At 39.5% G+C, this 72,089-nt stretch overlaps 2 protein-coding genes across 2 annotated transcripts in view; both read left to right on the top strand.

Moving 5' to 3' along the window:
• The first annotated feature begins 45,387 nt into the window (after window positions 1-45,387).
• On the top strand, window positions 45,388-53,545 carry LOC130420414 (macrophage mannose receptor 1-like). The gene is made up of 3 exons (XM_056747698.1): window positions 45,388-45,424; window positions 45,508-45,861; window positions 53,175-53,545. Exons 1-3 carry the CDS (start codon window positions 45,388-45,390, stop codon window positions 53,543-53,545), a joined length of 762 nt encoding a protein of 253 aa, XP_056603676.1.
• A 10,475-nt stretch (window positions 53,546-64,020) lies between these two features.
• The window catches only part of LOC130420413 (C-type mannose receptor 2-like), a 10,322-nt gene continuing 2,253 nt past the window's right edge, over window positions 64,021-72,089 (top strand). Inside the window, exons 1-2 of the mRNA XM_056747697.1 lie at window positions 64,021-64,057; window positions 66,557-66,904. Of these exons, the coding sequence (XP_056603675.1) occupies window positions 64,021-64,057; window positions 66,557-66,904 (385 nt within the window). The remainder of the gene's footprint in view (window positions 64,058-66,556; window positions 66,905-72,089) is intronic.

The following is a 72,089-nucleotide window of genomic DNA, read 5'->3' as shown; positions in this document are numbered from 1 at the left end:
TTCTCTGTGAAAACTACAGAATTTCACTGTTAATTTCACAGCATTTTTACAGGATTTTTCCGTAAAAAACAATGGATTTTTTGCTGTTAATTTTACAGTGTTTCTCCGTATTTTTTACTGACACTTTCTGATAACAGAAATTTTACAGGATTTTACCGTTAATTTCACAGGCATTTTTTACAGTGTGGACATAAAAGATTTTAGATATACTTTTGTAACCCTTTCCAGCTTTATGTAAGTCAACAATTCTTGATCGTAGGTCTTCTGAGAGCTCTTTTGTGCGAGGCATGGTTCACATCAGACAACGCTTCTTCAGAACAGCAAACTCAAAACTGGTGTGTGTTTTTTATTGGACAGGCCAGCTTTAATCAACACATCCAATCTCATCACATTGATTGGACCCCAGGTTGGCTGACTCCTGGCTCCAATTAGCTCTTGGAGAAGTCATTAGCCTAGGGTTTCACATACTTTTTCCACCCTGCACTATGAATGTTTACATGTTGTGTTCAATAAAAACATGAAAACGTATAATGTTTGTGCGGTATTAGTTTAAGCAGACTGTGTTTCTCTATTGTTGTGACTTAGATGAAGATCAGAACATATTTTATGACCAATTTATGAAGAAATCCAAGTAAGCCCGAAGGGTTCACATACTTTTTCTTTCAACTGTATATGTTCTATTGAAGGTCTGAGGAGGATTTAATATTTGGTAGCAATACTTGGTAATCATTCAATTTATTTACGATAAGACATTTAAAAATATATTTACTGTCATATGAAATAATGAAAACTCACACTTCTATCAATATATTAATAATGGACTGATGGAATAAAGAGGAATAAAGCAAAGTGAGTCCAGGGACACGATCTGAGAGCCTCATCATATAAGAATCATCACTTTTTGCTTCTCTGACGTCATTGTTCCGACCCAGAAACAGAAAACACAAATGAGATGAGATAACATCAGATGTTGACATCAATATTTACTTTGATGTTTCAGGGCCGCCGGCTGTCACACATTGGGCGTAAGACTCACTCATTTGACTCTGTTGTCACGCTCTCACGCCACACATCTGTTTTCACACGCAGGGCCGCTCTTCAATGTGACCTCCTTCCTCAAATATGACCTTAAGTCCGTGCGGGGGAAGTCGCATCACAGGCTTCAATATCCCTCTGGAAGCATGAGACCCCCAGCACAGAGATGTTAGTATATAATATATATACATACATATATATACATATTATAATCTAAAACAATTATTATGAACATTATTTTCCCTCATGTATTGTTTCACCACACATAGTTAGATACAATTTAATATGTCAACAATCCCCTTATAGTTATGTTTATGACAGCAAATGTGCTCGTTTTATTAAAGACTACACAGTGGTTTTAAAGGTGGTGTGAGTTATCAGCAGAAAGTATAATACACCGGTGAACAGAGAGCAGAATTGTGACCCCGGGACACTCTTGAGAGGGAGGGGGACACTGTGTATAGCATCAGACTCATCGGGCTCATTTTCTGTAACACCTCTTCCAAACACTGGGACTGTAGTTAAGATCCTTGCCTTTCATGATCTGCTTTTGTTTCATGCACCAATGGTCCAAAAGTCAGTGCGTTGTGCTTTGCTGACACAAAACGATGATGTTACGTATCCTCACACTTTTTTAAGTGTGTATGAGGAAATCCTTGACCTTTAGTGGGTATACGGCGTATAACCTGTGTATCACGTACACTTCACCACTAACTATGATAGCAAGAAACCATTGAATCAATATTATAATCAGATGTGTCAATGTTAATAGACTGCATTGCATGGACATATATTTTTTCCTAAATGGTTAAATTCACAGATGTTATATTTCATGTTTTATTGTTGTGGTTATTTTGAAATGCTTATTAGGGTTTCGAGCACGAAGTGCTGAAAACCTATTGTTTCTGTAAGGATTTTTATTAGGGTTTCGAGCACGAAGTGCTGAAAACCTATTGTTTTTGTAAGGATTTTTATTCTTATTATTATTAGGGTTTCGAGCACGAAGTGCTGAAAACCTATTGTTTTTGTAAGGATTTTTATTAGGGTTTCGAGCACGAAGTGCTGAAAACCTATTGTTTTTGTAAGGATTTTTATTATTAGGGTTTCGAGCACGAAGTGCTGAAAACCTATTGTTTTTGTAAGGATTTTTATTATTATTATTATTTTTCCGCCATAAAACCGGTCGCCCAGCCCAAACCGTAAGTCGTAGAAACTCGACACTTGGTCATTTGGTTGTATCTGTGCAGGCTACTCAGATACAGTGACCCAGCCAAATCGGCCCATAGGTGGCGCTACAGCGATGAAAAGCGTGTTTGCGCACGTTAACGCTCGTTACTCCTAAACCGTTTGTCGCACACCCAAGTGTTTTATATCATTGTAATCATTGGCTCAAAAGCTAAAAAACGTATATCCCCGATTTCATTTCCGGTATGCAAATTTTCCCGCTAATTTGCATTTTAGGAAAAAAATAAAAAATGAACTAGTCCCTGGATTTTTGCCCGATCGGAACCAAACCAACGCTGATAAATTCTGTGGAGTGTGAATGTAAATATTCATTGAAAAAAAGTTGAAATTTCGATTCAGGGTCGCTAGGGGGCATCAAAACGTCAAACCCGGAAGTAGCCTATTTCCTTAAAATGGCTATACCTAGAGAACGGTTTGAGATATCTTAACGGGGCTTAGAACATATGTGTAGAACCTCAGTCCGGGGTCAAAATAAAAAAAACTCGGTGTTTGACCACTAGGTGGCGCTATAATAGTAACAAACTCGAAAAGGGCTATAACTATCCAACCGTTTGCCCGATCGACATATTATTTGGTATGGTGTGTCTTTGTGTCATGAACCTTGACTGTATAAAAGGACTTTGGCGTATCTCAAAAAACATGTCTGCCATCGGTCAATTAAATGTGAGCACTCATTAGACAGGGTTAACTGACGCCGATAAAAACGACACTTGCTGGGCTTATTTGCCTCATGGTCCTGAAGGTCTGTAAGAAACATGAACTCATTCGGCCACCGGGGGGCGAAATAATGCTTTTGGAGTGCTTAATCAATTCTGTATCACGTGACATTTGACATATACAGAAACTATTGGTATCATATGATAGCTCTTCTCATTCTGAACAACTTTGCCTCTGGACACGCGTCTGTCAATCAAACGGTTTGTGAGTTATCGCTGATGATGTCAAAACCTACTTTCCCGAACTAGTCCTTGGTTTTTCAACCAATCGGAACCAAACCAATGCAGATGACTTCTGTGGAGTGTGAATGTAAATAATCATTGAAAAAAAGTTGAAATTTCTTTTCACCGTTGCTTAGGGACGCCAAAACTTAAAATGGGCAGATCCTATCACATTAAAATGGCCATAAATCCAGAAGGGCTTAACATATCATCATGGGGCTCAGTTGATATGTGTAGACCATCACTCCGAGGTCACGTACAAAAGAAGGTAGCGTTTGGACACTAGGTGGCGCTAAAACAGTAAAAATGGCAAAATTGACGTGTATCTCATATCTTAAACAATTGTGTATCACATGACATTTGACACTTACACAAACTAATGATATCATTTAATAGTCCTCCTCTTCATTCTGAACAACTTTGCCTCTTGATCCATTGATGTCACACAAACGGTTCACGAGTTATCGGTGATGGTGTTTAAAACTGACTTTTGCTAACTAGTTCTTTGATTTTTTTAAGCAATTTCTAAATTCTCTATTTTAGGTACATTATTATTGATCATAAAGATTATGAAATGACCATGCCAGTAAACATTCATAACATTTAGTTTGATAATTATTCAAGGGAATGTATTCAATTATACAACACATCTCTTAGATGGTGTGTGACTATGTTCCACATTATAAATCTGGTGGCGAAATGGCCAGGCTCTGTTCACGACTCAAGTATCGGAGAGTTATGCACATTATTTGGACGTGGCAAGTCAAATAGACTTTACAAACTAACTGGATTACTAATTTTGGGCCTAACAGAACTGCATGTTTCTATTATACAGGTGACTATGATGGAATCCTGCTAGGGGATAAAGGCTATGCCTGCAGGCAGTATTTTATGATACCATTACCTGACACCAACCAACTTTGAATTAGTTTTTTTGTTGTTTGATTGAGAGAAAACAGCTAGTCATGAGTGTGTAAGCATGCAACGCTTCTTTGAGCTGATACTGATCATTTCTATAATTTTTCTGTGTTGGTGGGAGTTTGATCCGTCGTGGGTTCGTTGGGGTCTGACCCCTTACACTGTTCGTGGATGCACTGCTCCATTGAATGGCATAAATACTCGAAACCCGCTTAAAGGCTGCTTGCAGCTTTAATTATTATTATTTTTCCGCCATAAAACCGGTCGCCCAGCCCAAACCGTAAGTCGTAGAAACTCGACACTTGGTCATTTGGTTGTATCTGTGCAGGCTACTCAGATACAGTGACCCAGCCAAATCGGCCCATAGGTGGCGCTACAGCGATGAAAAGCGTGTTTGCGCACGTTAACGCTCGTTACTCCTAAACCGTTTGTCGCACACCCAAGTGTTTTATATCATTGTAATCATTGGCTCAAAACCTAAAAAACGTATATCCCCGATTTCATTTCCGGTATGCAAATTTTCCCGCTAATTTGCATTTTAGGAAAAAAAAAAAAAATGAACTAGTCCCTGGATTTTTGCCCGATCGGAACCAAACCAACGCTGATGAATTCTGTAGAGTGTGAATGTAAATATTCATTGAAAAAAAGTTGAAATTTCGATTCAGGGTCGCTAGGGGGCATCAAAACGTCAAACCCGGAAGTAGCCTATTTCATTAAAATGGCTATACCTAGAGAACGGTTTGAGATATCTTCACGGGGCTTAGACCATATGTGTAGACCCTCAGTCCGGGGTCACAATAAAAAAAACTCGGTGTTTGGCCACTAGGTGGCGCTATAATAGCAAAGAACTCGAAAAGGGCTATAACTAAGCAACCGTTTGCCCGATCGACATATTATTTGGTATGGTGTGTCTTTGTGTCATGAACCTTGACTGTATAAAAGGACTTTGGCGTATCTCAAAAAACATGTCTGCCATCGGTCAATTAAATGTGAGCACTCATTAGACAGGGTTAACTGAGGCCGATCGAAACGACACTTGCTGGACTTGTTCGACTCATGGTCCTGAAGGTCTATAAGAAACGTGAACTTATTCGGCCACCGGGGGGCGAAATAACGCTTTTGGAGTGCATAAACAACTGTGTATCACGTGACATTTGACATATACAGAAACTATTGTATCATATGATAGCTCTTCTCATTCTGAACAACTTTGCTTCTTGACACGCTTCTGTCAATCAAACGGTTTTTGAGTTATCGCTGATGATGTCAAAACCTACTTTCGCGAACTAGTCCTTGGTTTTTCAACCAATCGGAACCAAACCAATGCAGATGACATCTGTGGAGTGTGAATGTAAATAATCATTGAAAAAAAGTTGAAATTTCCTTTCACCATTGCTAAGGGATGCCAAAACTTAAAATGGGCGGATCCTATCACATTAAAATGGCCATAAATCCAGAATGGCTTAACATATCATCATGCGGCTCGGAACATATGTGTAGACCATCACTCCAAGGTCACGTACAAAAGAAGGTAGCGTTTGGACACTAGGTGGCGCTAAAACAGTAAAATTGACGTGTATCTCATATCTTAAACAATTGTGTATCACATGACATTTGACACTTACACAAACTAATGATATCATTTAATAGTCCTCCTCTTCATTCTGAACAACTTTGCCTCTTGATCCATTGATGTCACACAAACGGTTCACGAGTTATCGGTGATGGTGTTTAAAACTGACTTTTGCTAACTAGTTCTTTGATTTTTTTAAGCAATTTCTAAATTCTCTATTGCAGGTACATTATTATTGATCATAAAGATTATGAAATGACCATGCCAGTAAACATTCATAACATTTAGTTTGATAATTATTCAAGGGAATGTATTCAATTATACAACACATCTCTTAGATGGTGTGTGACTATGTTCCACATTATAAATCTGGTGGCGAAATGGCCAGGCTCTGTTCACGACTCAAGTATCTTCAGAGAGTTATGCACATTATTTGGACGTGACAAGTCAAATAGACTTTACAAACTAACTGGATTACTAATTTTGGGCCTAACAGAACTGCATGTTTCTATTATACAGGTGACTATGATGGAATCCTGCTAGGGGACAAAGGCTACACCTGCAGGCAGTATTTTATGACACCATTACCTGACACCAACCAACTTTGAATAAGTTTATTTTGTTGTTTTTATTAAGGGAAAACAGCTAGTCATGAGTGTGTAATCATGCAACGCTACTTTGAGGTGATACTGATCATTTCTATAATTTTTCTGTGTGTGGGACTTTGATCCATCGTGGGTTCGTTGGGGTTTGACCCCTTAGCCTGTTCGTGGATGCATAACTGCATTGAATGGCGCAAATTCTCGAAACCCGCTTAAAGGCTGCTTGCAGCTTTAATTATTAGGGTTTCGAGCACGAAGTGCTGAAAACCTATTGTTTTTGTAAGGATTTTTATTATTATTATTATTTTTCCGCCCTAAAACCGGTCGCCCAGCCCAAACCGTAAGTCGTAGAAACTTGACACTTGGTCAGTTGGTTGTATCTGTGCAGGCTACTCAGATACAGTGACCCAGCCAAATCGGCCCATAGGTGGCGCTACAGCGATGAAAAGCGTGTTTGCGCTTGTTAGCGCTCGTTACTCCTAAACCGTTTGTCGCACACCCAAGTGTTTTATATCATTGTAATCATTGGCTCAAAACTTAAAAAACGTATATCTCCGATTTCATTTCCGGTATGCAAATTTTTTCGCTAATTTGCATTTTATGAAAAAAAGAAAAAATGAACTAGTCCCTGGATTTTTGCCCGATCTGAACCAAACCAACGCCGATGTATTCAGTTGAGTCTGAATGTAAATATTCATTGAAAAAAAGTTGAAATTTCGATTCAGGGTCGCTAGGGGGTATCAAAACATCAAACCCGGAAGTAGCCTATTTCATTAAAATGGCTATACCTAGAGAACGGTTTGAGATATCTTCACGGGGCTTAGACCATATGTGTAGACCCTCAGTCCGGGGTCACCATAAAAAAAACTCGGTGTTTGGCCACTAGATGGCGCTATAATAGCAAAGAACTCGAAAAGGGCTATAACTACGCAACCGTTTGCCCGATCGACATATTATTTGGTATGGTGTGTCTTTGTGTCATGAACCTTGACTGTATAAAAGGACTTTGGCGTTTCTCTAAAAACATGTCTGCCATTGGCCAATGAATTTTGAGCACTCATTAGACCGGGTAAACGGAGGCCGATCAAAACGACACTTGCTGGGCTTATTCGTCTCACGGTCCTTAAGGTCTGTAAGAAATGTGAACTCATTTGGCCACCGGGGGCGAAATAACGCTTTTGGAGTACATAATCAATTCAGTATCACGTGACATTTGATATATACATAAACTATTGGTATCATAAGATTGCTCTTCTCATTCTGAACAACTTTGGCTCTGGACACGCTTCTGTCGATCAAACGGTTCGTGAGTTATTGCTGATGATGTCAAAAACCTACTTTTGCAAACTAGTTCCTGGTTTTTCAACCGCTAAAACAGTAAAAATGGCAATATTTCATTTCTTAAACAATTGTGTATCACGTGACAGTTGACATTTACACAAACTGATGATATCATACGATAGTCCTCCTCTTCATTCTAAACAACTTTGCCTCTTGATCCATTGATGTCAATCAAACGGTTCACGAGTTATCGGTGATGATGTTAAAAACTGACTATTGCTAACTAGTTCTTTGATTTTCAAGCAATATCAAAATTCTCTATTGCAGGTATAATTAATCATAAAGATTATGAAATGACCATGCCAGTAAACATTCATAACATTTAGTTTGATAATTATTCAAGGTAATGTATTCAATTATAAAACAAATCTCTTAGATAATGTGTGACTATGTACCATATTATAAATGTGGTGGCGAAATGGCCAGGCTCTGTGCACGACTCAAGTATCTTCAGAGAGTTATGCACATTATTTGAACGTGACAAGTCAAATAGACTTTACAAACTAACTGGATTACTAATTTTGGGCCTAACAGAACTGCATTTTTCTATTATACAGGTGACTATGATGGAATCCTGCTAGGGGACAAAGGCTATGCCTGCAGGCAGTATTTTATGACACCATTACCTGACACCAACCAACTTTGAATTCGTTTATTTTGTTGTTTTATTGAGAGAAAACAGCTAGTCATGAGTGTGTAAGCATGCAACGCTTCCTTGAGCTGATACTGATCATTTCTATCATTTTTTAGTGTGTGTGGGACTTTGATCCGTCGTGGGTTCGTTGGGGTTTGACCCCTTAGCCTGTTGGTGGATCCGTGGCTGCATTGAATGGCGCAAATTCTCGAAACCCGCTTAAAGGCTGCTTGCAGCTTTAATTATTATTATTTTTCCGCCATAAAACCGGTCGCCCAGCCCAAACCGTAAGTCGTAGAAACTCGACACTTGGTCATTTGGTTGTATCTGTGCAGGCTACTCAGATACAGTGACCCAGCCAAATCGGCCCATAGGTGGCGCTACAGCGATGAAAAGCGTGTTTGCGCACGTTAACGCTCGTTACTCCTAAACCGTTTGTCGCACACCCAAGTGTTTTATATCATTGTAATCATTGGCTCAAAACCTAAAAAACGTATATCCCCGATTTCATTTCCGGTATGCAAATTTTCCCGCTAATTTGCATTTTAGGAAAAAAAAAAAAAATGAACTAGTCCCTGGATTTTTGCCCGATCGGAACCAAACCAACGCTGATAAATTCTGTGGAGTGTGAATGTAAATATTCATTGAAAAAAAGTTGAAATTTCGATTCAGGGTCGCTAGGGGGCATCAAAACGTCAAACCCGGAAGTAGCCTATTTCATTAAAATGGCTATACCTAGAGAACGGTTTGAGATATCTTCACGGGGCTTAGACCATATGTGTAGACCCTCAGTCTGGGGTCACAATAAAAAAAACTCGGTGTTTGGCCACTAGGTGGCGCTATAATAGCAAAGAACTCGAAAAGGGCTATAACTAAGCAACCGTTTGCCCGATCGACTAATTATTTGGTATGGTGTGTCTTTGTGTCATGAACCTTGACTGTATAAAAGGACTTTGGCGTATCTCAAAAAACAAGTCTGCCATCGGTCAATTAAATGTGAGCACTCATTATACCGGGTAAACGGAGGCCGATCAAAACGACACTCGCTGGGCTTATTCGTCTCACGGTCTTTAAGGTCTGTAAGAAATGTGAACTCATTTGGCCACCGGGGGGCGAAATAGCGCTTTTGGAGTGCATAAACAATTCTGTATCACGTGACATTTGAGATATACAGAAACTATTGGTATCATAAGATTGCTCTTCTCATTCTGAACAACTTTGCCTCTGGACATGCTTCTGTCGATCAAACGGTTCGTGAGTTATCGCTGATGATGTCAAAAACCTACTTTCGCGAACTAGTTCCTGGTTTTTCAACCGATCGGAACCAAACCAATGCAGATGACTTCTGTGGAGTGTGAATGTAAATAATCATTGAAAAAAAGTTGAAATTTCTTTTCACCGTTGCTTAGGGACGCCAAAACTTAAAATGGGCGGATCCTATCACATTAAAATGGCCATAAATCCAGAAGGGCTTAACATATCATCATGGGGCTCAGTTGATATGTGTAGACCATCACTCCGAGGTCACGTACAAAAGAAGGTAGAGTTTGGACACTAGGTGGCGCTAAAACAGTAAAAATGGCAAAATTGACGTGTATCTCATATCTTAAACAATTGTGTATCACATGACATTTGACACTTACACAAACTAATGATATAATTTAATAGTCCTCCTCTTCATTCTGAACAACTTTGCCTCTTGATCCATTGATGTCACACAAACGGTTCACGAGTTATCGGTGATGGTGTTTAAAACTGACTTTTGCTAACTAGTTCTTTGATTTTTTTAAGCAATTTCAAAATTCTCTATTGCAGGTACATTATAATTGATCATAAAGATTATGAAATGACCATGCCAGTAAACATTCATAACATTTAGTTTGATAATTATTCAAGGGAATGTATTCATTTATACAACAAATCTCTTAGATGGTGTGTGACTATGTTCCACATTATAAATCTGGTGGCGAAATGGCCAGGCTCTGTTCACGACTCAAGTATCTTCAGAGAATTATGCACATTATTTGGACGTGGCAAGTCAAATAGACTTTACAAACTAACTGGATTACTAATTTTGGGCCTAACAGAACTGCATTTTTCTATTATATAGGTGACTATGATGGAATCCTGCTAGGGGATAAAGGCTATACCTGCAGGCAGTATTTTATGATACCATTACCTGACACCAACCAACTTTGAATTAGTTTATTTTGTTGTTTTATTGAGAGAAAACAGCTAGTCATGAGTGTGTAAGCATGCAACGCTTCTTTGAGCTGATACTGATAATTTCTATAATTTTTCTGTGTTGGTGGGAGTTTGATCCGTCGTGGGTTCGTTGGGGTCTGACCCCTTACACTGTTCGTGGATGCACTGCTCCATTGAATGGCATAAATACTCGAAACCCGCTTAAAGGCTGCTTGCAGCTTTAATTAGGGTTTCGAGCACGAAGTGCTGAAAACCTATTGTTTTTGTAAGGATTTTTATTCTTATTAGGGTTTCGAGCACGAAGTGCTGAAAACCTATTGTTTTTGTAAGGATTTTTATTCTTATTATTATTTTTCCGCCATAAAACCGGTCGCCCAGCCCAAACCGTAAGTCGTAGAAACTCGACACTTGGTCATTTGGTTGTATCTGTGCAGGCTACTCAGATACAGTGACCCAGCCAAATCGGCCCATAGGTGGCGCTACAGCGATGAAAAGCGTGTTTGCGCACGTTAACGCTCGTTACTCCTAAACCGTTTGTCGCACACCCAAGTGTTTTATATCATTGTAATCATTGGCTCAAAACCTAAAAAACGTATATCCCCGATTTCATTTCCGGTATGCAAATTTTCCCGCTAATTTGCATTTTAGAAAAAAAAAAAAAAATGAACTAGTCCCTGGATTTTTGCCCGATCGGAACCAAACCAACGCTGATAAATTCTGTGGAGTGTGAATGTAAATATTCATTGAAAAAAAGTTGAAATTTCGATTCAGGGTCGCTAGGGGGCATCAAAACGTCAAACCCGGAAGTAGCCTATTTCATTAAAATGGCTATACCTAGAGAACGGTTTGAGATATCTTCACGGGGCTTAGACCATATGTGTAGACCCTCAGTCCGGGGTCACAATAAAAAAAACTCGGTGTTTGGCCACTAGGTGGCGCTATAATAGCAAAGAACTCGAAAAGGGCTATAACTAAGCAACCGTTTGCCCGATCGACTAATTATTTGTTATGGTGTGTCTTTGTGTCATGAACCTTGACTGTATAAAAGGACTTTGGCGTTTCTCAAAAATCATGTCTGCCAACGGTCAACGAAGTTTGAGCACTCATTAGACCGGGTTAACTGAGGCCGATCGAAACGACACTTGCTGGACTTGTTCGACTCATGGTCCTGAAGGTCTATAAGAAACGTGAACTTATTCGGCCACCGGGGGGCGAAATAACGCTTTTGGAGTGCATAAACAACTGTGTATCACGTGACATTTGACATATACAGAAACTATTGGTATCATATGATAGCTCTTCTCATTCTGAACAACTTTGCTTCTTGACACGCTTCTGTCAATCAAACGGTTTTTGAGTTATCGCTGATGATGTCAAAACCTACTTTCGCGAACTAGTCCTTGGTTTTTCAACCAATCGGAACCAAACCAATGCAGATGACATCTGTGGAGTGTGAATGTAAATAATCATTGAAAAAAAGTTGAAATTTCCTTTCACCATTGCTTAGGGACGCCAAAACTTAAAATGGGCGGATCCTATCACATTAAAATGGCCATAAATCCAGAATGGCTTAACATATCATCATGCGGCTCGGAACATATGTGTAGACCATCACTCCAAGGTCACGTACAAAAGAAGGTAGCGTTTGGACACTAGGTGGCGCTAAAACAGTAAAATTGACGTGTATCTCATATCTTAAACAATTGTGTATCACATGACATTTGACACTTACACAAACTAATGATATCATTTAATAGTCCTCCTCTTCATTCTGAACAACTTTGCCTCTTGATTCATTGATGTCACACAAACGGTTCACGAGTTATCGGTGATGGTGTTTAAAACTGACTTTTGCTAACTAGTTCTTTGATTTTTTTTAAGCAATTTCAAAATTCTCTATTGCAGGTACATTATAATTGATCATAAAGATTATGAAATGACCATGCCAGTAAACATTCATAACATTTAGTTTGATAATTATTCAAGGGAATGTATTCAATTATACAACAAATCTCTTAGATGGTGTGTGACTATGTTCCACATTATAAATGTGGTAGCGAAATGGCCAGGCTCTGTGCACGACTCAAGTATCTTCAGAGAGTTATGCACATTATTTGGACGTGACAAGTCAAATAGACTTTACAAACTAACTGGATTACTAATTTTGGGCCTTTTTGGGCCTAACAGAACTGCACTTTTCTATTATACAGGTGACTATGATGGAATCCTGCTAGGGGACAAAGGCTACACCTGCAGGCAGTATTTTATGACACCATTACCTGACACCAACCAACTTTGAATAAGTTTATTTTGTTGTTTTTATTAAGGGAAAACAGCTAGTCATGAGTGTATAATCATGCAACGCTACTTTGAGGTGATACTGATCATTTCTATAATTTTTCTGTGTGTGGGACTTTGATCCATCGTGGGTTCGTTGGGGTTTGACCCCTTAGCCTGTTCGTGGATGCATAACTGCATTGAATGGCGCAAATTCTCGAAACCCGCTTAAAGGCTGCTTGCAGCTTTAATTAGGGTTTCGAGCACGAAGTGCTGAAAACCTATTGTTTTTGTAAGGATTTTTATTAGGGTTCGAGCCCGAAGGGCTAGAAACCTATTGTATTTGTTGGTTTTATTAGGGTTTCGAGCACGAAGTGCTGAAAACCTATTGTTTTTGTAAGGATTTTTATTATTATTATTATTTTTCCGCCATAAAACCGGTCGCCCAGCCCAAACCGTAAGTCGTAGAAACTCGACACTTGGTCATTTGGTTGTATCTGTGCAGGCTACTCAGATACAGTGACCCAGCCAAATCGGCCCATAGGTGGCGCTACAGCGATGAAAAGCGTGTTTGCGCACGTTAACGCTCGTTACTCCTAAACCGTTTGTCGCACACCCAAGTGTTTTATATCATTGTAATCATTGGCTCAAAACCTAAAAAACGTATATCCCCGATTTCATTTCCGGTATGCAAATTTTCCCGCTAATTTGCATTTTAGGAAAAAAAAAAAAAATGAACTAGTCCCTGGATTTTTGCCCGATCGGAACCAAACCAACGCTGATAAATTCTGTGGAGTGTGAATGTAAATATTCATTGAAAAAAAGTTGAAATTTCGATTCAGGGTCGCTAGGGGGCATCAAAACGTCAAACCCGGAAGTAGCCTATTTCATTAAAATGGCTATACCTAGAGAACGGTTTGAGATATCTTCACGGGGCTTAGACCATATGTGTAGACCCTCAGTCTGGGGTCACAATAAAAAAAACTCGGTGTTTGGCCACTAGGTGGCGCTATAATAGCAAAGAACTCGAAAAGGGCTATAACTAAGCAACCGTTTGCCCGATCGACTAATTATTTGGTATGGTGTGTCTTTGTGTCATGAACCTTGACTGTATAAAAGGACTTCTGCGTATCTCAAAAAACAAGTCTGCCATCGGCCAATGAAGTTTGAGCACTCATTAGACCGGGTAAACGGAGGCCGATCAAAATGACACTCGCTGGGCTTATTCGTCTCACGGTCTTTAAGGTCTGTAAGAAACATGAACTCATTCGGCCACCGGGGGGCGAAATAATGCTTTTGGAGTGCATGAACAACTGTGTATCACGTGACATTTGACATATACAGAAACTATTGGTATCATATGATAGCTCTTCTCATTCTGAACAACTTTGCCTCTGGACACGCGTCTGTCAATCAAACGGTTTGTGAGTTATCGCTGATGATGTCAAAACCTACTTTCGCGAACTAGTCCTTGGTTTTTCAACCAATCGGAACCAAACCAATGCAGATGACTTCTGTGGAGTGTGAATGTAAATAATCATTGAAAAAAAGTTGAAATTTCTTTTCACCGTTGCTTAAGGACGCCAAAACTTAAAATGGGCAGATCCTATCACATTAAAATGGCCATAAATCCAGAAGGGCTTAACATATCATCATGGGGCTCAGTTGATATGTGTAGACCATCACTCCGAGGTCACGTACAAAAGAAGGTAGCGTTTGGACACTAGGTGGCGCTAAAACAGTAAAAATGGCAAAATTGACGTGTATCTCATATCTTAAACAATTGTGTATCACATGACATTTGACACTTACACAAACTAATGATATCATTTAATAGTCCTCCTCTTCATTCTGAACAACTTTGCCTCTTGATCCATTGATGTCACACAAACGGTTCACGAGTTATCGGTGATGGTGTTTAAAACTGACTTTTGCTAACTAGTTCATTGATTTTTTTAAGCAATTTCTAAATTCTCTATTGCAGGTACATTATAATTGATCATAAAGATTACGAAATGACCATGCCAGTAAACATTCATAACATTTAGTTTGATAATTATTCAAGGGAATGTATTCAATTATACAACACATCTCTTAGATGGTGTGTGACTATGTTCCACATTATAAATCTGGTGGCGAAATGGCCAGGCTCTGTTCACGACTCAAGTATCGGAGAGTTATGCACATAATTTGGACGTGGCAAGTCAAATAGTCTTTACAAACTAACTGGATTACTAATTTTGGGCCTAACAGAACTGCATTTTTCCATTATATAGGTGACTATGATGGAATCCTGCTAGGGGATAAAGGCTATGCCTGCAGGCAGTATTTTATGATACCATTACCTGACACCAACCAACTTTGAATTAGTTTATTTTGTTGTTTTATTGAGAGAAAACAGCTAGTCATGAGTGTGTAAGCATGCAACGCTTCTTTGAGCTGATACTGATAATTTCTATAATTTTTCTGTGTTGGTGGGAGTTTGATCCGTCGTGGGTTCGTTGGGGTCTGACCCCTTACACTGTTCGTGGATGCACTGCTCCATTGAATGGCATAAATACTCGAAACCCGCTTAAAGGCTGCTTGCAGCTTTAATTATTCTTCTTCTTATTATTATTCTGCCATAAAACTGATACTGCAGCCCAAACCGTAAGGCCGACAGAGCTGAGACTTGGTCAGATGGTAGTAGTCCTTGTCGCTACTCAGATACACGGAGCCAGCCATATCGACCCATAGGTGGCGCTATAGCAATACCAAACGCGTTTGCGCTTGTTACTCCGAAACCGTTTGTCGCACACCCAAGTGTCTTATATCAGTGTAATCACTGGCTCAAAACTTAAAAAACGTATATCTCCGATTTCATTTCCGCCATTATAGATTTTTCGCTAATTAGCATTTTATGAAAAAAAAAAAAAATGAACTAGTCCCTGGATTTTTGCCCTATTGGAACCAAACCAACGCTGATGAGTTCTGTGGAGTGTGAATATGAATAATTATTAAAAAAAAGTTCAATTTTCAATTCACGGTCGCTAGGTGGCGCTAAAACATCCAAACCGGAAGTAACATATTTAGCTAAAATGACCATAACTCCTGAACTGTTTGAGATATCTTCATGGGGCTTGGAACACATGTGTAGACCCTCAGTCCGGGGTCACAATAAAAAAACAGTGGCGTTTGGCCACTAGATGGCGCTATAATTTGAATGAGCTAGAAAATGTCTATAACTACGCAACAGTTTGCCCGATTGACTTATTATTTGGTATGGTGTGTCTTTGTCTCATTCTACATGAATATCTAAATGGACATTGGCGTATATCAAAAAACATGGCCGCCATTGGTCGATGAAGTTTGAGCACTCATTACGCCGGGTTAACGGAGGCCGATCAAAACGCCACTCACTGGGCTTATTTGTCTCATGGTCCTGACGGTGTGTAAGAAACATGAACTTATTCGGCCACCGGGGGGCGTAATAGCGCTTTTGGAGTGCATGCACAACTGTGTATCACGTGATATTTGACATTTACCCAAACTATGGTTATAATATGATAGTACTCTTCATTCTGAGCAACTTTGCCTCTGGAACAACTTCAATCGATCAAACGGTTTGTGAGTTATCGCTGATGATGTCAAAAACCTACTTTCGCGAACTAGTTCCTGGTTTTTCAACCGATCGGAACCAAACCAATGCAGATGACTTCTGTGGAGTGTGAATGTAAATAATCATTGAAAAAAAGTTGAAATTTTTCTTTCACCGCTGCTTAGGGACGCCAAAACTTAAAATGGTCTGAGCCTATCACATTAAAATGGCCATAAATCCAGAACGGCTCAACATATCATCATGGGGCTCAGATGATATGTGTAGACCATCATTCCAAGGTCACATACAAAGGAAGGTGGCGTTTGGATACTAGGTGGCGCTAAAACATTAAAAAAGGCAAAATGTACATGTATTTTGGTGGCCTGGACAACTTTGTGTCATGTGACATTTGACTAATACACAAACTATTGATATCAAACGATAGATCTCCTCATTCATAACAACTTTGCCTCTTGAACCATTGATGTCTATCAAATGGTTTGTGAGTTATTGGTGATGATGTATAAAACCTACTTTTGCAAACTTGTTCAAGGATTTTCAAGCAATTACAAAATTTCCACCACAGTACATTTCTCTGGACTCTCTAGGTCAATAATCATCAAAAACATGTTGAGTTTTTTTTTTGTGACCATAACAGGGTCCTTTATTATATTAGCGTGAAACGAGTGTGGTGAAGGTCACCACTCCTTAATAATTAATCCAACTGACTTGCCATTAAGTACTATTATACATATTATGACACAAAACAAGCATGCAACATGTGATTCTTATCGGAAGAGGCATGCCTTCACAACAGTCAAAAAGGTGAAATATCATACATTTAAAATTACTATTTTAAACTTGTCTTTAATAAATACATCATTTGCTAGTCAAATTGCTAATCAGCCAGTCACATAGCATAAACTCAATCCATTTTGGCTTCTAGACGTGGTAAACACACTTGCTGAAGTTCAAACCGAGCATCAAAATGGAGAAACAATTGGATATTTGGTATGGGATATATTAGATAACACATACCACCTGAGGATTGTTGCCAACCATGTCCATGTTTTGATGGCTACTTCCAGCAGTAAAAAAAATCGACCATGTCAGAAAGCTCAAATGATCTCAAACTGGTTTCTTGAACATGACAATGAGCTCACTGTACTCCAATGGCCTTCAGAGTCACCAGACTCAACCAAATAAGCATCACTTAAATGGCAAGGTCTTCTGGAATATTGTTGCAGACCATGAATGTGAATCAATTATCTATTTAAATTGGTCGTATTTTTTTATCAATTCTTCAGAACACAAAATAAGCTATTTTGAAGAATGTGCATTGTATTAAAAAAAAGACCTATATATGTGCAATAGAATGTTTTAGAGACACAGGAGTTGCTTTGTTTTGCTAATGGCTTCATTCTTTATCAATTGACAGCTGCCAAGCCACGCCCTTAGCAACCAAACAGATTATTTTTTGCAATCGTCTAGCCAGACCTACATCTCTGCAGTAGAATATTATAAAGACACGGGGCTTGGTTCGTTTGACTTGTGGTTTGATGTGTTATTAATTGACAGGTATTAATTGACACCCATGGCAACCGAACAGGTTAGCTTAGCAACCGTTTAGCAAGATCTCTATCTCTGCAACAAATCATCATAGAGACATGAGAATTGGTTTATTGCACTCGTCCCTTAGGTATTATCGGTTTACGCCCGTTTTTGCATACGAGTGTACGCATGCATGGTCTGTATTAAAAGTTACCAACCATTTCTGTCATATTTCTTGGTGTGGAAGAGTGTCATTCATTGTGGATTTGTTACGGTGCCATTCCTGAGCCTAGTTGACAATGGCAAGGCCAATAGAGGCCTTAGACTGCTCGAACCCGCTAAATGCTGCTTGCAGCTTTAATTATTATTATTATTTTTCCGCCATAAAACCGGTCGCCCAGCCCAAACCGTAAGTCGTAGAAACTCGACACTTGGTCATTTGGTTGTATCTGTGCAGGCTACTCAGATACAGTGACCCAGCCAAATCGGCCCATAGGTGGCGCTACAGCAATGAAAAGCGTGTTTGCGCACGTTAACGCTCGTTACTCCTAAACCGTTTGTCGCACACCCAAGTGTTTTATATCATTGTAATCATTGGCTCAAAACCTAAAAAACGTATATCTCCGATTTCATTTCCGGTATGCAAATTTTCCCGCTAATTAGCATTTTATGAAAAAAATAAAAAATGAACTAGTCCCTGGATTTTTGCCCGATCGAAACCAAACCAACGCTGATAAATTCTGTAGAGTGTGAATGTAAATATTCATTGAAAAAAAGTTGAAATTTCGATTCAGGGTCGCTAGGGGGCATCAAAACGTCAAACCCGGAAGTAGCCTATTTCATTAAAATGGCTATACCTAGAGAACGGTTTGAGATATCTTCACGGGGCTTAGACCATATATGTAGACCCTTAGTCCGGGGTCACAATAAAAAAAACTCGGTGTTTGGCCACTAGGTGGCGCTATAATAGCAAAGAACTCGAAAAGGGCTATAACTAGGCAACCGTTTGCCCGATCGACTAATTATTTGTTATGGTGTGTCTTTGTGTCATGAACCTTGACTGTATAAAAGGACTTTGGCGTTTCTCAAAAATCATGTCTGCCAACGGTCAACGAAGTTTGAGCACTCATTAGACCGGGTTAACTGAGGCCGATAAAAACGACACTTGCTGGGCTTATTTGCCTCATGGTCCTGAAGGTCTGTAAGAAACATGAACTCATTCGGCCACCGGGGGGCGAAATAATGCTTTTGGAGTGCTTAATCAATTCTGTATCACGTGACATTTGACATATACAGAAACTATTGGTATCATATGATAGCTCTTCTCATTCTGAACAACTTTGCCTCTGGACACGCTTCTGTCAATCAAACGGTTTGTGAGTTATCGCTGATGATGTCAAAACCTACTTTCGCGAACTAGTCCTTGGTTTTTCAACCAATCGGAATCAAACCAATGCAGATGACTTCTGTGGAGTGTGAATGTAAATAATCATTGAAAAAAAAATGAAATTTCCTTTCACCATTGCTTAGGGATGCCAAAACTTAAAATGGGCGGATCCTATCACATTAAAATGGCCATAAATCCAGAATGGCTTAACATATCATCATGCGGCTCGGAACATATGTGTAGACCATCACTCCAAGGTCACGTACAAAAGAAGGTAGCGTTTGGACACTAGGTGGCGCTAAAACAGTAAAATTGACGTGTATCTCATATCTTAAACAATTGTGTATCACATGACATTTGACACTTACACAAACTAATGATATCATTTAATAGTCCTCCTCTTCATTCTGAACAACTTTGCCTCTTGATTCATTGATGTCACACAAACGGTTCGCGAGTTATCGGTGATGGTGTTTAAAACTGACTTTTGCTAACTAGTTCTTTGATTTTTTTAAGCAATTTCAAAATTCTCTATTGCAGGTACATTATAATTGATCATAAAGATTATGAAATGACCATGCCAGTAAACATTCATAACATTTAGTTTGATAATTATTCAAGGGAATGTATTCAATTATACAACAAATCTCTTAGATGGTGTGTGACTATGTTCCACATTATAAATGTGGTAGCGAAATGGCCAGGCTCTGTGCACGACTCAAGTATCTTCAGAGAGTTATGCACATTATTTGGACGTGACAAGTCAAATAGACTTTACAAACTAACTGGATTACTAATTTTGGGCCTTTTTGGGCCTAACAGAACTGCATTTTTCTATTATACAGGTGACTATGATGGAATCCTGCTAGGGGACAAAGGCTACACCTGCAGGCAGTATTTTATGACACCATTACCTGACACCAACCAACTTTGAATAAGTTTATTTTGTTGTTTTTATTAAGGGAAAACAGCTAGTCATGAGTGTGTAATCATGCAACGCTACTATGAGGTGATACTGATCATTTCTATAATTTTTCTGTGTGTGGGACTTTGATCCATCGTGGGTTCGTTGGGGTTTGACCCCTTAGCCTGTTCGTGGATGCATAACTGCATTGAATGGCGCAAATTCTCGAAACCCGCTTAAAGGCTGCTTGCAGCTTTATTATTAGGGTTTCGAGCACGAAGTGCTGAAAACCTATTGTTTTTGTAAGGATTTTTATTATTAGGGTTTCGAGCACGAAGTGCTGAAAACCTATTGTTTTTGTAAGGATTTTTATTATTATTATTATTTTTCCGCCATAAAACCGGTCGCCCAGCCCAAACCGTAAGTCGTAGAAACTCGACACTTGGTCATTTGGTTGTATCTGTGCAGGCTACTCAGATACAGTGACCCAGCCAAATCGGCCCATAGGTGGCGCTACAGCGATGAAAAGCGTGTTTGCGCACGTTAACGCTCGTTACTCTTAAACCGTTTGTCGCACACCCAAGTGTTTTATATCATTGTAATCATTGGCTCAAAACCTAAAAAACGTATATCCCCGATTTCATTTCCGGTATGCAAATTTTCCCGCTAATTTGCATTTTAGAAAAAAAAAAAAAAATGAACTAGTCCCTGGATTTTTGCCCGATCGGAACCAAACCAACGCTGATAAATTCTGTGGAGTGTGAATGTAAATATTCATTGAAAAAAAGTTGAAATTTCGATTCAGGGTCGCTAGGGGGCATCAAAACGTCAAACCCGGAAGTAGCCTATTTCATTAAAATGGCTATACCTAGAGAACGGTTTGAGATATCTTCACGGGGCTTAGACCATATGTGTAGACCCTCAGTCTGGGGTCACAATAAAAAAAACTCGGTGTTTGGCCACTAGGTGGCGCTATAATAGCAAAGAACTCGAAAAGGGCTATAACTAAGCAACCGTTTGCCCGATCGACTAATTATTTGGTATGGTGTGTCTTTGTGTCATGAACCTTGACTGTATAAAAGGACTTCTGCGTATCTCAAAAAACAAGTCTGCCATCGGTCAATTAAATGTGAGCACTCATTATACCGGGTAAACGGAGGCCGATCAAAACGACACTCGCTGGGCTTATTCGTCTCACGGTCTTTAAGGTCTGTAAGAAATGTGAACTCATTTGGCCACCGGGGGGCGAAATAGCGCTTTTGGAGTGCATAAACAATTCTGTATCACGTGACATTTGACATATACAGAAACTATTGGTATCATAAGATTGCTCTTCTCATTCTGAACAACTTTGCCTCTGGACATGCTTCTGTCGATCAAACGGTTCGTGAGTTATCGCTGATGATGTCAAAAACCTACTTTCGCGAACTAGTTCCTGGTTTTTCAACCGATCGGAACCAAACCAATGCAGATGACTTCTGTGGAGTGTGAATGTAAATAATCATTGAAAAAAAGTTGAAATTTCTTTTCACCGTTGCTTAGGGACGCCAAAACTTAAAATGGGCAGATCCTATCACATTAAAATGGCCATAAATCCAGAAGGGCTTAACATATCATCATGGGGCTCAGTTGATATGTGTAGACCATCACTCCGAGGTCACGTAAAAAAAGGAGGTAGCGTTTGGACACTAGGTGGCGCTAAAACAGTAAAAATGGCAAAATTGACGTGTATCTCATATCTTAAACAATTGTGTATCACATGACATTTGACACTTACACAAACTAATGATATCATTTAATAGTCCTCCTCTTCATTCTGAACAACTTTGCCTCTTGATCCATTGATGTCACACAAACGGTTCACGAGTTATCGGTGATGGTGTTTAAAACTGACTTTTGCTAACTAGTTCTTTGATTTTTTTAAGCAATTTCTAAATTCTCTATTGCAGGTACATTATAATTGATCATAAAGATTATGAAATGACCATGCCAGTAAACATTCATAACATTTAGTTTGATAATTATTCAAGGGAATGTATTCAATTATACAACACATCTCTTAGATGGTGTGTGACTATGTTCCACATTATAAATCTGGTGGCGAAATGGCCAGGCTCTGTTCACGACTCAAGTATCGGAGAGTTATGCACATTATTTGGACGTGGCAAGTCAAATAGACTTTACAAACTAACTGGATTACTAATTTTGGGCCTAACAGAACTGCATTTTTCTATTATATAGGTGACTATGATGGAATCCTGCTAGGGGATAAAGGCTATGCCTGCAGGCAGTATTTTATGATACCATTACCTGACACCAACCAACTTTGAATTAGTTTATTTTGTTGTTTGATTGAGAGAAAACAGCTAGTCATGAGTGTGTAAGCATGCAACGCTTGTTTGAGCTGATACTGATAATTTCTATAATTTTTCTGTGTTGGTGGGAGTTTGATCCGTCGTGGGTTCGTTGGGGTCTGACCCCTTACACTGTTCGTGGATGCACTGCTCCATTGACTGGCATAAATACTCGAAACCCGCTTAAAGGCTGCTTGCAGCTTTAATTAGGGTTCGAGCCCGAAGGGCTAGAAACCTATTGTATTTGTTGGTTTTATTATTATTATTATACTTCTTCCCTAGAACTGATACTGCAGCCCAAACCGTAAGGCCGACAGGGCTGAGACTTGGTCAGATGGTTGTAGTCCTTGTCGCTACTCAGATACACGGAACCAGCCAAATCGGCCCATAGGTGGCGCTACAGCGATGCCGAACGCGTTAACGCTTGTTACTCCTAAACCGTTTTTCGCACACCCATGTGTCTTATATCAGTGTAATCACTGGCTCAAAACTTAAAAAACGTATATCTCTGATTTCATTTCCGGTATGCAAATTTTTTCGCTAATTAGCATTTTATGAAAAAAATTAAAAATGAACTAGTCCCTGGATTTTTGCCCTATTGGAACCAAACCAACGCTGATGAGTTCTGTGGAGTGTGAATATGAATAATTATTAAAAAAAAGTTGAAATTTTCATCCCCCATCGCTAGAGGGCGCAAAAATGTCCAAAACGGAAGTAACATATTGAACTAAAATGGCCATAACTCCTTAACTGTTTGAGATATCTTCATGGGGCTTTTAACATATGTGTACACCCTCAATCCGGGGTCACAATAAAAAAAAATGCGGCGTTTGGCCACTAGGTGGCGCTATAATTTGAATGAGCTAGAAAATGGCTATAACTACGCAACAGTTTGCCCGATTGACTTATTATTTGGTATGGTGTGTCTTTGTCTCATTCTACATGAATATCTAAAAGGACATTGGCGTATCCTAAAAAACATGGCCGCCATTGGCCAATGAAGTTTGAGCACTTATTAGACCGGGTTAACGGAGGCCGAACAAAACGACGCTCGCTGGGCTTATTCGTCTCATGGTCTTTAAGGTCTGTAAGAAATGTGAACTCATTCGGCCACCGGGGGGCGAAATAACGCTTTAGGAGTGCTATAACAATTGTGTATCACGTGACATTTGACATATACAGAAACTATTGGTATCATATGATAGTACTCTTCATTCTGAGCAACTTTGCCTCTGGAACAACTTCTGTCAATCGAACAGTTTGTGAATAATCGCTGATGAGGTCAAAAACCTACCTTCGCAAACTAGTCGTTGGATTTTCGACCGATCGGAACCACAACAATGCAGATGACTTCTGTGGGAAGTGTTTGTAAATACTTATTGAAAAAAAGTAGAAATTTCCTTTCACGGTTGCTTAGGGGCGCCAAAATAAAAGAATGGGTGGAGCCTATCACATTTAAATGGCCTTAAATCCAGAACAGCTAAACATATCATCATATGCCTCGGGAAATATATGTAGACCATCACTCCGAGGTCACATACAAAATAACGTGGCGTTTGGACACTAGGTGGCGCTATAATATTAAAAATGGCTAAATGTACATGTCTTTTGGTGGCCTAGACAACGGTGTGTCACGTGACATTTGACTAATAAACAAACTATTGATATCAAACGATAGATCTCCTCATTCATAACAACTTTGCCTCTTGAACCATTGATGTCTATCAAATGGTTTGTGAGTTATTGGTGATGATGTAAAAAAACTACTTTTGCAAACTTGTTCAAGGATTTTCAAGCAATTTCAAAATTTCCACCACAGTACATTTCTCTGGACTCTCTAGGTCAATAATCATCAAAATCATGTTGAGTTTTTTTTGTTTTGTGACCATAACAGGGTCCTTTATTATATTAGCGTGAAACGAGTACGGTGAAGGTCGCTACTCCTTAATAATTAATCCAACTGACTTGCCATTAAGTACTATTATACATATTATGACAAAAAACAAGCATGCAACATGTGATTCTTATCGGAAGAGGCATGCCTTCACAACAGTCAAAAAGGTGAAATATCATACATTTAAAATTACTATTTTAAACTTGTCTTTAATAAATACATCATTTGCTAATCAAATTGCTAATCAGCCAGTCACATAGCATAAACTCAATCCATTTTGGCTTCTAGACGTGGTAAACACACTTGCTGAAGTTCAAACCGAGCATCAAAATGGAGAAACAGTTGGATATATGGTATGGGATATATTAGATAACACATACCACCTGAGGATTGTTGCCAACCAAGTCCATGTTTTGATGGCTACTTCCAGCAGTAAAAAATGGACCATGTCAGAAAGCTCAAATGATCTCAAACTGGTTTCTTGAACATGACAATGAGCTCACTGTACTCCAATGGCCTTCAGAGTCACCAGACTCAACCAAATTAGCATCAGTTAAATGGCAAGGTCTTCTGGAATATTGTTGCAGACCATGAATGTGAATCAATTATCTATTTAAATTGGTCTTATTTTTTTTAATCAATTTTTCAGAACACAAAATGAGCTATTTTGAAGAATGTGCATTGTATTAAAAAAAAGACCTATATATGTGCATGGAATGTTTTAGAGACACAGGAGTTGCTTTGTTTTGCTTATGGCTTCGTTCTTTATCAATTGACAGCTGCCAAGCCACACCCTTAGCAACCAAACAGATTATTTTTTGCAACCGTCTAGCCAGACCTACATCTCTGCAGTAGAATATTATAGAGACAAGGGGCTTGGTTCGTTTGACTTGTGGTTTGATGTGTTATTAATTGACAGGTGCTATTCCACACCCATGGCAACCGAACAGGTTAGCTTAGCAACCGTTTAGCAAGATCTATATCTCTGCAACAAATCATCGTAGAGACATGAGAATTGGTTCATTGCACTCGTCCCTTAGGTATTATCGGTTTACGCCCGTTTTTGCATACGAGTGTAAGCATGCATGGTCTGTATTAAAAGTTACCGACCGTTTCTGTCATATTTCTTGGTGTGGAAGAGTGTCATTCGTTGTGGATTTGTTACGGTGCCATTCCTGAGCCTAGTTGACAATGGCAAGGCCAATAGAGGCCTTAGACTGCTCGAACCCGCTAAATGCTGCTTGCAGCTTTAATTATTATTATTTTTCCGCCATAAAACCGGTCGCCCAGCCCAAAACGGAGGCCGATCAAAACGACACTCGCTGGGCTTATTCGTCTCACGGTCTTTAAGGTCTGTAAGAAATGTGAACTCATTTGGCCACCGGGGGGCGAAATAGCGCTTTTGGAGTGCATAAACAATTCTGTATCACGTGACATTTGACATATACAGAAACTATTGGTATCATAAGATTGCTCTTCTCATTCTGAACAACTTTGCCTCTGGACATGCTTCTGTCGATCAAACGGTTCGTGAGTTATCGCTGATGATGTCAAAAACCTACTTTCGCGAACTAGTTCCTGGTTTTTCAACCGATCGGAACCAAACCAATGCAGATGACTTCTGTGGAGTGTGAATGTAAATAATCATTGAAAAAAAGTTGAAATTTCTTTTCACCGTTGCTTAGGGACGCCAAAACTTAAAATGGGCAGATTCTATCACATTAAAATGGCCATAAATCCAGAAGGGCTTAACATATCATCATGGGGCTCAGTTGATATGTGTAGACCATCACTCCGAGGTCACTTAAAAAAAGGAGGTAGCGTTTGGACACTAGGTGGCGCTAAAACAGTAAAAATGGCAAAATTGACGTGTATCTCATATCTTAAACAATTGTGTATCACATGACATTTGACACTTACACAAACTAATGATATCATTTAATAGTCCTCCTCTTCATTCTGAACAACTTTGCCTCTTGATCCATTGATGTCACACAAACGGTTCACGAGTTATCGGTGATGGTGTTTAAAACTGACTTTTGCTAACTAGTTCTTTGATTTTTTTAAGCAATTTCAAAATTCTCTATTGCAGGTACATTATAATTGATAATAAAGATTATGAAATGACCATGCCAGTAAACATTCATAACATTTAGTTTGATAATTATTCAAGGGAATGTATTCAATTATACAACACATCTCTTAGATGGTGTGTGACTATGTTCCACATTATAAATCTGGTGGCGAAATGGCCAGGCTCTGTTCACGACTCAAGTATCGGAGAGTTATGCACATTATTTGGACGTGGCAAGTCAAATAGACTTTACAAACTAACTGGATTACTAATTTTGGGCCTAACAGAACTGCATGTTTCTATTATACAGGTGACTATGATGGAATCCTGCTAGGGGATAAAGGCTATGCCTGCAGGCAGTATTTTATGATACCATTACCTGACACCAACCAACTTTGAATTAGTTTATTTTGTTGTTTTATTGAGAGAAAACAGCTAGTCATGAGTGTGTAAGCATGCAACGCTTCTTTGAGCTGATACTGATAATTTCTATAATTTTTCTGTGTTGGTGGGAGTTTGATCCGTCGTGGGTTCGTTGGGGTCTGACCCCTTACACTGTTCGTGGATGCACTGCTCCATTGAATGGCATAGATACTCGAAACCCGCTTAAAGGCTGCTTGCAGCTTTAATTAGGGTTTCGAGCACGAAGTGCTGAAAACCTATTGTTTTTGTAGAGATTTTTATTATTAGGGTTTCGAGCACGAAGTGCTGAAAACCTATTGTTTTTGTAAGGATTTTTATTATTATTATTATTTTTCCGCCATAAAACCGGTCGCCCAGCCCAAACCGTAAGTCGTAGAAACTCGACACTTGGTCATTTGGTTGTATCTGTGCAGGCTACTCAGATACAGTGACCCAGCCAAATCGGCCCATAGGTGGCGCTACAGCGATGAAAAGCGTGTTTGCGCACGTTAACGCTCGTTACTCCTAAACCGTTTGTCGCACACCCAAGTGTTTTATATCATTGTAATCATTGGCTCAAAACCTAAAAAACGTATATCCCCGATTTCATTTCCGGTATGCAAATTTTCCCGCTAATTTGCATTTTAGGAAAAAAAAAAAAAATGAACTAGTCCCTGGATTTTTGCCCGATCGGAACCAAACCAACGCTGATAAATTCTGTGGAGTGTGAATGTAAATATTCATTGAAAAAAAGTTGAAATTTCGATTCAGGGTCGCTAGGGGGCATCAAAACGTCAAACCCGGAAGTAGCCTATTTCATTAAAATGGCTATACCTAGAGAACGGTTTGAGATATCTTCACGGGGCTTAGACCATATGTGTAGACCCTCAGTCTGGGGTCACAATAAAAAAAACTCGGTGTTTGGCCACTAGGTGGCGCTATAATAGCAAAGAACTCGAAAAGGGCTATAACTAAGCAACCGTTTGCCCGATCGACTAATTATTTGGTATGGTGTGTCTTTGTGTCATGAACCTTGACTGTATAAAAGGACTTTGGCGTATCTCAAAAAACAAGTCTGCCATCGGTCAATTAAATGTGAGCACTCATTATACCGGGTAAACGGAGGCCGATCAAAACGACACTCGCTGGGCTTATTCGTCTCACGGTCTTTAAGGTCTGTAAGAAATGTGAACTCATTTGGCCACCGGGGGGCGAAATAACGCTTTTGGAGTGCATAAACAACTGTGTATCACGTGACATTTGACATATACAGAAACTATTGTATCATATGATAGCTCTTCTCATTCTGAACAACTTTGCTTCTTGACACGCTTCTGTCAATCAAACGGTTTTTGAGTTATCGCTGATGATGTCAAAACCTACTTTCGCGAACTAGTCCTTGGTTTTTCAACCAATCGGAACCAAACCAATGCAGATGACATCTGTGGAGTGTGAATGTAAATAATCATTGAAAAAAAGTTGAAATTTCCTTTCACCATTGCTTAGGGATGCCAAAACTTAAAATGGGCGGATCCTATCACATTAAAATGGCCATAAATCCAGAATGGCTTAACATATCATCATGCGGCTCGGAACATATGTGTAGACCATCACTCCAAGGTCACGTACAAAAGAAGGTAGCGTTTGGACACTAGGTGGCGCTAAAACAGTAAAATTGACGTGTATCTCATATCTTAAACAATTGTGTATCACATGACATTTGACACTTACACAAACTAATGATATCATTTAATAGTCCTCCTCTTCATTCTGAACAACTTTGCCTCTTGATCCATTGATGTCACACAAACGGTTCACGAGTTATCGGTGATGGTGTTTAAAACTGACTTTTGCTAACTAGTTCTTTGATTTTTTTAAGCAATTTCTAAATTCTCTATTGCAGGTACATTATTATTGATCATAAAGATTATGAAATGACCATGCCAGTAAACATTCATAACATTTAGTTTGATAATTATTCAAGGGAATGTATTCAATTATACAACACATCTCTTAGATGGTGTGTGACTATGTTCCACATTATAAATCTGGTGGCGAAATGGCCAGGCTCTGTTCACGACTCAAGTATCTTCAGAGAGTTATGCACATTATTTGGACGTGACAAGTCAAATAGACTTTACAAACTAACTGGATTACTAATTTTGGGCCTAACAGAACTGCATGTTTCTATTATACAGGTGACTATGATGGAATCCTGCTAGGGGACAAAGGCTACACCTGCAGGCAGTATTTTATGACACCATTACCTGACACCAACCAACTTTGAATAAGTTTATTTTGTTGTTTTTATTAAGGGAAAACAGCTAGTCATGAGTGTGTAATCATGCAACGCTACTTTGAGGTGATACTGATCATTTCTATAATTTTTCTGTGTGTGGGACTTTGATCCATCGTGGGTTCGTTGGGCTTTGACCCCTTAGCCTGTTCTTGGATGCATAACTGCATTGAATGGCGCATATTCTCGAAACCCGCTTAAAGGCTGCTTGCAGCTTTAATTATTATTATTATTTTTCCGCCTTAAAACCGGTCGCCCAGCCCAAACCGTAAGTCGTAGAAACTTGAGGCTTGGTCAGTTGGTTGTATCTGTGCAGGCTACTCAGATACAGTGACCCAGCCATATCGGCCCATAGGTGGCGCTACAGCGATGCTGAACGCGTTTGGGCTCGTTACTCCTAAACCGTTTGTCGCACACCCAAGTGTCTTATATCAGTGTAATCATTGGCTCAAAACTTAAAAAACGTATATCTCCGATTTCATTTCCGGTATGCAAATTTTTCCGCTAATTTGCATTTTATGAAAAAAATAAAAAATGAACTAGTCCCTGGATTTTTGCCCGATCGGAACCAAACCAACGCTGATAAATTCTGTAGAGTGTGAATGTAAATATTCATTGAAAAAAAGTCGAAATTTCGATTCAGGGTCGCTAGGGGGCATCAAAACGTCAAACCCGGAAGTAGCCTATTTCATTAAAATGGCTATACCTAGAGAACGGTTTGAGATATCTTCACGGGGCTTAGACCATATGTGTAGACCCTCAGTCCGGGGTCACAATAAAAAAAACTCGGTGTTTGGCCACTAGGTGGCGCTATAATAGCAAAGAACTCGAAAAGGGCTATAACTAAGCAACCGTTTGCCCGATCGACTAATTATTTGTTATGGTGTGTCTTTGTGTCATGAACCTTGACTGTATAAAAGGACTTTGGCGTTTCTCAAAAATCATGTCTGCCAACGGTCAATGAAGTTTGAGCACTCATTAGACCGGGTTAACTGAGGCCGATCGAAACGACACTTGCTGGACTTGTTCGACTCATGGTCCTGAAGGTCTATAAGAAACGTGAACTTATTCGGCCACCGGGGGGCGAAATAACGCTTTTGGAGTGCATAAACAACTGTGTATCACGTGACATTTGACATATACAGAAACTATTGTATCATATGATAGCTCTTCTCATTATGAACAACTTTGCTTCTTGACACGCTTCTGTCAATCAAACGGTTTTTGAGTTATCGCTGATGATGTCAAAACCTACTTTCGCGAACTAGTCCTTGGTTTTTCAACCAATCGGAACCAAACCAATTCAGATGACATCTGTGGAGTGTGAATGTAAATAATCATTGAAAAAAAGTTGAAATTTCCTTTCACCATTGCTTAGGGATGCCAAATCTTAAAATGGGCGGATCCTATCACATTAAAATGGCCATAAATTCAGAATGGCTTAACATATCATCATGCGGCTCGGAACATATGTGTAGACCATCACTCCAAGGTCACGTACAAAAGAAGGTAGCGTTTGGACACTAGGTGGCGCTAACACAGTAAAATTGACGTGTATCTCATATCTTAAACAATTGTGTATCACATGACATTTGACACTTACACAAACTAATGATATCATTTAATAGTCCTCCTCTTCATTCTGAACAACTTTGCCTCTTGATTCATTGATGTCACACAAACGGTTCACGAGTTATCGGTGATGGTGTTTAAAACAGACTTTTGCTAACTAGTTCTTTGATTTTTTTAAGCAATTTCAAAATTCTCTATTGCAGGTACATTATAATTGATCATAAAGATTATGAAATGACCATGCCAGTAAACATTCATAACATTTAGTTTGATAATTATTCAAGGGAATGTATTCAATTATACAACAAATCTCTTAGATGGTGTGTGACTATGTTCCACATTATAAATCTGGTGGCGAAATGGCCAGGCTCTGTGCACGACTCAAGTATCTTCAGAGAGTTATGCACATTATTTGGATGTGACAAGTCAAATAGACTTTACAAACTAACTGGACTACTAATTTTGGGCCTTTTTGGGCCTAACAGAACTGCATTTTTCTATTATACAGGTGACTATGATGGAATCCTGCTAGGGGACAAAGGCTACACCTGCAGGCAGTATTTTATGACACCATTACCTGACACCAACCAACTTTGAATTAGTTTATTTTGTTGTTTTTATAAAGGGAAAACAGCTAGTCATGAGTGTGTAATCATGCAACGCTACTTTGAGGTGATACTGATCATTTCTATAATTTTTCTGTGTGTGGGACTTTGATCCATCGTGGGTTCGTTGGGGTTTGACCCCTTAGCCTGTTCGTGGATGCATAACTGCATTGAATGGCGCAAATTCTCGAAACCCGCTTAAAGGCTGCTTGCAGCTTTAATTAGGGTTTCGAGCACGAAGTGCTGAAAACCTATTGTTTTTGTAAGGATTTTTATTATTAGGGTTCGAGCCCGAAGGGCTAGAAACCTATTGTATTTGTTGGTTTTATTATTCTTCTTCTTATTATTATTCTGCCATAAAACTGATACTGCAGCCCAAACCGTAAGGCCGACAGAGCTGAGACTTGGTCAGATGGTAGTAGTCCTTGTCGCTACTCAGAAACACGGAGCCAGCCATATCAACCCATAGGTGGCGCTATAGCAATACCAAACGCGTTTGCGCTTGTTTCTCCGAAATCGTTTGTCGCACACCCAAGTGTCTTATATCAGTGTAATCACTGGCTCAAAACTTAAAAAACGTATATCTCCGATTTCATTTCCGCCATTATAGATTTTTCGCTAATTAGCATTTTATGAAAAAAATAAAAAATGAACTAGTCCCTGGATTTTTGCCCTATTGGAACCAAACCAACGCTGATGCGTTCTGTGGAGTGTGAATATGAATAATTATTAAAAAAAAGTTCAATTTTCAATTCACGGTCGCTAGGTGGCGCTAAAACATCCAAACCGGAAGTAACATATTTAGCTAAAATGGCCATAACTCCTGAACTGTTTGAGATATCTTCATGGGGCTTGGAACACATGTGTAGACCCTCAGTCCGGGGTCACAATAAAAAAACAGTGGCGTTTGGCCACTAGATGGCGCTATAATTTGAATGAGCTAGAAAATGGCTATAACTACGCAACAGTTTGCCCGATTGACTTATTATTTGGTATGGTGTGTCTTTGTCTCATTCTACATAAATATCTAAATGGACATTGGCGTATATAAAAAAAACATGGCCGCCATTGGTCGATGAAGTTTAAGCACTCATTACGCCGGGTTAACGGAGGCCGATCAAAACGCCACTCACTGGGCTTATTTGTCTCATGGTCCTGACGGTGTGTAAGAAACATGAACTTATTCGGCCACCGGGGGGCGTAATAGCGCTTTTGGAGTGCATGCACAACTGTGTATCACGTGATATTTGACATTTACCCAAACTATGGTTATAATATGATAGTACTCTTCATTCTGAGCAACTTTGCCTCTGGAACAACTTCTATCGATCAAACGGTTCGTGAGTTATCGCTGATGATGTCAAAAACCTACTTTCGCGAACTAGTTCCTGGTTTTTCAACCGATCGGAACCAAACCAATGCAGATGACTTCTGTGGAGTGTGAATGTAAATAATCATTGAAAAAAAGTTGAAATTTTTCTTTCACCGCTGCTTAGGGACGCCAAAACTTAAAATGGTCTGAGCCTATCACATTAAAATGGCCATAAATCCAGAACGGCTTAACATATCATCATGGGGCTCAGATGATATGTGTAGACCATCACTCCAAGGTCACATACAAAGGAAGGTGGCGTTTGGATACTAGGTGGCGCTAAAACATTAAAAAAGTCAAAATGTACATGTATTTTGGAGGCCTGGACAACTTTGTGTCATGTGACATTTGACTAATACACAAACTATTGATATCAAACGATAGATCTCCTCATTCATAACAACTTTGCCTCTTGAACCATTGATGTCTATCAAATGGTTTGTGAGTTATTGGTGATGATGTATAAAACCTACTTTTGCAAACTTGTTCAAGGATTTTCAAGCAATTACAAAATTTCCACCACAGTACATTTCTCTGGACTCTCTAGGTCAATAATCATCAAAAACATGTTGAGTTTTTTTTTTGTGACCATAACAGGTTCCTTTATTATATTAGCGTGAAACGAGTGTGGTGAAGGTCACCACTCCTTAATAATTAATCCAACTGACTTGCCATTAAGTACTATTATACATATTATGACACAAAACAAGCATGCAACATGTGATTCTTATCGGAAGAGGCATGCCTTCACAACAGTCAAAAAGGTGAAATATCATGCATTTAAAATTACTATTTTAAACTTGTCTTTAATAAATACATCATTTGCTAGTCAAATTGCTAATCAGCCAGTCACATAGCATAAACTCAATCCATTTTGGCTTCTAGACGTGGTAAACACACTTGCTGAAGTTCAAACCGAGCATCAAAATGGAGAAACAATCGGATATATGGTATGGGATATATTAGATAACACATACCACCTGAGGATTGTTGCCAACCATGTCCATGTTTTGATGGCTACTTCCAGCAGTAAAAAAAATCGACCATGTCAGAAAGCTCAAATGATCTCAAACTGGTTTCTTGAACATGACAATGAGCTCACTGTACTCCAATGGCCTTCAGAGTCACCAGACTCAACCAAATAAGCATCACTTAAATGGCAAGGTCTTCTGGAATATTGTTGCAGACCATGAATGTGAATCAATTATCTATTTAAATTGGTCGTATTTTTTTTATCAATTCTTCAGAACACAAAATAAGCTATTTTGAAGAATGTGCATTGTATTAAAAAAAAGACCTATATATGTGCAATAGAATGTTTTAGAGACACAGGAGTTGCTTTGTTTTGCTAATGGCTTCATTCTTTATCAATTGACAGCTGCCAAGCCACGCCCTTAGCAACCAAACAGATTATTTTTTGCAATCGTCTAGCCAGACCTACATCTCTGCAGTAGAATATTATAAAGACACGGGGCTTGGTTCGTTTGACTTGTGGTTTGATGTGTTATTAATTGACAGGTGCTATTCCACACCCATGGCAACCGAACAGGTTAGCTTAGCAACCGTTTAGCAAGATCTATATCTCTGCAACAAATCATCGTAGAGACATGAGAATTGGTTCATTGCACTCGTCCCTTAGGTATTATCGGTTTACGCCCGTTTTTGCATACGAGTGTAAGCATGCATGGTCTGTATTAAAAGTTACCGACCGTTTCTGTCATATTTCTTGGTGTGGAAGAGTGTCATTCGTTGTGGATTTGTTACGGTGCCATTCCTGAGCCTAGTTGACAATGGCAAGGCCAATAGAGGCCTTAGACTGCTCGAACCCGCTAAATGCTGCTTGCAGCTTTAATTAGGGTTTCGAGCACGAAGTGCTGAAAACCTATTGTTTTTGTAAGGATTTTTAGGGTTCGAGCCCGAAGGGCTAGAAACCTATTGTATTTGTTGGTTTTATTATTATTCTTATTATTATTCTGCCCTAAAACTGATGCTGCAGCCCAAACCGTAAAGCCGACAGAGCTGAGACTCGGTCAGATGGTAGTAGTCCTTGTCGCTACTCAAATACACGGAGCCAGCCAAATCGGCCCATAGGTGGCGCTACAACGATAAAAAGCGCGTTTGCCCCCGATACTCCTAAACCGTTTGTCGCACACCCAAGTGTCTTATATCAGTGTAATCACTGGGTCAAAACTTAAAAAACGTATATCTCCGATTTCATTTCCGGTATGCAAATTTTTTCGCTAATTTGCATTTTATGCATCAATAAAGAAAATGAACTAGTCCCTGGATTTTTGCCCGATCGAAACCAAACCAACGCTGATGAATTCTGTTGAGTGTGAATGTAAATAGTTATCAAAAAAAAGTTGAATTTTCCACTCACGGCCGCTAGGTGGCGCTAAAACGTCCAAACCGGAAGTGGAATATTTAGCTAAAACGGCCATAACTCGTAAACCATTTGAGATATCTTCATGGGGCTTGGAACACATGTGTAGACCCTCAGTCCGGGGTCACAATAAAAAAACTGCGGCGTTTGGCCACTAGGTGGCGCTATAATTTGAATGAGCTAGAAAATGGCTATAACTACGCAATCCTTTGCCCGAATGACTTGATATTTGGTATGGTGGGTCTTTGTCTCATGCTACATGAATAACTAAAAGGACATTGGCGTATCTCAAAAAACATGTTCGCCATTGGTCGATGAATTTTGAGCACTCATTACACCGGGTTAACGGAGACCGATCAAAACGACACTCGCTGGGCTTATTCGTCTCATGGTCCTTAAGGTCTGTAAGAAACATGAACTTATTCGGCCACCGGGGGGCGTAATAACGCTTTTGGAGTGCATGAACAACTGTGTATCACGTGACATTTGACATATACCCAAACTAATGGTATCATATGATAGCTTTTCTTATTCTGAGCAACTTTGCCTCTGGAACCATTTCTGTCGATCAAACGCTTCGTGAGTTATCGCTGATGATGTCAAAAAACTACTTTCGCGAACTAGTCGTGGGTTTTTCAACCGATCAGACCCAAACCAATGTAGATGACTTGTGTGGAGTGTGAAGGTAAATAGTTATCCAAAAAAAGTTGAAATTTTCTTTCCTGGTTGAATAGGGGCGCCAAAATAAAAAAATGGGCGGAGCCTATCAAATTAGAATGCCTATTAATCCAGAATGGTTTAACATATCATCATGGGCCTCGGAACATATGTGTAGACCATCACTCCGAGGTCAACTACAAAAGAACGTGGCATTTGGACACTAGGTGGCGCTATAACGATAAAAATGGCAAAATTGATGCGTATTTCATTGTTTAAACAATTGTGTATCACGTGACATTTTGTCATTTACACAAACTAATATAATCATATGATAGTTCTCCTCATTCTGAACAACTTTGCCTCTTGATCCATTGATGTCAATCAAACAGTTGGCAAGTTATTGGTGATGATGTTAAAGATGTTAAAGATGTACTTTTATTATATTAACCTCAAAAGTACACCTGAAAGCTCACTCCTCCTTAATGAATAATCCAACTGACTTGTCATTAAGGATTATTATACTTTTATGACACTAAACAAGCATGCAAAATGTGAAGGTCATCGGAAGATGCATGCCTTCATAACACTCAAAAAGACGAAATATCATTCATTTCAATGGCTTTTTTATAGTCAACAGATCACAATGCATATTGTTTCACTGTAGCGGCTTATTGTATATTATATTATGTGTGCATACGTGCGTATGTATTACATGTTCTGTGTGTGTATGTGTGTGTATTTATGGATATAATTTCTCTCTGTTTCATAAGAGTGTGAATGTACTTTATACTTCTGTGTGTCGTGTGTGATTGAGACTGTGCATGTGTGTGGAATGAAATCTGTCTCACAATACGACAGTGATAAAAATTAAATGTATTAAACATTAAACATTGGTCCTTATTTATACATTTATAAATATAGCACATGTCTGGCTGGTTGTAAGATGCTGTATTTATGTACATAACAAACGTTTATTACGTACACCAGTTTAATTGCATGTAAACCCAAATTGATACTCAACCAGTCTCATGGCTGTCATTGTTCCGTCATTTTTCTTGGTGTGGGAGACTGACATCCGTCGTGGATTGTAATGGTGCGATTCCCGAGCCTAGTCGACCCCTTAGACGCCTTGGACTGCTCGAACCCGATGATTGCTGCTTGCAGCTATATTTATTCTTATTATTATTATTTTTCCGCCTTAAAACCGGTCGCCCAGCCCAAACCGTAAATCGTAGAAACTTGAGGCTTGGTCAGTTGGTTGTATCTGTGCAGGTTACTCAGATACAGTGACCCAGCCAAATCGGCCCATAGGTGGCGCTACAGCGATGCGTAACGCGTTTGTGCTCGTTACTCCTAAACCGTTTGTCGCACACCCAAGTGTTTTATATCATTGTAATCATTGGCTCAAAACCTAAAAAACGTATATCCCCGATTTCATTTCCGGTATGCAAATTTTCCCGCTAATTTGCATTTTAGAAAAAAAAAAAAAAATGAACTAGTCCCTGGATTTTTGCCCGATCGGAACCAAACCAACGCTGATAAATTCTGTGGAGTGTGAATGTAAATATTCATTGAAAAAAAGTTGAAATTTCGATTCAGGGTCGCTAGGGGGCATCAAAACGTCAAACCCGGAAGTAGCCTATTTCATTAAAATGGCTATACCTAGAGAACGGTTTGAGATATCTTCACGGGGCTTAGACCATATGTGTCGACCCTCAGTCCGGGGTCACAATAAAAAAAACTCGGTGTTTGGCCACTAGGTGGCGCTATAATAGCAAAGAACTCGAAAAGGGCTATAACTAAGCAACCGTTTGCCCGATCGACTAATTATTTGTTATGGTGTGTCTTTGTGTCATGAACCTTGACTGTATAAAAGGACTTTGGCGTTTCTCAAAAATCATGTCTGCCAACGGTCAACGAAGTTTGAGCACTCATTAGACCGGGTTAACTGAGGCCGATCGAAACGACACTTGCTGGACTTGTTCGACTCATGGTCCTGAAGGTCTATAAGAAACGTGAACTTATTCGGCCACCGGGGGGCGAAATAACGCTTTTGGAGTGCATAAACAACTGTGTATCACGTGACATTTGACATATACAGAAACTATTGGTATCATATGATAGCTCTTCTCATTCTGAACAACTTTGCTTCTTGACACGCTTCTGTCAATCAAACGGTTTTTGAGTTATCGCTGATGATGTCAAAACCTACTTTCGCGAACTAGTCCTTGGTTTTTCAACCAATCGGAACCAAACCAATGCAGATGACATCTGTGGAGTGTGAATGTAAATAATCATTGAAAAAAAGTTGAAATTTCCTTTCACCATTGCTTAGGGATGCCAAAACTTAAAATGGGCGGATCCTATCACATTAAAATGGCCATAAATCCAGAATGGCTTAACATATCATCATGCGGCTCGGAACATATGTGTAGACCATCACTCCAAGGTCACGTACAAAAGAAGGTAGCGTTTGGACACTAGGTGGCGCTAAAACAGTAAAATTGACGTGTATCTCATATCTTAAACAATTGTGTATCACATGACATTTGACACTTACACAAACTAATGATATCATTTAATAGTCCTCCTCTTCATTCTGAACAACTTTGCCTCTTGATTCATTGATGTCACACAAACGGTTCACGAGTTATCGGTGATGGTGTTTAAAACTGACTTTTGCTAACTAGTTCTTTGATTTTTTTTAAGCAATTTCAAAATTCTCTATTGCAGGTACATTATAATTGATCATAAAGATTATGAAATGACCATGCCAGTAAACATTCATAACATTTAGTTTGATAATTATTCAAGGGAATGTATTCAATTATACAACAAATCTCTTAGATGGTGTGTGACTATGTTCCACATTATAAATGTGGTAGCGAAATGGCCAGGCTCTGTGCACGACTCAAGTATCTTCAGAGAGTTATGCACATTATTTGGACGTGACAAGTCAAATAGACTTTACAAACTAACTGGATTACTAATTTTGGGCCTTTTTGGGCCTAACAGAACTGCACTTTTCTATTATACAGGTGACTATGATGGAATCCTGCTAGGGGACAAAGGCTACACCTGCAGGCAGTATTTTATGACACCATTACCTGACACCAACCAACTTTGAATAAGTTTATTTTGTTGTTTTTATTAAGGGAAAACAGCTAGTCATGAGTGTATAATCATGCAACGCTACTTTGAGGTGATACTGATCATTTCTATAATTTTTCTGTGTGTGGGACTTTGATCCATCGTGGGTTCATTGGGGTTTGACCCCTTAGCCTGTTCGTGGATGCATAACTGCATTGAATGGCGCAAATTCTCGAAACCCGCTTAAAGGCTGCTTGCAGCTTTAATTATTATTATTTTTCCGCCATAAAACCGGTCGCCCAGCCCAAACCGTAAGTCGTAGAAACTCGACACTTGGTCATTTGGTTGTATCTGTGCAGGCTACTCAGATACAGTGACCCAGCCAAATCGGCCCATAGGTGGCGCTACAGCGATGAAAAGCATGTTTGCGCACGTTAACGCTCGTTACTCCTAAACCGTTTGTCGCACACCCAAGTGTTTTATATCATTGTAATCATTGGCTCAAAACCTAAAAAACGTATATCCCCGATTTCATTTCCGGTATGGAAATTTTCCCGCTAATTTGCATTTTAGGAAAAAAAAAAAAAATGAACTAGTCCCTGGATTTTTGCCCGATCGGAACCAAACCAACGCTGATAAATTCTGTGGAGTGTGAATGTAAATATTCATTGAAAAAAAGTTGAAATTTCGATTCAGGGTCGCTAGGGGGCATCAAAACGTCAAACCCGGAAGTAGCCTATTTCATTAAAATGGCTATACCTAGAGAACGGTTTGAGATATCTTCACGGGGCTTAGACCATATGTGTAGACCCTCAGTCTGGGGTCACAATAAAAAAAACTCGGTGTTTGGCCACTAGGTGGCGCTATAATAGCAAAGAACTCGAAAAGGGCTATAACTAAGCAACCGTTTGCCCAATCGACTAATTATTTGGTATGGTGTGTCTTTGTGTCATGAACCTTGACTGTATAAAAGGACTTTGGCGTATCTCAAAAAACAAGTCTGCCATCGGTCAATTAAATGTGAGCACTCATTATACCGGGTAAACGGAGGCCGATCAAAACGACACTCGCTGGGCTTATTCGTCACACGGTCTTTAAGGTCTGTAAGAAATGTGAACTCATTTGGCCACCGGGGGGCGAAATAGCGCTTTTGGAGTGCATAAACAATTCTGTATCACGTGACATTTGACATATACAGAAACTATTGGTATCATAAGATTGCTCTTCTCATTCTGAACAACTTTGCCTCTGGACATGCTTCTGTCGATCAAACGGTTCGTGAGTTATCGCTGATGATGTCAAAAACCTACTTTCGCGAACTAGTTCCTGGTTTTTCAACCGATCGGAACCAAACCAATGCAGATGACTTCTGTGGAGTGTGAATGTAAATAATCATTGAAAAAAAGTTGAAATTTCTTTTCACCGTTGCTTAGGGACGCCAAAACTTAAAATGGGCAGATCCTATCACATTAAAATGGCCATAAATCCAGAAGGGCTTAACATATCATCATGGGGCTCAGTTGATATGTGTAGACCATCACTCCGAGGTCACGTAAAAAAAGGAGGTAGCGTTTGGACACTAGGTGGCGCTAAAACAGTAAAAATGGCAAAATTGACGTGTATCTCATATCTTAAACAATTGTGTATCACATGACATTTGACACTTACACAAACTAATGATATCATTTAATAGTCCTCCTCTTCATTCTGAACAACTTTGCCTCTTGATTCATTGATGTCACACAAACGGTTCACGAGTTATCGGTGATGGTGTTTAAAACTGACTTTTGCTAACTAGTTCTTTGATTTTTTTAAGCAATTTCTAAATTCTCTATTGCAGGTACATTATAATTGATCATAAAGATTATGAAATGACCATGCCAGTAAACATTCATAACATTTAGTTTGATAATTATTCAAGGGAATGTATTCAATTATACAACACATCTCTTAGATGGTGTGTGACTATGTTCCACATTATAAATGTGGTAGGAAATGGCCAGGCTCTGTGCACGACTCAAGTATCTTCAGAGAGTTATGCACATTATTTGGACGTGACAAGTCAAATAGACTTTACAAACTAACTGGATTACTAATTTTGGGCCTTTTTGGGCCTAACAGAACTGCATTTTTCTATTATACAGGTGACTATGATGGAATCCTGCTAGGGGACAAAGGCTACACCTGCAGGCAGTATTTTATGACACCATTACCTGACACCAACCAACTTTGAATAAGTTTATTTTGTTGTTTTTATTAAGGGAAAACAGCTAGTCATGAGTGTGTAATCATGCAACGCTACTTTGAGGTGATACTGATCATTTCTATAATTTTTCTGTGTGTGGGACTTTGATCCATCGTGGGTTCGTTGGGGTTTGACCCCTTAGCCTGTTCGTGGATGCATAACTGCATTGAATGGCGCAAATTCTCGAAACCCGCTTAAAGGCTGCTTGCAGCTTTAATTATTATTATTTTTCCGCCTTAAAACCGGTCGCCCAGCCCAAACCGTAAGTCGTAGAAACTTGAGGCTTGGTCAGTTGGTTGTATCTGTGCAGGCTACTCAGATACAGTGACCCAGCCATATCGGCCCATAGGTGGCGCTACAGCGATGCTGAACGCGTTTGGGCTCGTTACTCCTAAACCGTTTGTCGCACACCCAAGTGTCTTATATCAGTGTAATCATTGGCTCAAAACTTAAAAAACGTATATCTCCGATTTCATTTCCGGTATGCAAATTTTTCCGCTAATTTGCATTTTATGAAAAAAATAAAAAATGAACTAGTCCCTGGATTTTTGCCCGATCTGAACCAAACCAACGCTGATAAATTCTGTAGAGTGTGAATGTAAATATTCATTGAAAAAAAGTAGAAATTTCGATTCAGGGTCGCTAGGGGGCATCAAAACGTCAAACCCGGAAGTAGCCTATTTCATTAAAATGGCTATACCTAGAGAACGGTTTGAGATATCTTCACGGGACTTAGACCACATGTGTAGACCCTCAGTCCAGGGTCACAATAAAAAAATTGCGGCGTTTGGCCACTAGGTGGCGCTATAATAGCAAAGAACTCGAAAAGGGCTATAACTACGCAACCGTTTGCCCGATCGACATATTATTTGGTATGGTGTGTCTTTGTGTCATGAACCTTGACTATATAAAAGGACTTTGGCGTTTCTCAAAAAACACGTCTGCCATCGGCCAGTGAAGTTTGAGCACTCATTAGACCGGGTAAACGGAGGCAGATCAAAACGACACTCGCTGGGCTTATTCGTCTCACGGTCTTTAAGGTCTGTAAGAAATGTGAACTCATTTGGCCACCGGGGGGCGAAATAGCGCTTTTGGAGTGCATAAACAATTCTGTATCACGTGACATTTGACATATACAGAAACTATTGGTATCATAAGATTGCTCTTCTCATTCTGAACAACTTTGCCTCTGGATACTCTTCTGTCGATCAAACGGTTCGTGAGTTATCGCTGATGATGTCAAAAACCTACTTTCGCGAACTAGTTCCTGGTTTTTCAACCGATCGGAACCAAACCAATGCAGATGACTTCTGTGGAGTGTGAATGTAAATAATCATTGAAAAAAAGTTGAAATTTCCTTTCACCATTGCTTAGGGATGCCAAAACTTAAAATGGGCGGATCCTATCACATTAAAATGGCCATAAATCCAGAACAGCTTAACATATTATCATGGGGCTCTGATGATATGTGTAGACCATCACTCCGAGGTCATCTACAAAAGAAGGTGGCATTTGGACACTAGGTGGCGCTAAAACAGTATGTTGACATGCATCTCATTTTTAAACAATTGTGTATCATATGACATTTGACATTTACACAAACTAATGATATCATTCGATAGTCCTCCTCTTCATTCTGAACAACTTTGCCTCTTGATGCATTGATGTCAAACAAAAGGTTCACGAGTTATCGGTGATGGGGTTTAAAACTGACTTTTGCTAACTAGTTCTATGATTTTCAAGCAATTTAAAAATTCTCTATTGCAGGCACATTATAATTTATCAATAGAGATTAAAAAATGACCATGCCAGTTAATATGACGCGATTGTCTCCCGGCTTCCCTAATGTGATTGGTGCCATAGACTGCACACACATTGCCATCAAGGCACCCCCAGGTCACAATGAAGGGGATTTTGTGGCCCAAAATGGGGTTCACAGTATAAATGTGAAGGTGAGATTCATAACATTTAGTTTGATAATTATTCAAGGGAATGTATTCAATTATAAAACAAATCTCTTAGATGGTGTGTGACTATATATCATAGTATCAATGTGGTAGCGAAATGGCCAGGCTCTGTGCACGACCCAAGTATCCTAGAGAGTTATGCACATTATTTAAACGTGGCAAGTCAAATAGACTTTACAAACTAAATAGATTACTAATCTTGGGCCCAACAGAACTGCATGTTTCTATTATACAGGTGACTATGATGGAATCCTGCTAGGGGACAAAGGCTATGCCTGCAGGCAGTATTTTATGACACCATTACCTGACACCAACCAACTTTGAATTAGATTATTTTGTTGTTTTATCGAGAGAAAACAGCTAGTCATGAGTGTGTAATCATGCAACGCTTCTGTGAGCTAATACTGATAATTTCTATCACTTTTCTGTGTGTGTGGGACTTTGATCCGTCGTGGGTTCGTTGGGGTCTGACCCCTTACACTGTTCGTGGATGCACTGCTCCATTGAATGGCATAAATACTCGAAACCCGCTTAAAGGCTGCTTGCAGCTTTAATTTTAATTGTTTTTATGTAATGCAGTTTGAGTTATCATTGTGTCTGAAATATGCTATATAGATAAACTTACCTTGTCAATGAGAGTCAATGGTGACCCAAAACAGCTTAGTTACAAACTGTCATTCAAATATCTTCATGTTCAGCTCAACAAATAAATGTATATGGTTTGTAAGAACTGGAGGGTGAGCAAATGATGACAAAATGTTCATGGGTAGCGCTCATCTCCAGAGAGGAAGAAGACATTTGATGGGAAAAAGGACTCACATCGAGCACCTATGAGTGTACACAATATAATACACTCTACACTAAACATTCTTTGATCAAGTCGCATCATCTCCTTTGATAGGAGAACATTTTTAATTCAGAGGTTTACAGTGTTTATTCACCAATATATTATGAACTTTATGAGCACAACACTTTAGATAAACTCATCTTTAATGTTGCTGCAAGAACCTCCAGTAGTAGCTGAGCTCAGATCTGCAGATAACAGAAAGAGTGTTTGAGATACTGTACAAACTCAAAATCTCTTCAACTGGAATCTCTTTCTCTGAGCTTTACATGACGTCAGTGAGAAATGCACAAAATGTACATGATGAAATAGTGAAGATGTTGCTGTGGATATTGATATTTGTCATCTTTTCAGGTTCTAGGAAACGTGTGTTTTGAAACTTTCCACATTGACGTCAACATCTGATGTTATCTTTTCTCATTTGTGTTTTCTGTCTGTTGTTTAAACAGAATTTCACTAGAAAATGATATTTACATATTCATCACACGTGACAACCACCACAAGAGAGCAGATGAGAACCATTGAATCAATATTACTTTTGTGTTTGCAATCATTAATATAAAAACACATTACCCTTATTATGATCAGTGCTTGGTTTAGTTATTTTTAAGCCTCAAATATTTTTAACATCTGAACCCGGACACACAAAGACTCAACAATGATGACAACCAACAAAAAGCAAACTTCACCTTCACATATTATAGACCACTTTCACTTTATTTCTGACATACATTCCCTTAAAGAGACAGCTCACTTCTCTCATGATCCTGTGAACCTGTATTACACCTGTAGGTCATAAAAGATGTTTAGAGAAATTATTTTATTTCAAGTGAATTATAAGTGTTTTAAATATATGTATTGAAGAACCACATCACACCAGCCTCCTAATATATTTTATTCACTGTGTTTTACTGACTCGTGACTCGTATGTGACACTATGCAAACAAGATGAAAACAGACACCTCATTTATCCTCATTTCAGTTCTGTTTATTATACCAACAGGTGGAAAATATACAAATAAGCAGGATGTAAAATATGAAAATAAGTCTTCCTAGAGAAAAACCCAAATGATGTGAGGTGCTGAAGATCAGATGTAATATAATGACATATAAACACAGAGAGAGAGAGAGAAACAGCAGCAGATTCAGGAGAGAAACACACAAGAGATGAAAAGTAAGAGCTATTTACATTCTCATTTCTATTAATATTATCCTTTTGATATGACTTTGTTTTATAAACATTGTGATCGTTTTAACTCTTTTTTTTCACATATTTATATAGCATAACAGACACAGTATAACAACCTTTCATATCACATTTATTTCATACATCTTTAATTATACCTTAAACAAGTAACATTCTGTGAATTCTTTTATTATTTATTTAATTTGGTTACCAAATTTTTTACATTTAATGTTTTCAATGTGTTTCTTCCTCAGAAATGGCTCAGACTCTATATTTCAGTCTTCTTGTCATTGGTGAGTTTTTGTTTCTGGTTTTATGTTTGATTTATGTGAATCGATTATGTATGTCTAATAAAGACTCAAACTCTCTCTTTCAGCTCTCTGTTCATTATCTGAAGGCATTCAGCGCCGCTATCACTATATAAACATTGAGAAGAACTGGACTGAAGCTCAGAGATACTGCAGAGAGAAATACACAGATCTGGCCACAGTCAACAACATCAATGACATGAACGAGCTGAAGAAGATTGTGAATAACAATCTGGAGTTTGTCTGGATTGGACTGAAGAGAACAGATGTGTATAAATGGAAGTGGTCTCTGGGTGATCCTGTGAAATATCTGAACTGGGAAACTGAACCATCAAATGATACAAATAATTGTGCTTTTATGAGAAATGGAACATGGCATCAGCAGAAGTGTACTGATAAGCTGGGATTCATCTGCTACAATGGTGAGTGACAGCAAACCTTCACTTCACAAAACATGATCATAAGACAACAATAATAAACATCACAGTTAAGAAACAGAACACATGTGGGTCAGATGAACAGGTTGGAGCTGAACTCTACAGGATTGGACACTTCTGATTTAAACAAATACACAAAGACAGTCAATGTAACACAGTAGCATCATTACATCTGATTCACTTCTCATCTCTGACTTCAGGTGTTTCAAAGGATTTCATTATCTGTCAATCACAGACTTTCCTTCTCAGCTGTGGTGAGTTCTCTGAGTTTCATCATTTACATGTTCACTGATTTAAAGGCCACATAACATGATGAGAAAATAAAGATTTGTCAAACACAATTGTCTGTAATGTTACTTTTATCAACAGATCAGGGAACTATTAAAGTCCTTTCAGCCAATTATGGGCGTACAGACCGACAGACCTGCTCTACTGGAAGACCAGATAACCAGCTCACAAATGTTCAGTGCAGTCTGAACACATCTCTAACGGTGGCCACTCGGTGAGAACAGAAACATTATTAAAGAGTTATCAGATATTATCACATCATCTTTATATATTTTTGCTGTTTTTTGTATTTATTATCACAGATGTGATGGAGAAACTAATTGTTCTATGGTTGTGAACAATGCAGTTTTCACTGATCCTTGTCCTGGAACTCACAAATACCTGAATGTGTCTTATGAGTGTGTTGAAGCACCACCAAGTGAGTTTTACACCCAACTGACACCAGACCTTATAAAACACTACACAAGAGTAAAGTTTAAGTGTATTTTAAGTGTTATTTATTTATTTAGTAAGTATATAAGTAACAGTCTCCTAGTAGTGAACCTGTAGGTGTATTATTTTAATACTACTGGGGACTAAACTGACCTCTTCTAAGTTTATGAAACTAGACTTTTAAGTGTAGTCTAAGTTTAAGTCTGGGGTTTTAACTCAAGTCCTCGGGTCTCCCCACACAGAATCATTTAGACGTCTCCCTATTGAACACATGAACGAGTGAATAAGTCAAATCAGATTCAGTCAATGAGATAATGAAGTGAAGATTGAGTCATTCACAATCACTGAAGAAAACATGAACAATAAGAAGAAAAACCCTCATCGTGTTTAGTGTTTCACAGCAAAGTCCGTGGTGTAAAAATGTACACCCTGGTGTATATATGAATCCATCACTATGGGTGTACAAATTCACACTGAAGAAGAGTCTTTCTGGTGTGAAATGTTAATTTATTCTTGCAATTAATGAATCAATTGAGTTCACTTTACAAGTGATAATTGATCTTTAGTGATGACACCTGCTGTTCATGATCAGAGTCCACTGAAGAAGTGAACAGGAACAGGAAAAAAAGACTGTAGCAACACAGATTCATGTCATATAAATACACAATCAAATATGCTAATAAAACACAGTGGACTTCTTGACTCTTGTTCTATCATATTAATGTGTTTGTTGGTTAGCTGTGATTGTTTGTTTTATTGTAAATGGAGTCATTTTGTGTTGATGATACACTGGAAGTAGTGTGCTGTTCCCTATCAAAAGCTACACTCGATGCTGCGTTTCAAATGCTATGGGAGAACAGTCTTTGTTCGACCGGTTGTGAAGCACGTGTGTCAAACACGGCAATAATTATTTTGGCTTTAAATAACCTCGGCAGGTGACATGGCTAATTACACCCACACCTGCCGATTATAAATACGCGTGAATGCGGACGCGTCATCAGGTTCTTTTGTCTTCAAGGACTTCAAGGTGTGCTTGTGTTGTGAGGGAGAAGTCTCCCTCTTTGTTGTTTTCAAAACCTTTATTATAAAAGAGATTTTACCAAGATTCTTACACTAGTGACCAAGCACTCTCTGAGTTACTTAGTCTAGTGTAAAAATAAGGCAAAATAAAATAAAACCATGACTGACTCGGATCGGAGATTTGTTTCTCCCTGTGAGAGGATGCTCTCCGATTTCGATAAGCATGAGTTTTGCTTTGAATGCTTGGGGGCTGACCATGCCGCCAAGGGACTTGAGGGAAAGTGTGAACTCTGTGATGGTTTTGGGTTCAGAGTTCTGCGTGCTCGGCTCGCCTTTTTTAAACGAGACAGAGCCACCTCTTCCTAACCCTGTGATTCGCAGTTTGTTTTTGCTGAGGTGCGGGAGACGGATCCGTCTGCTTCTCCCGTAAATTCACTGAACCGCGACTTCCTCGCCTCCGCTTTTGAAGCGTGCCCGGCACTTCTTCTGAGCCGGCGGAGGATGAGGTTTCTCTTGTTTCTGCGGGGTTAGATAGATCCGCCACGAGGCGTTCCTCTCGTGATATTAAAGCGGTTGAGGATCTACTCGGGGCGGTAACCAAGGCAGTCGACAGGCTCAAACTCGACTGGCCGCAGGAACAAGAGGCTCACAAGGGTTCAAAGCTCAACGACAGATATCTGTCGGGTGGCCGGAGGGATGAGCCCCAAAATCGGGCTCTCCCTTTCTTTGAGGATCTCCACGGCGAACTGTCTCGCTCATGGCTCACTCCTCCCGTGTTTTCGTGCCATCAACGACGATTTATTCGACCATCGTTGGCGCGAGGCCACGGGGATACACGCCGATGCCCAGGGTGGAAGAGACGCTGGCTAGCTATCTCTCCCCTGGGACATCGTCGTCCCTGAAAAAGCCTTCTCTTCCCACCAAGCCTTGCAGAGTAACATCTGCGCTGGTGAGAAAGGCTTTTCAGGCAGCGGGTCAGGCTGGTGCTGCACTGCACACCATGGCGGTTTTGCAGGCATACCAGGTTGACCTACTGGATGATGTCAGCACTGGCGGGGTGATTGACGAAGCAGGGTTTTCAGACCTACGCCGCGCCACAGATTTGTCTCCCCGTGCAACCACGCAAACGGCCCGTGCTATCGGCCGTTCCATGGCTGCTTTGGTTACTGTTGAGAGACACCTGTGGTTGAACCTCACGGGCATCAAGGACAGGGACAGAGCCTTCCTCCTTGATGCCCCGATCTCGCCTTCCGGACTGTTTGGAGATGCGGTTAATACCGTTGTCACCAGGTTCCGGGAGGCGAGACGTCACGAGGATGCATTTGTCAAATATCTACCTCGCTGTGCTCAAGCGTCTGGAGTGTCTGCCACCCACTCCGGACCGGTTCCCCAGTCCCGACCGGGCACACAGTCTACCTGAGGCGTGAGGTCCTCAGGGAGAGTGTGGCGAGTCGAGCCCCCCCTCGCAGAGGCAGGGGAGTGGCCCACCGTGCCCTCAGGCTGCCTCGGGAGGACCAGACCTGAGGCGCTTCATCTCTTCTAACAAGAGATCCTAAAATGTGTGCACGGGACTGTGGGGGTGTGTCCCCCCCGAGGTGGGGTGCATAAAATTCCAAGAGAAATTGGAGGCTCCCATTCGGTACCCTCAAAGGGCCGCTTTGCAATCTCCGCCGTCACTGGGCGTTTCGGGGATAGCGGGCTCAAAAAGAATGCTAGATGTTCGGTTGACTTCTACCATATTTCAGGACGCCATACATCTGGTATACCCCCCCAACGAGAAGTGCCAAAATTGATACGCCTTTCAGAGAAAACCTGGCAGCGTGGAAACTACTGCCAGGTATCTCTCCATGCGATGAAAGAACTGTAGACCAGGCCTGCAGGATAAAATTTGCATATCGCCTTCCGCGAACGGCGTGGTCTTCACGTCCACGCAACCGGAGAGAGCAAATGTGTTGGCACAAGAATTACATGCTATGCTTGTTAAAGGGGCCATAGAACGTGTTCCCCTACCAGACAAAGAATTAGGCTACTAAAGCCGGTATATTTTAGTTCCCAAAAGGGATGGGGGATCAAGATGATTATGTCTTACATTCAGTCCCACGACTGGTTCGTGATGAACGATCTGAAAGATGCATACTTTCATAAATAGATCCTGCCACAACACAGGAAATTCCTGAGGTTCGCTTTCGGGGGCGAAGCTTACCAGTATCGGGTTCTTCCATTTGGCCTTGCCTTGTCATCCCGCACATACACAAAATGCACCCTGCGACTCCAGGGTATCTGCAATTGAAATACATAGACGACTGGGTGAATTTTTGCCTAGTCTTGCGAGTTAGCGCTTCGACATCGGGATGTCATCCGATCTCATCTCAAAGCTCTCGGGTTAAGACTCAACGCCATAAAGAGTGTTCTCACGGAAAATACAATGTATTTAGGGATAATATGGGATTCGACCACTTTCAAAGAGTTTTAGGTCTCATGGTGGCGGCTTCCACGGTGATACCTCTGGGATGCCTGAACAAGAGACCGTTTCAGTTGTGGCTCAAAGCCAGGGGGTTTTATTCAAGGGCCAACCCCCAGAGGCAGACAAGGGTGATGTGCCAGGGGCTTCTCACCCTTACTATGTGGTACAGGCCTCGGTTTCTGACTTTAGGTCCCACTCTCGGTCCGTGTAGTCGTCGCAAGGTGCTAACGACAGACCCATCCCTTATGGGTTGGGGTGTGGTCTTAAATGACTGTCCAGCCCAAGGGATCTGGAGAGGTCATCTTCTCGATTGGCACATCAATTGCCTGGAAATGATGGCTGTACTTCTGGCCCTTAAATACATCCTCTGGTAGTTACGAGGCTACCATGTCCTAGTGCGGGGGGACAACCCTTCAGTAGTCTCGTACATAAATCAACAGGGCAGGTTGCGGTATTGCCACCTGAACAAACTGGCCCAGCAAATCCTGCCCTGAGAAGAGGTCAAATTCTTGTCCCTCAGAGCAATTTACATCCCGGGGCATAGGAATGAGGGAGCAGACTTGCTGTCCAGACAAGCTGTGATAAATGGGGAATGGAAACTCCACCCTGAAAAAGTCAAACATATCTGGAAAGATTTTATGAAGCGGATATGGACCTCTTTGCTAAGCAGGAGACGGCACAATGTCCCCTCTACTTCTCTGACTCATCCAGCTCCCCTGGGTCTGGACGTGATGGCTAATACGTGGCCCAGACTTCGTCTTTACACATTTCCTCTGATAGCTCTGCTCCCTGGAGTCCTGGCAAAGGTCTGTCAACAGGGCTCGCGCCTCTTATTGACGGCTCCCCATTGGCCAACCAGAATCTGGTTCTCAGACCTAGTATCCCTCCTCGACGACTCGCCATGGGCGATCCCAGTCAGGAGAGATCTATTGTCTCAGGCGAAGGGGACAGTGTTTCATCCCTATACTGAGCTCTCGAACCTCCATGCCTGGCTACTTAAGGGCACCAGCTGAGAGATGTCGAGCTTCCGCCTTATGTAGCGGAGACTATTCTAATTGCTTGGCCTCCCTCCACTAGAAGGAGCTATGCCCTAACATGGAGCGATGTTGACAGATGGTGCATGGCACACCATGCAGACCCAATTACTGCCAGATCGTTTAAGTGCTGCATTTTCTGCAAGATAAACTGTCCTCAGGGACAAGCCCCGGTACTCAAGGTTTATGTGGCCGCCATTTCGGCCTGCCACGCCCTGATTGAGGGGGTTTCTGTGGGGAGCACCCTTTAGTCACCCGCTTTATTTGTGGACCGAGGCGGCTGATGCCTCCTTCTAGAGGGACAGTCCTTCCATGGGACTTAGCGACAGTGCTCGAGGGTCAAGTTAGCGCCCCCTTCGAACCTATGGAGTCAGCACCTCTTCTGACCTTTAAAATGTATTTTCTAATGGCAATCACCTCTCTTAAGAGAATCGGAGATTTGCAGGCGCTTTCAACCTCGCCGTTCTGTTTAAATTTTGCACCTGGGATGGTCAAAGCTATACTGCATCCTCACCCGAGTTATTTGCCTAAAGTTCCGTTCACCACTGTGCATCCGGTTATTCTTAAAGGCCTCTTGCCCTCCGCCGTTCACAACGCTGGAGCAGGAACGATTACACCTACTGTGTCCAGTACATGCTCTTCAGACTTGCGTCTGCAACGGCTGCAACCAAAAAAACAAAATCACATTGGTTGAGGGATGCTATTGCTCTGGCCTATGAGGCGCGCAGTCAAGCTTCACCTCTAGGAGTCAGAGCTTATTCCACAAGGGGGTTTCATCGTCTATGGCCTTAGCAAGAGGTGTCCCCTTGCAGCAAGTGTGTGATGCGGCGGGCTGGTCCTCTCCGCACACATTTGTTCGTTTTTATAGTCTGGATGTCCATGCCACTCCCGGCTCACGTGTCCTCGAGTCTACATCCCAGAGTCGTGCTTGAGGCCTCCTCTCGGATTGTGCACACACGTCACACAACCTTGGGGGGTCCAGACACTTCCAGTACGTTGCCGTTGGTATTCTCGTTCCCATAGCGTTTGAAACGCAGCATCGAGTGTAGCTTTAAATAGGGAACGTCTCGGGTTACTTGGCTGTAACCCTGTTCCCTGAAAAACCGGGAACGAGATGCTGCGCCTCAATTCCGCACTATAGGCGTGCCCGGACGTCCTTTCAGACAAAGTTGGAACCTGATGACGCGTCCGAATTCACACGTATTTATAACCGGCAGGTGCGGATGTAATTAGCCACGTCACCTGCCGAGGTTATTTAAAGCCAAAATAATTTTGGGCGTGTTTGACACACGTGCTTCAAAGCCGGTCGAACAAAGACTGTTCTCCCATAGCGTTTGAAACGCAGCATCTCGCTCCTGCTTTTTCAGGGAACAGGGTTACAGCCAAGTAACCCGAGACATTTTCATCACTGTTTGTAACCTGTGACATCATTCCTCCACTTTCATATTTGTTTTTTGTTCTGGAACCTGAACAAGTTAAGCATTTATCAAGACGTTTAGAAGAAATATGTTTTTGTAGATTGACATCTGAACTGTAAGTGTAATGAGAATGAATGAAAGTCATGAGACTTGAATCTTAATTTTTTTCAACAGACAGCAGTAAATCATACATCATTTATACTTCTAATGCAACATGGAGAGAAGCTCAGAGTTTCTGCAGACAGTATCATACTGATCTGACCAGTGTGAGGAACCAGACTGACAATCAACTGATCCACAACATCATTAATGATCCTCAAACATCTGTCTGGATTGGTCTGTTCAGAGGCTTGTGGGAGTGGTCAGATAACACTGACTCCGCCTTCAGATACTGGGACTCTGGTCAACCTAAAAATTCTGGTACTGATGCTTGTACAGTGACCAATATGAATAATGAGGGGAAATGGCATGATCTATCTTGTAGTGTCTCTTACACTTTTATGTGTCATGAAGGTGAGTTAATAAAAGTCAATGTGTGTGTTTGACGACAGAAGTTTCTTCATGATGAAACTGATCTCAGTTCAGTCTCAGTGTTTGTGTTTTGTTCTCATGTTCAGTTGTTTGTGTTTATTGTGTGTTCAGATGAGCTGATATTGATCCAGGAGAATCTGAGCTGGACTGAAGCTGTGAGATACTGCAGAGAGAATCATGTGGATCTGGTTTCAGTTGATTCAGAGAAGATTCAGCTCATGGTGACTGAAGTTCTTCATCAGGCCTGGACTGCTGAGGTGTGGCTGGGGTTACACTATTACTGTCTCATGAATCTCTGGATCTGGGTTCGAGGAGAGGTCGTCTGCTATCAGAATTGGGCTCCAGGGGTTCAGATTCAACTGAATGACTGCAGCGGTGAACACAGAGCTGGAGCGGTTCAGTCTGGAGGAGATCATAAGTGGATCAGCCTTCCTCGATCTCAAGAACTCAACTTCATCTGCACCAGAAATAAAGAAAATTAAATCATGTGTGTCTGTCACTTTCTGTGATGTAGATCACTTCAGATGATGTAAACAACGCTGGTCCAGAAGAACTTCCAGTCTCAGTTTTTTAACACAACAAACAGAACATTTATAACTAATAAACCAAAATGTTAAACTAATATCTTTAAGATTTAAATGTGTATATAAGATTTATAAAGAGATGTTATATATAGATTTATATGTATGCATGTTTTATAACTTGTGTTTGATTGTGAAATTATAGCAACATTCCAAATAAAATGTAAAGATTTACAGAGTCACATTGCTGACTATGGGTAATAAATAAAAACACACTTTTGGAATAATTTGAGCAAAATACTTAGCAATAAGTAGTGATATTAATTATTAATAGACGAGGACATGGTGAATATGTAGCTCCGTATAGTTTACATTTGTTTGTTTGAATCATCTTTATGAAAGTTAAAAAAATATAGATTCCAATATTATATCTGTTTTATCAAAGTGTATTTAAAGAAATAATTGAAAAGGACAAAATTAAGATATGTATCCTAAAGCCATGGAATATTTTTTACGAACATTTTTGACTTCTTATTGGTTGAGCTGTCAACATGTGACCTGTGTTAATGAATTTATTTTAGTTTGTTCTTTAACTGCTTTACAACAATTCTCTCATAGAGGTTTTAGCTTTCCTATTTGTTTCATTTAAACCGTTTATTCACTCTAGAATGTAATAGGTGGTACATTTGTTCTTCTTTCAAATAAAATTGGTAAAGTCGTTTTGATAAAAGTTTTGAAAACACTGAATTTAGATTTTTTTTTACTTTAATTGCATTTAAGAATCTCACAGACAATATTTCATGTCTCTTTAAGTTAATAATGGAAATGTGACTGCTGTCATCTGTGGTTTTCTTAATACAGTATAGAGCAGCTCTTCCCAAAGTCGGGACTCCAATATGGATCCAGACCCACCTTAGCCTATGATGAAAAAAATAACTTATACACAAGATGTTCAAAAACAATGTATAATATCAATGAAACTGTATTTGAGTTCTTTTGATTAGGTGATAATATAAAATACAACACAATAAAAACATGATCAAAAATTAAACTTTATCTGTTATCTGTTTCTTCAAATAAACTCTTCATATAGAGTTGATTTGTTTTATTTCAATTTATTTAAAGTTGTTTTAAATGTTTATTAAAAGCAAGTTTTGTAATAATAATTGTACCGGACCTTTGACATTGACAAGAATTCAGAATTCAGACATTTGAATATAAACTTTAAGAACACCTGGTATAGAGGATATTATTGTAAAGTATTGTTAGATTGCACAATATTTGTATTTTTATTTATTTTGTTGCTATGTTTTTGTTTGTTCTTTGTTTTTAAGGAGTGTGCCATGCATCCCCCAGCCAAACAGCTGATGCCCACCTAGACGTCTCTGAACAGACCCCCTCTGGCAGCAGAGGATGCTGGGAATGTGCCGTGGCCGCAGGAAGTTCCTGGCTGCCTCTGTCGCGCTGCTCTTTATTCCGGCCCTCACCTGGATCTATCTGTCATCTGAAAACTTCACCGGTAAGACGACACGCAAAACACATGTCAGTCAAACACACACGTTTAAATCACACTCACCGGTGTTTTGACTTTCCAGTGAAACCTCTGTCACCGCTGGAGCTTCAGTCATCAGGGAGAATTGTCCAATAATGGACTAAAAAAAATAGTTAGGAATCAGTTTTATATGTTTGAAAAAAGCTTTCAGAAACCGTACGATCGCTGGGGGAGTGTATTGAGCACAGAAATACAACGTAATACGCCCAACTCGTTTTTTGACAAGTGGACCATGTTAAGCATGAGAAGACAGCACGTGTAACATTGTAAAGAAGTCAGAATGCATGGAGGTGTGTCATCGTCACTGATAGTTATTTCAGCTGATTCTACTTCCACTACAGGCTTCTCTTTTGTTGCAATCTAAAGAGCAATTACAAATGAAAATGAATTTATCATGTTAATTACTGTTATTGTGTAAAGGTATTATCTATCTCTCTAACTACCCCCTGATAAAGCAATAAACATGATACTAAATATAAAGTATATATATTTATGTGCATCCATGAAGATTACCCAATAAATGTGTAGTGTTACATGCTTTCAGCAAAGTGTTTACTTACCTTTACAAGTACAACATGACCCACAGTACACTTTTTTGAGAATACACTCCTGAAAATGTTGCCAGATGCCTGACGGTCCCCATAGCCTGAGTGAAGCAGTTCATTCATCCCGTCATAAAAATTAAAATGTTCTCCAGTGAGGCAATGAAATGAAATGATTTTTGACTCAAGATGGTACGTCACAGCGACATGTTGGTATCTGATTGTGAACACAGGAATGTAGTTACATTATGCTATATAAAAAAATGAAATAAATAGTCCAATAATTAAAAAAAATGAACTTTATACTATAATTTAACATTATTTGGACATATTAGTTAATTTAGTTACTAATGTTTAATTTGGCATTTTACCATACTGATAATCTACAAATGTAGAGTCGAAGTATTGCTGTTTATTGGATTTCATAATAAAAAAAGTAATGTCTTGCCTTTCATTAAAGAGTTCCACTGACGAAGGTAGATTTGATGGATGGATTTCTGGGAGAACATTAGTAGACACTGGAGCATCAACAGCAATGATCACAAAACAAGGTACTCCATGAATGAACTTCCTGGATGTGTAAGTCCTTCTACCCGGACATGCCTTTCTATTTCTGTGCACAACACAATTGATAAATATAACAATTTAATAGCCAACATTTCATATGTAACTGGTCCTACTGGAACCGGTGACAGATGCTATCAGTCATTGGCTTCAGCCTCTAAAGGTTTGTGAGTAGAGTCGGTTTCATATATAAGGATATAAGTTCTATTCTATATAGTCTTTCTTAAAATAGTTTTTGATAAAAGTGTATTTTCTTGCAGTATTTGCACTACCCTCTATTTGTTCTGCCCATTGATGAAATCGAATTGTCATGCACCTGTGCTTTTGTCTGCACAGAAATGAACGACTGTAATCAACCCTGATGTCCATGGACTACTGTAGGTCTAAAAAAAGTCTTCACAACTGTTTTAAAAATTTTTTTTTTTAAGACAAGGCAATAACATATGCTTTTGATTACATCTCTAATGATATTGATTACAAAATCCAAATCTTAATAAAATCAAAAAAAGTTTTACTTACAATATGGCAACATTCCAGCAAGCGTTTTGGATTTTAGGGGAAGGGCATTTTTTATTGTGCCATACAGACATTCTTTCACTGGAATGAATGTAGTTGAGTCTGGAAATCACAAAGTCATGTTCGGTTCCGAAAGCATTCCAGCGGCGTTTTCCTTTGAAATGATCAACGTTTGTAACCAGGAGATCTTGCCCTGAGACCACTGTCCGACCAAGAAGTGACGAAACACCTCCAACAATGTGCTCATCCAACTGTCTTTTGTTTTTATTTGTTCTACCTCTGCGAGAATGAATGGTCTCGTCTTCATTGCCAGGTACAGAATGTACAGTAGGTTGTCTACTGTGCAGGTGTTAGTCAATGTAATGGACTGTTGTCCCAGCTGTCCATGACCAGCCCATGGAGGAGATGTGAAAGATCCCTTTGTGGCTTTCTGAGCCTTTGAGGAGTTTAAGTATTTGGATTTCAATTTTTATGCCTTTTTCCCTCCATTCCTCCTCCTGACTTAATGGTTGATCAATTTCTGTCAGTTCCTTCTTCTTCGGTACACTCTGGCAAATTTTTGGATAAAGTCTCCAGGACGTCTGTGTAGTTGGTTTTTCAACACTATTGTATTCGTGGTGCGGAACCAGTTCTCTGCTGCACTGTTGCTGTCTCTTGTTTGACCTAACTGGTTTAACATAATTCCGGTCCAAAGTGGCAGAGTTTTCAGGTATGGACTGACTATGTCGATCAAACCAGGGCAAAAGTAAGGATTGGGGGGAGCTCCAAATGCCTTTCTTGTCTGTCTCTTTCTTGTTGTACCTGAGAGTACATCTTCAAAGCATCTCACAAAAGGGGAGTCATGCCTGATTGTTTTCGGGGTTGTGTCTGTAAGGTCTGCTTCTTCTGTTGGTGTTATTTCAGTTTCCACGTCGGCAATAAAAGACTGATTTTCAATTGCAGTCTTCAGGTTATTTATACTCTCCTGGCAGTTTGTATGTGTGGCCTCAGTAAAAACTGTTCCAATGTCGGTTAGAAGAGCTTTTATCTCATCCAGTGTTGAGGTATTCTGCAGCAGTGCCATGGAGTAAAGGAAGAGGTCCTTTGTTGGCTTTCCACATTTTACTTTAGACACCATACAGCACAGTATTTTTATCATGTGTGCTGCACATATGTGCACAACAGTGAACGAGTCTGTCTCAACCTTTTGAGGATGAAGGTGCTGTCTGAACATTTTACAATAATCACGTGACAGACAAGTAAGCCAGTGCTGTATTGTAGGTGTGCTCTGGTCAGAAGAGAGCATCTCTGCTACAGCAACAACTAATGTTTCTGAAGTGGATATAACTGGACAGCAAAGTGCATAATACAGTACACTTTTGCAGTCTTTAGGTTTGGCCACAACAGTTCCAGTTGCATCGAGGTAGAGGAGAAGTTTGCCTTCTTTCTGGAAGTCTTTCAGAAGCTGGAGTTGATCAACAGAGTACATGTGTGTGATAAAGGGTGAAATTGCCACAAACTATATGACCATTGGCATTTCCTGGAGCAACTCGTAAATCGTTCTTCTTCTATGTCCCATATTTAGAGTTTCTGCACGAGAGCGCCCTCTGGCTTTCAGATGTGGCGGCATTTAACCCTAATACATTGAGAAACTGAGCATATACATGATATATGTTCCCGGCGCTGTTTAAGCAGTTTAATTTAATGAATTCGTCATTTTTTATGTTGATTTTTATATTGAACAATATATCCTATGAAAGTTTTTTTTTCACACTATCGGCTAATAGTTTATAAACAGCTGATGATCAGGGCCGATATATATCCTGTCATTCAAAAGAGGACACGAACATGCTAAGAATTTGTTCTATGTATATAAAACATCTAAAGAAACATCTCCAGTTCAATGTTCAATATTAATAGTCATTATATGAATTAATAAAACAAATTTAAGAAATATTAAATTAATCTTCAGAATCAGTATCGTCTGATATCACTGTAAATAATCGCCTGTCAGTATCTGTGGAAGAATTTAGTATTGGTGCTTCAGACCACTTCGTAAGATGTAAATACTGGTCCAGAAGCACGTCCAGTTTCATTTTTATTTATTTTACAATCTTGATAAATATTCTATAAATAAATCTTGAAGATATTTGTTAAACATTTTGATTTGGTTATAAATGGTCTATTGGTTGTATATTGTTCAAATGTTTGTGTAGTGTTAAAAACAGGAACAGGATGTGCTTTAAGACCCTCGTGGCTTACGTTTTCATAAGTGGTCTTTAGGTTTATTTTTATATTTCAGCACGACATAAAAAAAATGCGTAACTAGAACATGTAGGTTTTGCCGTATCGCTATATTCCGTCACATCTGGTGTAGACACGGTGTAAGTGTATATTTATAATGTTGGTCTGTAACGTGTAGTTTTTTTATATTTAGGCATTTATTTGATTTTGGTTAAAAGATATATTTTAATAGTTTTAGTTTTAGGCAACAAAAATGACCCTGACCAGAGATGCACTTCAACAGCCCTTAAATGTTATTCTGTACATTTGCTTTTTAGGTACAGTTCATGAAAACTTTGTAGGAATTTATGTTTTTTAGTGTTCCTGTTATTGGAACCACAAGGTGTAAGCAGCGCACAGGTCATGGGTTCTGTCCCATATTTTTTATAATTGTTTTAAAGCGGCGTCTCATGCAAATCATCTCACACACATTTAATGAAGATGCTTCCTCTTGATTGGGTAATACTTGATGTAATCGTTAGTTTGATTGGTTTGTTTAAATGTCCAGTGAGAAGGGGGGGGGGTAATTTAAATCAATGGCAGATGCGTCTCCAGGTATTCCCCTGACGTGTGACAGCATGCCTCTGGAGAGCAACATTCCTCATTGACAGAGACTCACATAAATCAAAGCTCAGTCAGACAGTTCTTCATAACCCAAGTCTCTCCTGTAGCAGACATGCTAATGACAGAGTGATTATTATCAACAATATTCAGATTAATTGCTAAATAATGTTAATAATTTGACCCAGTCTGTGAAAACCTAGCTGGAGTTATTTTTGTAATTCACTGTTTTCTGCATAAAATAAAGAACAGCCTGTGAAAATAATATAAATATATTATATTTATTTAATATTAACTGAATAAAACCATGTCAACAACGGAAAATCATAGTGATAAATAAATGTCTAAAATCAAGAGAATGACGGGATTGATGGTGCGTGTGTTGTGTTGTGTGTTACAGGTGTGATTCTGTTTTTGTGTTGTGTGTTACAGGTGTGATTCTGTTTTTGTGTTGTGTGTTACAGGTGTGATTCTGTTTTTGTGTTGTGTGTTACAGGTGTGATTCTGTTTTTGTGTTGTGTGTAACAGGTGTGATTCTGTTGTTGTGTTGTGTGTTACAGGTGTGATTCTGTTGTTGTGCTGTGTTGTGTTGTGTTGTGTTGTGTGTTACAGGTGTGATTCTGTTGTTGTGTTGTGTTGTGTTGTGTGTTACAGGTGTGATTCTGTTGTTGTGTTGTGTTGTGTTGTGTGTTACAGGTGTGATTCTGTTGTTGTTGGATCGTTTGAGGAAACTGAAGTGGGAGCAGATGTGGAGACTGATGGCGTCATGTTGTCCACATCACTCGCTGATCAGGTAAACACTTTATCTTTAATCTCTGTTCCTCTTCCCGTTCCTACATTTCCTATCACTCTATTTAAATAATATGCAAACTAGTGTTGACCTGACGGTTCAAAAAACCTTTGACAGCACGTATCACTAACAGTAAATACAGCTTGTGAGGAGGAAGGAGAAATAGGTTTTACTCTGATACTTTATTACATGTTTAATGTTAAAGGGATAGTTCACCAAAAATGAAAATTCTGTCATGATCTACTCGCTCTTATGATGTCCCAAATCTGAATAAATGTCTTGTGACATGAAACGATATTTGAAAGAATGTCAGTAACCAAACAGATCTCATCCCCCATTTACTGCCATAGTAGGGAAAATAAATACTATGAGAGTAAATGGGGGATGAGATCTGTTTGGTGACCGACATTCTACCAAATATCTTCCTTTGTGTTCATGAGGATAAAAATGAATGAGGTTTGGAACTGTGTGAGGGGGAGTAAATGATGACAGAGGTGAACTGTCCCTTTAAGGTATGTTGGGAAAAGAAAACGATGTTGTTGGTATATATTTCAGTATGTATGTATGTAGGACTGTTATGTTCAATAAAATAATATTGTGTCTGCAGGACATCTTCAACGCTGTCATCAAACAGAATCCCTTCCTGGTCCACCAGCTGTCGTGCTTCTGGAACGTTCAGCTGTCAGATCACACGCGCTCTGAGAAGTGCTACAAAGACGTGTCTGATCTCAAGAAACGTTCATACGGCTGTTAACTGACTTTACACGTATAACACGTATTGAAAATCATTGAGAAAACACATCATACGCCAGTAGAAACACCTCGGTGGACACAGCCCCTAAACCAAGAGATGGGGTAAATTGTCTCTATATAACAAATCCTTTAACAACATTTGAAAGTCATTTTAGAGGGAACAATATTGCATTATAATTAGTTTCTCTACATTAAACGTATAAAATTAATTAAATGTAATTTATTTGTATTATCCGACATTTCGTTTAAAGCCGCCTTTCATGACAATAAACTTTAAAGTTTTAGTTTATTTTACTGTTTCCTTGACATCACAACCAGAGCGAAATCTGAACGGCTCGATTTCTCACATGCTTGCAGGGAAAGGCACACCAAAACAAACTTACTGGGTTCTTTTTTTCAACGTTTTCTGGGTTGCTGGAAAATATTTCCACTATATTAGTAAAGTCAAAAGATTAGTAAAGTCAATTTTTTTTATATTTGTCTAACATAAAATTACACGTCCCCATTTAATGGTTTTCAGTTGCATCAGCCATGTCTGTAATATGTAAGTAAAAATTCCCCCACAAATGACCTGCCATATTCTGATGAACACTGAGGTCCTGTGATAATATTGTGTGATTTAGCGGGCTCATACTGTCACGGTTGTTTTCTGTTTTGGTTAGTGTCTGATGTCTTTTATTAGTTCATTTGTCTCTTGCCTGTTTTCACCTGTGTCTCATTTAGTTCATCCCTTGCACCTGTTTATCCCTTGTTATCTGTTGTATTTAAGTTCTCCCCTTGATTGTATTCCGTGTCCAGTATTGTTAATGTTTCATGGTGTCTTGTATCTCCTGTGTTCCCGGTCCATTAAAGACCACCCTTTTGTGTACTATGCCGTCTTTGTCTTCCCTGCACGGACCCTGTGACAGAATACTGGACCTTAAAGAAATTATGGATTACCTGCAGCTCAACATTTCTCCAGAGAAATATGTGGAGGAGTTCATTTTACTGAGTCGTGTGTGGATGACCAATCTATCAACGCGTGTATTGTAATGAGGTTTGATGAGGTCTCCCTTCGGTGTCTGGCGCCAGAGTTCAGGGACAGACCCGTAAGGGAGTTTATCCATCTTATCCGGTTGATAATGAGCCCTCGCCTATGTGTGAGCGAGGCTATCGCCAATGGGATCGAGTCTCATTTAGCTCCATTGAATCATGCGCTGAGAGACCCTCACCATCAGCCTGGACACTTCTTCCCTGCATGGACCCCGTGACACATACTGTAAATCTTTTTTCAAGATTTCATCCACAGTGTGCAAATTTCACACAGGGTATAAATAGTGTCCATGATGAATGATCATCAGGTGCAGGTGCAACAACAAAGTACAGGTAAGGGATCGTGGCAAAATATAGTTCATGGGTAAAAACGGAGAAAACTAAACAGGGAAACAGACATAAATGTGACACATGTAACCAAAATGAATTGTATTGCACAGTTAACCACTATAAGAGCCAGCCCAAGCCGAAGCGCTAGCTAAAATAAAGATACTCTGACTGGACTAAATGACTCACACAAGTCACTTATTTCAGAGGAAATCTGAGATATATTTGTAGGGGAGTAGGCGGGGCGAGACCGTGGTTCGAGACCGTTGAGTAATTGTTAATGAGCGCTGGCTGTGCGCTGGTCTTGTATCATGAAGGAGATCGGGAGTATAAGAGAACGAGCGACCGGACCGTCGATGAGAGAGGACCGGGCCTGAACATGTTTTATGTTTGTTTGTATGTTCTTGTGTTCGGCAGTCAACAGTGAGGTGGCTGACAACATTTTACTTCAGTATTTTTTTGTTGTGGTTTGTTTTGTTTGCCGGCTGTTATTATTTTTATTAAAACTATATTTAAATGTCTTCCGGTTCCCGTCTCATTTCTTCCTTTTATTGAACCTTTCTACAATATCCAACAGCAGACCCGCAGCCACACATTTTAAAACACAATCCAGACCGCCAGTCTCAGGCCGAAACCATAAATGGTTTAGCGCAGATCGTGCTACTGAAAGTTTTTGTATTATGTACTAAGTACAATATCTGAAAACGCTAGAAAATAAATAACCTAGATTTGTTTTGTAGTTATTTGCATAGTGCTTTCTATTTTACTAGATCAAATATTAATTTAGTTTTCATTATATCTACATAATTAATATCTGTTCATTTTGAAACCAACACTTAGGCACAAAGTGTACTTTTTATGTCAAATATACATTATTTTTCAGGATTTAAATGAATACAAAATAAAGTCTCACATTACTTATATGAACAAAGATTTCAACAAAACACATTCAAACAGAACATATTTTACACATTTTAATAGATGTATATGTGAATATTTGCAACAGGAATAACCATGTAAACGCCGCATTTTAGGTTCTGTTTATTATGACGACAGTAAGACTGGTGGAAAATATACAAATAAGAAGGAAATGAAATTTGAAACGAGACTTCCTACAGAAAACCCAAATGATGGGAGGTGCTGAAGATCAGATGTAATATAATGACATATAAACACACAGAGAGAGAGAAACAGCAGCAGATTCAGGAGAGAAACACACAAGAGATGAAAAGTAAGAACTATTTACATTCTCATTTCTATTAATATTATCCTTTTGATATGACTCTGTTTTATAAACATTGTCTCTAAAAATAACTTCTAATGAAACTTTATCAAGAAACTGACTTTCTGTAGAAATACACTAAGTGATGGAAATGTTGACTTTTAACTTCATTGACATTTATAGATTTAAACTTTTATGTCATACTCACAGAATGATTTGATTTCAAATTTGGCAATTTAATTTGTTTCTGACACCAAAATTGTGAACAAACAGAAGTTTAACATTTGAGCTTTTCAATGTGTTTCTTCCTCAGAAATGGCTCAGATTCTATATTTCAGTCTTCTTGTCATTGGTGAGTTTGTGTTTCTGCTTTTATGTTTGATTTAAATGTCAGGAGAATTGACACCAGAGTTATCCGTCTGTCTATTAATAACTGTTCTATTGAAGAAAAAGAGGCATTCTGTAATAAGTACTTATTACAGCAAGCAACCATTGAATCAATGATAAAAAAATTGATTTGTCAATGTTAACGGCATTGAATCAATATCACTTTTGCACTCAATATTATTGTTGATAAAATGTTGAGATTTCCACAAACCATCATTATAGTGATCAGTGTTTTAATATTAGGTGTTCATTGGCGATCCATGTATATTGAAATACGTTTGTTGTGGAAAAGAGAACTAGGATCCAGTGGGATCATATGATGGTGATGATTTTGTAATCATGAATCATGAATTTAGAAATTACAAAAAAATGTGAGAATGAGAACACAATTTAGTGATAAAATATTAGTTAATAATAAATATATAATAAGAAACTGCTTTGCTTTCATAACTAATAAAAAGGTTCCAGTTCATCCGTTTTCTACCGCTTATCCGAACTACCTCGGGTACAATACAAATATACATCATTGACTTCTATGATTAGGGTCTGTTCTACCACACCACAAAAAGAAATATCACAAAAAAATGAGTGGTTAATTTAACTCATTGTTGGATCAGAAACTGGGTTAAATTAACCTGGAAATGTTTATATTTGACCCCCCAGTCAACACATGAGGTAACGCGATGATCACAGTGATGTCACTCCACTCTGACATTGTTACAGTGTGAGTTATATGTGAATTCATTTTTATTAGACGCCATTATGGTGATGCTGGACTCTTCCCCCTTAACTTTTAGCTACTAGCTTTACTTTGCCTGTTGTCATTGCCGCTTTATGAATCACAACTTTTATGGCAAAGACTGTAATGTACCAGCACTGACAATACTGATCTCATGTAGATATTTTAGTCTGGTTATCATTTTTACATGTTTACAAGCTTGAGGCTGAGCACTGTTGGGCAAATGAGAAATTTGGAAGGATTTATTTCTGAGTTTTATTAGAAATTAAAACTATTATATAATAGACTCAGTGTATGAACCTCAACATTGGTAAGAATCAACTGAGAAGCTTCATGCTGCAATGCATGCTGGGAGTCATGAATGAGTTTCTATGATGTGACCCAGCATGCACTGCAGCATGAAGTTTTCATTCTGCTGTTTGTCACCGTCATTGAGTTTAATATGCTGATTCTTGATTCTATGTGTGTTTCTCAAAGCTCTCTTCAGACTTTATAGCAAAGTTAAAGCGGCTCTAACACACGGGTTTCTGCCAATCTCATATTAATCTTGAGTACTTATAGAGTAGTATTGCATACTTCGTATCTTTAAAGACTATTTAGTTTGATCACATTTATAAAAGATAGATACAGCTTTACGATTGTTTCTGAAAACACACGACGCGTGTCAGGGAGAGGGGTAGGCTGAACTAAAGCATGTGCGCACCCATTGTCAACAAAACACAGACATCAGTTCACTCCGTTTTATATGTTCGAAAAAAGCTTTCAGAAACCGTACGATCGCTGGGGCAGTGTATCGAGCACAGAAATGCAGCGTAATACGCCAACTTGTATTTTGACAAGTTGACCACGTTAAGCATGAGAAGACAGCACGTTTAACATTGTAAAGAAGTCAGAATGCATGACACATCGTTGCCCGACTGCTTTTAAGAAATCCTTCCAAAAGTCTCGTCTGCTTTACACTGCTCATCCTCAAAACTTTAAAATATGTAAAAATGATAAAGACTAAAAATTTAAATTAAACATGAGATCAGTGGATCATTATCACTGGACAGTATTCTCGGAGTGGTTGCACTGCAGTTTTGTCCTCGCCATACAAGTGATTCACAAAGCTGCAATGTCAGCAGGCAAAGTAAATCTATTATCTAAAAGTTAAGGGTGAAGAATGCAGCAAAAGCAAACACTCTTCACCATAATAGTGACTAAACAAAATAAATTCACATTGAGCTCACATATTACTCACACTGACACAGTATGAGAATGGTGTGACATCACTGTGATCATCGCGTGACCTCACGTGTTGACTGGGAAGTGTATGATGCAGAGTTACTATTGCTGATGGTGGAATATATAGATTAAAATAGAATTGAATAGATTAGAGATTGAAATCTAACAGATCAGAATATTTTGCACAAATTTAAATTGGGTAAATAAGTAATCAGTAATCATTGAGCCTGCAATCATTTATCTTATCTTACTGCATGAGATTGACTTGTTTTCTTGTTTTCTCCAACATTTTTATTGTGCAAGTCTGACGAGTTATAAAATGTGATTTGATTCTGAATCGCCGACTCAAGCGCTCATCTCTGTGAGACACTAACAGACTAAAATCTGTCAGAATCTGCTTCTTCAATACAAACTCTGTGTCAGTAAATGATGATTGTGTGTTGTCAGCCCACTCCTGCTTAGATCAGCTCTGAGTGAATGTGTAAAAACTCTCTCTTTCAGCTCTCTGTTCATTATCTGAAGGCATTCAGCGCCGCTATCACTATATAAACATTAATAAGACCTGGACTGAAGCTCAGAGATACTGCAGAGAGAACTACACAGATCTGGCCACAGTCAACAACATCAATGACATGAACGAGCTGAAGAAGACTGTGAATAACAAACCTAAGTATGTCTGGATTGGACTGAAGAGAACAGATGAATGGAAGTGGTCTCTGGGTGATCCTGTGAAATATCTGAACTGGGAAACTGAACCATCAAATGATACAAATAATTGTGCTGTTATGAGAAATGGAAAATGGCGTCAGCAGAAGTGTATTGATAAGCTGGGATTCATCTGCTACAATGGTGAGTGACAGCAAACCTTCACTTCACAAAACATGATCATAAGACAACAATAATAAACATCACAGTTAAGAAACAGAACACATGTGGGTCAGATGAACAGGTTGGAGCTGAACTCTACAGGATTGGACACTTCTGATTTAAGCAAATACACAAAGACAGTCAATGTAACACAGTAGCATCATTACATCTGATTCACTTCTCATCTCTGACTTCAGGTGTTTCAAAGGATTTCATTATCTGTCAATCACAGACTTTCCTTCTGAGCTGTGGTGAGTTCTGAGTTTCATCATTTACATGTTCACTGATTTAAACATCACATAACATGATGAGAAAATAAAGATTTGTCAAACATAATTGTCTGTAATGTGACTTTTTATCAACAGATCAGGGAACTATTAAAGTCCTTTCAGCCAATTATGGGCTTACAGACCGACAGACCTGCTCTACTGGAAGACCAGATAACCAGATCTCAAATGTTCAGTGCAGTCTGAACACATCTCTAACGGTGGCCACTCGGTGAGAACAGAAAACATTATTAAAGAGCTATCAGATATTATCACATCATCTTTATATATTTTTACTGTTTTTTGTATTTATTGTCACAGATGTGATGGACAAACGAGTTGTTCTATGGTTGTGAACAATACAGTTTTCACTGATCCTTGTGATGGAACTTACAAATACCTGAATGTGTCTTATGAGTGTGTTGAAGCACCACCAAGTGAGTTTTACACCCAACTGACACCAAACCTTATAAAACACTTTACAGTGTAAAGTTTAAGTGCATTTTAAGTGTTATTTATTTATTTAGTAAGTATATAATTAACAGTCTGCTAGTAGTGAACCTGTAGGTGTATTATTTTAATACTGCTGGGGACTAAACTGACCTCTTCTAAGTTTATGAAAGTAGACTTTTAAGTGTAGTCTTAGTTTAAGTCTGGGGTTTTAACTCCAGTCCTCGGACCTCCCCGCACAGAATGATTTAGACGTCTCCCTATTGAACACATGAACAAGTGAATGAGATAATGTAGTGATAATTGATCATAAATGATGGACACCTGCTGGTAACAAACACAATCACTAAAGAAACCATTAACAATAAGAATAAAAACCATAATAGTGTTGAGTGTTTCCTCTGGTGTGGCTCTTTCCCTTGATGTATAGTGTTACATTTTTTTGCTAGTTGAAATAGTGTGTTTCTGAAGCAGATTTATAAGAGCCTGACAAAAGACTAAATTATTTTGTCCTGGTGTTGGTAACAAATGTTGGTTGATTTTTGGTGTGTCACGACTTTTGTCAGACTTAAATCCCCCTTATTTGTATCTGTGATATAACAGTTTTTTAAGAACGCTTCAGAAATCTAAGAGATTAAAACGTTTTACTGAATCTTCCAGACATCAACAGTGGTGACAAAAGTAAAGTTGAGTTGTATCTTTTCTTCATCGCATGCATGCGGGGAGTCATGGATGAGTTCGGTCCTATGCTGTTACCCACAATGCATTGGAGCGTGAAGCTTGTCATTAACAGATTCTAGATGTCTGAATGATTCTGGTAACACTTTTTTTTGTAATATTAAAAACCTACTTTTAGCTAAAAAGTCTCCCACTGCACTTACCACTAGCAGGAAGAGGGCCGAATTATTGTATCTTTTGTTTGGCTGTGTCAGGGTGTCATGTCAAAGATTTGTTTATGGTTTTTTAGCACCACCTTTTTGAAGTTTGGTGTAACTACAGAATATATCGATAACTGTGAGCTAATTTCTAAGTGGCTACATCAATTCATGTGACAACCTCATCTTTGATGACTACGCTATTGGAGACACCATCTTTGAGAAGTCGAAGGATGATGACAAAGTTGGATTGTCTATTGAAGACAGGCACTTTGTAGACATCATGGAAAGAGAGATGTTTATGGACGAGAGCAACAGCTGGGTCGCACCACTTCCATTCAGGAGACCTCGTCAGCGACTCCCAAATAAAACTGCTGCGCTCACTGGAGAGAAAACCTGAGATGAAGTCAGATTTAACTACCATCATGCAGAACATCTTTGATCGTGATCATGCTGAGGCAGCCCCTCCTCTTTGAGAAGGTCAGGAATGCTTTTGTTTACCTACCTTTGGTGTGTACCACCCACAGAAGCCTGGTCAGATCAGAGTTGTCCTCGTCTCAAAGGAGTTGGTGGCACTAACGTTTCACAGCTTCATCGTGAAAAAGGAAGATTTCCTTCGTTTCCTCTGGTTCAAGGAAAATGACACCAGCCAAGCGATCTTCGAATACCGCATGAAGGTACACGTGTTCAGAAATAGTCCATCTCCTGCTGTAGCCATTCATGGTCTCCGACAAGCAGTGGCTTACGGTGAAGAGGAGTTTGGAGCAGACGCCAAGCACTTCGTAGAGAGAGAATTCTATGTCGACGATGGACTCTTTTCAACGTCTACAGCAGCGGAAGCAATCGTCCTGTTGACACATACGAAGGAGAAGCTAGCTATTTCAAATTTGAGAATGCACAAGTTTGCTTCTAATACCAGGGAAGTAATGGACGCCTTCCCAATTGAAGATCATGCTAAGGGACTCAAGGATCTCAACTTGGAGGCTGACCCTACGCCCATCCAACGTAGTATCGGACTTAGTTGGGATGTGAAGAGAGACATATTCACCTTTTATGCTACCAACATCAAGAAACCCTTTATTCGTAGAGGAATACTCGCTACTGTCAATAGCCTCTTCGACCCACTTGGTTTCGTTGCCCCTATCATCATTGAAGGGAAATTCTTTTTACGGGAACTTTCAGACGAGGCTCTTGACTGTGACTCTCCTCCCCCAGAAGAAAAGGAAGAAACTAGGAATACGTGGAGGAAATCTCTGCATGATCTTAAACAGTTGGAGATTCCCAGACCATATGTCCATACTACCTTATCTACAGCTCTGAGAAAGGAACTTCACATTTTCTCAGATGCCTCTGTCAGAGCAGGCAGCAGTGGCATATCTGCGTGTAATCAATGAAGAAGGATCGTGTCACGTTTGTCCTAGGGAAAGCAAAGTTGGCTCCACAAGCTGCTCATACTATTCCCAGGTTGGAATTAGGAGCAGCGTTTCTAGCTGCAGAGCTAACAGAGACCATCAGGAATGAGCTGGATTTCCCTTTGGATGCAGTTTTATACGGATAGCAGAGTTGTCTTAGGATACATTTATAACCAAACAAGGCGCATCTACGTATATGTGGCAAACAGAGTGCAGCATATCCGCAAAGTGTCAAGCCCTTAACAATGGCACTACCTCTCTACAAAGCATAACCTGATAGACCATGCCACTCGATCCGTTTCAGCAGCACTGTTGAACACGACTAACTGGGTTACAGAATCCACCACTTGAAGAGAAATAATTCAACCTCCTCGGACCAGAAATGGACGCAGAAGTTCGTCCTCTTGTCAAGGTCCTATCTACTGATGAATCTCATCTTGAATGTCAACGTTTCGAGAGATTCTCTTCTTGGACATCGTTAGTCAGAGCTAAAGCTTCTCTCATACATGTCGCCCGGATTTATAAGTCATCTGGGCCCAGTTTTTCAAAAGTGATCCACTGGGATTTCGGATGGCAGATTGGATCAAATTTTGGAAATGGATTTTTCAAAAATAAAAGAGGGATTCCGAAATAAAATCAGAACATGTAATCCGATTTTACATGTGATCTAGATCAAACCTGCCCTCTGAGTTTTTCAAAACTTTAAACTCGGTTTGGGATCATTTGATAAAAAAATAGGATAATCGTGATCCCATAAGAAGGATGGATTCAGTTGTGATTTTTCGAACCAAATAACATCAGAGAGGTTATTTTAAGTGAATGATCACAAAATGAATGTTTACTGATGATATATACATCAAATAACAATCCTCAGCTACAAACCAGGATGGTGACGGTTATGAGTTGCTTTTGAAACGGGAAACCGAAAGAGCAAAAGTACAAATTGAACTGGGTAAAGAACAAATTATGCTTACCCAATTGCAGCAGAAAAAAATGCAGATGGAGATACATCTCCTAAAGGCAGGGATGGAAAGAGGTGGTATCTGTCCTGTAGATGATTTTTGACTATTGGATAGTATTGTTTTTGTTTTGTTATTTAACATTTTAACAAAATAAGGAATGTAAAATGTTTCTGTTTATTACAGTATTTCTGTTTCTCACAATTAAAACAAACAATGGCTATTTGTGGCAACCGGTATTTTGCCTACCTGTTGTTCTTTACTAAGCCAGTAGGCTACAGTGTTGGTTCTGTTTAAGGTTCTGGTAAACAGATCATGGCACTGTTGTTCTAAACCTCATACTGTGGAAGAGTTGTTACAAGCAGCGGAAGTCGTTATCAAGAGCAAACAAAAGAGAGCTTTCCAAGAGGAACTTGCCTGCATTACAAAGGGAATCGACATTCCCAGAGGCAGTGTCCTGAGAAAACTGAACCTGTAAGTAGATGGTAGGGGCCTTCTTAGGATAGGAGGTTGACTTAAGAATGCAGTTCTGGATCTCAAAGAGAAGTTTCCTTTGATCATTCCAGGATACAGTCACACTGCAAAACTACTGGTGAAGTATTACCATGAACGATTCAAGCATCAGGGTCGTGTGTTCACTGAATCCACTATCCGCAATGAAGGGTACTGGATTGACAAACAAAAGATGGGCTGTTCTTTTCACTTGTATGAGTACTCGTGCCATACACATTGAGGTGATTGATTGCATGGATTCATCCACTTTTATAAATGCCTTGAGAAGGTTCTTTGCTCTGCAAGGGCCCGCGAAGCAAATTCGCTCGAACTGCGGGACCAATTTCATAGGAGCCTGCAAAGAGCTGGAAATTGTGTTAACCGATTCTCAGCAACCTAATGTGAGGAGGTACCTGAGTAGTGAAGGTTGTTCATGGGTCTTCAATCCACCTCATGCATCCCACATGGGAGGAGCCTGGGAGCGGATGATAGGAGTCTCCAGGTGCATACTGGATTCCATGCTCCAGCAGATCAGTCCTTCCTGGTTGACAGACAAAATGTTGTCCACTCTGATGGCAGAGGTTACAGGAATTGTCAATTTAAGACCTCTTGTTCCTATTTCTACAGACCCAGACTCACCTTTCTTGTTGACTCCAAATATACTTCTAACACAAAAGGATCATTCACACTTAACACCTCAAGGCGACTTCAAG

The sequence above is a fragment of the Triplophysa dalaica genome, chromosome 5 (assembly GCF_015846415.1).
Source record: "Triplophysa dalaica isolate WHDGS20190420 chromosome 5, ASM1584641v1, whole genome shotgun sequence".
NCBI classification, from domain to species: domain Eukaryota; kingdom Metazoa; phylum Chordata; class Actinopteri; order Cypriniformes; family Nemacheilidae; genus Triplophysa; species Triplophysa dalaica.
The sequence above is the reverse complement of the archived record's forward strand: the minus strand, read 5'-3'. Positions and strand labels throughout refer to the sequence as shown.

Bases quoted from the DNA above. Each gene is read 5' to 3' on its own strand.
- LOC130420414 (XM_056747698.1), top strand. From the start codon at position 45,388: ATGGCTCAGACTCTATATTTCAGTCTTCTTGTCATTG. The intron at 45,425-45,507 runs GTGAGTTTTTGT...TCTCTCTTTCAG, and splicing joins TTTCAGTCTTCTTGTCATTG to CTCTCTGTTCATTATCTGAA. The intron at 45,862-53,174 runs GTGAGTGACAGC...TTGTGTGTTCAG, and splicing joins GGGATTCATCTGCTACAATG to ATGAGCTGATATTGATCCAG.